Source organism: Aricia agestis, chromosome 16 (assembly GCF_905147365.1).
Source record: "Aricia agestis chromosome 16, ilAriAges1.1, whole genome shotgun sequence".
Classification (NCBI taxonomy): Eukaryota; Metazoa; Arthropoda; class Insecta; order Lepidoptera; family Lycaenidae; genus Aricia; species Aricia agestis.
In genome coordinates, this window is record NC_056421.1 from 867,725 (window position 1) to 939,813 (window position 72,089).

A 72,089-nucleotide genomic window follows, 5' to 3' on the forward strand; every position below is an offset into this window, starting at 1 on the left:
AGTTCTGGTGACCAAGGAAATGGCTTCGAGCCTTTACTTTTGGTAGCAACCAGGGCGTTAATGAGAGGCGCCTGAAACTTAGCAGCTTGGGGAATAAAACGCCTATAAAAGTTAAGCATGCCTAGGAAACGGCGCATCCCCTGGACATTCTCAGGGGGCTTAAAATCCAAAAGTGCTTGGACACGTTCCTGTGGAGGACAAGTGCCATCGGCACTGATATGATATCCTAGGAACTTTACCTCGCTAACACCCAGGATGCACTTGGAGGGGTTTAACACGACACCATACTCCTGGAGACGCAAAAATAGAGTGCGCAAGTGCTCTTTGTGAGTACCCTCGTCTGGTGAAAATATCAGAATGTCATCCACATAAGGGAAGCAGAAATCAAGACCCAGAGTGACCTCATCGATAAAACGCTGGAAAGTTTGACCAGCGTTGCGCAAACCGAAGGTCATAAAAGGAAATTCGAAGAGGCCAAACGGAGTCGTGATGGCTGTCTTCGAAATATGGTCCTTGAAGACCGGGATCTGATGGTATGCTTTCACCAGGTCGAGGGTACTGAACACCTTGGCTCCAGCGAGGTTGTGAGTAAAGTCATTAATGTGCCTCACGGGGTACTTATCGGGAATGGTCCTAGCGTTCAGGGCGCGGTAGTCGCCACAAGGACGCCAGGAATTGTCCTTTTTTACGGCCATATGCAAGGGAGACGACCAGGCGCTCTTAGAAGGTCTGGCAATGCCACTACGTACCATGTCCTCGAATTCTTTTTTAGCAGAAATCAATTTCTGAGGCGCTAACCGACGAGGGCGGCAAGAAACTGGGGGACCATCAGTAGTCTGTATGTGATGCACAGTATTGTGCTTAATGACTCTGGGCAAACCAGGCGGTCGGGTGATATCCGGAAATTCGGCGAGTACAGACACAAAGCTGGAAGTACCGGCGACGATGGCTTTGACGCTGGGCTGCTCGACGGATGCGCAGGATGCAGGGCAAGATAAGCCGGTGATACCATCTATCAATGTCTTACTGCGACAATCAGGTAACAGGCGGTAATGTGCTAGAAAATCCGCACCTATTATCGCCCGCTGTACGTCAGCAACGACAAATAGCCACTCAAAGTCCCGACGTAAACCTAAATTAAGCCGGAGGTTGACTGTACCAAAAGTTTTGACATTACTTCCGTTTGCAGCTGTTAACACGTCGTCAGGCGATTCTGCCCGTCTAGGAAGCCAGCTATGGGGGAAGCAGCATAAATCCGATCCGGTGTCAATTAAAAATTGGCGTTTAGTTACCTGGTCAGTAACGAAGAGACGGCGGCTAACTGATGAACAATCAGTCTCCGCCACTACTGATTGCCTCTGGAGTTTTCCGGGGGCTCGGTCCAGGTGCACGGCTTTATGCATTTGGCACCTTTAACCCCGAAATGCCGGTGGTACCAGCAAAGTGTACTTGGAGCTGGTGAGTTCGCACGAGAGTTCCTAGACCTTGACCTGTTCCGGTTGCGGACACGGGATTGAGGTCGGTCACGTAAGGAGAGAGCGTTGACCTGTTTGCTAAGTTCCTCAACTTTACCCATCAAAGTGACCAAAAGATCCTGGGAAGGAGGAAGAGAGGGTGAAACACTGGCTGATGGCACAGCTGTGGAGAAAACTGCCGGTGGTCCTGTCAGCTCAGTAATTTTATCAGCCAGATTCGCTAGCTGTTCAAGTGACAAGTCCGGCTGAGATGCTAAAATAACCTGTACATTTTGAGGCAGCCGTCTCAGCCATAACTGCTTTAAAATGTTCTGGTCCGAGAGAGAAACCCCTGCCAGAGATCTCAAGTGACGAAGGAATTGGGACGGTTTTCTGTCCCCCGTTTCTTCACCACTGAGGAGTTGACGAACCTTTTGCTCCTCCGACAGTGATAATCTTTTTATAAGCTCAGCCTTAAGAGTCTCATATTGCTTTCCTTTCTCCGGAGGCCGCACCAAAATGTCCTCAATTTCCCCTGCATATTTGTGGTCGATCTGGCCAACAATATAACTATATTTAGTGGAATCAGCAACGATTCCCGCAATGTCAAATTGAGCCTCCACCTGCGCGAACCATACTGCCGGCTTATTAGGCCAAAATGGAGGTAATTTCACTGAAACTTTACATGTCTCAGACCTTGGCTGAGATCCTTCACCTTCACCTTCACCGTCTGCCATATTGATACAAAGAACAAAAAAACCGCGAGAAAAGAAAAAAAAAATGTACACCAAATATGTCCCAAGTTAATGTACAAATGGTAACTTAAAAACTAATATCTTATTAATAAGAATGAAAATTAAGTTTTTCACAAACTAATATTTACAACATCTAGCTTGTCGCTAGCCATAATAATCAGAAGGTTGCGTGTTCATATCACGTCGGGGTCACCACTTTGGAGATCATTGAAATGATAGGCAGATATTTCTATAAATGAAACTACCAGATCTTCAAATCTCACTGAAATATAATATTTAAAAAATGCGTGTTCACAAAATCAACATCTAGCCATAATAATTTTTTACCAATTTGTCAACCAACTGTCTTCCGTACATTCTTTTTCTCTCCAGCCTTAAAATATAATATAAACAATAATGTCATAGACTACAAACTAAAATTATCAGATTAAAATAACGATCATTAATATTAATTAAAATTAAGCTCGCAGGTGCGACAGAGACGCCACAGTTCTATTACCATTATGCATTATACTGAATTATCCATACTTCTATACAATATTATAATCCATACATATTATAAATGCGAAAGTGTGTCTGTCTGTCTGTCTTACCTCTTCACGCCCAAACCACTGAACCGATTTTGCTGAAATTTGGCATAGAGTCCCGGGAAAGGACAAATGATACTTTTTATCCCGGAAAAATGTAGGGTTGCCGCGCGATAAACGCATTTTGGCGCAGCGGAGTTGCGGGCGTCATCTAGTATACTTAATATAATATTATGATAATTATTATGTTTTATACATTATGTAAACTTTTTGCTTGAATCACTTTAACTTTTGAAATAAACCGCATTTTATTCGTAACTTAGTTAAGATGTTTAGGGCCTGTTTTACCATTTTCCGATAAAGTGCCGAATAGGCTATATTCACAACTTTTTTGACGGATTCTCCATACTTCATCTGTCTAGATAATTGGTGGATAGCCTATGCGTCAATTATCAGGAAGTGGTGAAATAGGCCCCAAGCTTTGAACCTGTCTTTACAGTTTTTATCACTTAATTATTCTGCATCTTTGCTTTATCAAACGCCTTTTTGCTGATAATTTTATTATTTTGGAAGGACGGACTAACATCGTTTGTAAAATTTAATTTGTATTTACACAATAAATACCACGGAAATAGATAATTAAATTTGTGATTAAAATAAACAATCAACAATTAAAATTATACAAACATTATATTCCAAAATCTTTAAGGGTTTTATATTAGGTACTTATACAAATTGTAATTTTGTACAGCGAAAATAAAACGATAAGCTTATGCCCAAAATATAATAGATTTTCATTATCAACAGTAGATTATGTTCAAAGATCTATGCAGGTTGTAACAAAACTAACTGATAATACTTTAGGGTGTGTATGACGTGTCTTTTATATTATAGAGTTCACTGTAAAAGTAGCAGCGATGAAATATTTTCAATGACTTAAGTTACATCCTGTAGATCTATAGATCTATAGAACATGGACTCATCCATCTGTGAAGCATGTCTAATGTATCGGAGCCACAACAGGGGCGTCAATTTGCGCCACTTTAGCTAACCACAAATTGATAAGTATTACTTATTCGATAGAAATCGATTTTCACTTTACCTTCGATGTTAGTGTCAGAATATATTATAATACCACTAAAGTGTATTACTTATAGTCAATTCAAAGTGCTAGCACAGAATAGATAATAGTACAAGGTGCTAGGCTACACTATCGAAATGTTTTTTTTTTTTTTTTGTAAAAGTTTTAAGTCCCGTATACACGGGGAGGCTATTCTTTTTTTTTATGAAAGAAGGGGGCAAACGAGCATACGGGTCACCTGATGGAAAGCAACTTCCGTCGCCCATGGACACTCGCAGCATCAGAAGAGCTGCAGGTGCGTTGCCTGCCTTTTAAGAGGGTATAGGGGAGGGTAGGGATGGGAAGGGAAGGGAATAGGGGAGGATAGGGAAGGATTTTGGGCCTCCTCACTACTCGGCGTAAACTCACTCACTCGGCGAAACACAGCGCAAGCGCTGTTTCACGCCGGTTTTCTGTGAGAACGTGGTATTTCCCCGGTCCGGCCCATTCGTGCCGAAGCATGGCTCTCCCACGTATAAACGTCTCTCGTGTGCTTACGATTAGGTCGGCCTGCGCCCTGTGAATACTATCAATCGAATTTTCAGATCCAGTGCTAGCTCCGAGATGGCATTAAAATTTATTATCCATTGAATATCTTAAATGTGAAAGTACTACCAGAGAAGCTGATTCGTAATTTGGTCGCGTTACGTCAAACCCATCCAACCGATCACAGCTAACATTGATTTGACATAAGTAAATTTAATGACGTAGGTCCGTCAACTGCCTAGGAATCGATTTCCTCGATGGTACATGCTGCCGCTGAAACATTTTTGATCAAATTATGGTCAAATACTTTGTGAGCATAGGCTCATTATAAGCTTATATTAATAATTAAATATCATATTAATTGATAGTTTATAATATGGTAATCAATATAATAATATCACCACTTTTTCCACTAGAAAAAAGACAATAACATAAATATTATAAAACAATTCGTTTCGTGATCTGTCATCACACATTTTTGGTTCACTTAAAATTAATTTCGCATGAACGGGCCCGCGGCAAAGTGGATTTTCTATGTCGGCGTGTTTACGACGCACGACCGTAAAGGTTTTTCATACACGGCAATAGAGTCATAAAATATTTGTAATCTATATATATAAAAATCAATTGCTGTTCGTTAGTCTCGCTAAAACTCGAGAACGGCTGAACGGATTTATCTTATCTTGGTCTTGAATTATTCGTGGAGGTCTAGGGAAGGTTTAAAAGGTGAGAAAAATTCGAATAATTGCCGGGAAAATCCTCAAAACAGCATTTTTCTATTTCCCATACAAACGTTTTCTAAATAAAATGGAGAGTCAATTTGTAATTTATTACCGCTGCATAAAGTTCAAATTCGCGTGCGCGTTGGAGGACCTAATATCGCGTTCTGAAACTCAACAAAAGTGAAAGTGAATCGCGAACGCGACAAAATTGCATAGTCTCAAAATACATAGAACATAAATAAACACAATTTTAGCTAACTTCAGTTGTTACTCTGTCCGATTATTTTTTTATTTTAGCTAACTTAAGTTGTTACTCTGTCCGATTATTTTTTTAATAAGACTATATAGAAATCGAAAGATAAATCTATATATATAAAAATCAATTGCTGTTCGTTAGTCTCGCTAAAACTCGAGAACGGCTGAACGGATTTATCTTATCTTGGCCAATTTTGATGAAATTTTTTGTGTGTGTTCGTGGAGATTCGAGAATGGTTTAGATTTACAGTTTGGTCTACTGGAAAATGTTTTTTCAATTAATTTCTTATTTATAAGGAGTTGTTGATTTTGGAATGTTTTACATTAGATCCGGCGGACGGCGCTATCATCGCATTCAATATCATTCTATTTCAATTTTAGTTTGTCCTGACAGATGGTGCTACGATTAATTTGAAAAAAATTTTGTTATTCAATTCATGTGCTGATTAAAATATTAAATAAATAACACATAGGCTACAATTTTAACCGACTTTCAAAATGGGGGAGGTGTTATGTTCGTTTTCTTATATTCAACGATTACTCCGCCGTTGGTTAACCGATTTTCAAAATTTTTCTTTTGGTATATAGGGTATCATCCCAATTTGGTATTATATTCAGAAAAGTGATGATCTGATGAAGGATCCATAAGTAATCGAGGGAACTCCTCAAAACTTATAGGGAAACATATGGTGACTTCGGTTTCGTGAGAAGTATTCTAAGCATATGCTACCAACAAGTAAGATTTTGCACCGAGATATACCTGGTATACTGTGGTTCGGAAGGTGCTGAGAGAATTCCTGATTCTTTATAGATACAAGTTTGGGAGTTTCGGCGTTGTTTTAAGAACAGAAAGCATATGCTACTATGCAAATTACATTCTTCATCATCATCATCATCATCATCACTACCATATCATAGTCTTTTAGATCGAGACTCGAGTTTGTCAAGCGATAATTAAAAAAAATCTATATCTACCTAATATTATAAACCTGAAGAGTATGTTTGCTTGAACGCGTCAATCTCAGAAACTACAGGTCCGATTTAAAAACTTATCTCAGTGTTAGATAGATCATTTATCGAGTAAGACTCATCATTTATCGAGAAGGTTATATTATATTATTACTCTAAGACTAATACGACAGAAGAAACTCAGGAAAATGTGGGAAAAACGGGGGCAATATTTTTTATGGGAAAATGTACCTACGGATTCTGTAAAATTTCTAATTTACGCGGGCGAAGCCGCGCGGGACATCTAGTAAAATTATATTTCCCGAAAAGATACTGTTGCTACGTCATGTCGCATTTTTTAGTTATGTCACTTTTATTGCTAGTTAGACCTACGAATTCCAGACATTCTGCTGTGAATTTTTCAGCACATAATATAAAGTTAGATAATAAATCGTGATAAATAAATAATTTTTGCAGGAATATCCCGATTTTGTACGTCCTATGTTTAAGGCCTGCATATATAGAGGCGGATCGATATGGTTAGACCATGGTTAGACTGATAGCAGGCCGACCTGATCGATCTCAATATAATGTGCTTATGTGCAATCCTGTGGGCCTGCGAACAGTCAGGTTGACCTGCGATCGTTTCGATCGGATCAATCGGCCTGTCCATGTAATAAGCTCCACATTATGGAAACCAAAATTATGAAATATTTTTATTTGTAAAGTTATTAAATACTTACTACGAAATTTAAAAAAAAAAGTATTTGTAATATTAAAATTTATTTTAATAGAAGGCTAGTAAATAAAGTTAGACTCGTCGAAAATTAAAAGTAGAATAACTAGTTAAAATAACACTTTGAAATCAACGGCGAGATAGATGCTTGGAAAATTCACTAAGAATAAAAATTCAATTCGTAAAATAAATAAAAGTTTTCGTGAGCGAAATTTTCCGGATAACTTGCGAGGATTTTTTTTAATTGATACATCAAAATTCGATTTAATTAAACATCCTCGAATATTCAACGTTTTTCCAAGCGAAAGGTGAAATGCAGTTAAGGCTAGGTTATTCCAAATTCACGTTTCTAGAATGAGTAATTTTTAAAGAAAGCGTCATTAAAAAAACTGAAAAATATATACATGTACAGATACATCTTTTAACTAGTGACTTTTATGGTTAGAAACACAATACAGATAATTTTACTCGATAAAAAAAATCCGAAACAACCTCGATTTTAAAAACGTTTTGAGTTTTATAGGACTTACAGGGACTCAATCAAAAAATAATTTGGATAGTTCGATTACTATTAAAATTTTAAAGGGAAGTGTACGGATACATGTTTAGTTATACTATTTTTTATCTAAGTAAAAAGGTTTTTTCTCCTATTTCGCCCTATCATGGACGCGGCGAGCGTCGTAACCGCCACTGTACAAGGCACGCTGATATGAATGTTATTTTAATGTCATTTACGTCGATATTCGCATTGACAGACATCGGCCTGCTAATTTAGGAATAACCTCCCCTTAAGTCAGGAGTTTGTTTATGCTGAATGAAAGCTAGCGGTGATGTGCAGTACGAATTGGATAGATTGTGGTTACTGCAACAAATGGACGTTCTGACTGTACGATCTAAGGGCCTTATCACACTGGCAATTAGCGAACGATTTGAAAGCGACGCGACTGCGCAGCGCACACGCCGCGATTGCACGGCGTGCACGCAGCTTGCCTTCGGCGATTTGGACACTCAGCAGCAAAATGGATTCCGATGTCACTCCCTAGACGAGTCTACTATATAATATAATAATAATCTGTGTAGACGAATGTACAAAATGGCGTCCACGCCACGCCGCGACGACGTTCATGCCGCACAATCGCGGCGTGTGCGCTGCGCAGTCGCGTCGCTTTCAAATCGCTCGCTAATCGCCAGTGTGATAAGGTCAATCCAGATGCCAGACCAACACGCGACGCGTCATTTCTAAAGTATGGATTTGACAGATTTGCAAGACGTCTCCCGCTCACGAAATCGGTCAATATATAATTTAAAAATGCATTATATAGCTACGCGTCGCGCTGCGATCTGAATTGGCCCTAAGTGCACAGTTCGATCTTATTTGGTAAATGATGATTTGATTCATTAAATGATCATCATAATAATGATGATCAATAGATTTTTTTTATTGTTTTGCAACAGCAATTTGTTAATAAATAGGTTTTAAATAGTAATGTAGAGTTATTTTTCTCTAAACAGATTTCTTTCAATATTTATCCTCATCCATAGTATTATTATTTCTATTCATTCTTCTTGTTTTGAGGCATAAGTTGGTACTACTAATATATATTCTGTGGCATAAGTATAGTGAGAACCTTTAGAGTTTAGATAGTGCCACCTACCAGTGAACACGGGCCATAAGTCAAAACAAACATGAAGCCATTTAATTAGGTGTTCATACGGCATGCAGACACCTCAACGCAATTTGATGCGACCGCAGCATTATGTGGTGCACCACAACTGCACAAAACAATCGAAATCCACCTAAAATCTAAAGCCTTAGAACTCCAATTCGAGTACACCACAGCATCCGCGGTGAAGCGAAACATCTACAATGAAAATTGTACTCTGAAGCTGAAGGTTAAAGTCGGTATTTGTGTGTGGGATGTTCGCGGTGAAGCCAATTATAGATACCTGGTCAATCATTGATAGCGTAATTAAATATTCGGTTTGGAGATAATTTGCGTGTTAGCTGTGAATTGTGATGGAGCCTCCGATTATCATTTGTCACGGTCATTTGATCATTGGAATTGCTTAGTTCTATTCTAGCATAGTTTAAGGGAATATTTCGAAGTTCGAACAAAAAACTCATAGATGACTTTTATATTTACATAATAGTCCAATTAGTATAGTAAGTTCACCTCGGAATTCGAGATACCCAGCAGTCTGTAAATATTTGTATATTGGCACCCTCAATGTTGTCTCAAAACCTATATATTAAAATATTATTTCACCATGTTATAGCTTAGCCTGATAATATTTATTAGCAATCACATTATATCCACTCTTGTCACCATTAGCTACTAATCTATTATTGTCTGTTCAGTGTTCACTGAAATTATTATGATCAGTGCGCTGAAGGTTAATTTAACCTTACTAAATAGTCTGTAGTATAACCGTAAGTAAACAAAAACTATTAACGTTTTCCCTCTAAACACAGTTACTAAAGCTCCACAGTTGTAGTCACTGTACTTTAGAGTACAAAGTACTCCACAGTACTTTTGTACTTTTGATTTAGTGCTCACATGATACAAATATAAACTTAGCTCCATAAATCGCAGGTTACCTAGGAATCCAATTAACAAAGTTAGTCTGAGCTTATGAATAATACCCGGCCTATGCGGATACGCCATAAACTAGCATACAAACATGTTATTTACAATTAGTACGTGGTAAAGCAATTTTATACGTGGGAGAGCCATGCTTCCGCAGGAATGGGCCGGCTCGACCGGAGAAATACGCGATAAACGAATTCATGCGATACGGAGTTGCACTCACCAACTAGTGTGTTATAAGTTTGACGTGTCCGTCTGTACGTAGCATCATAGAATACAAACTGGTGGACCGATAACTATCTAGTTTCTTTTGTTTTAAAGTTAGCATGATCGGGATTCGGGAGTGTTCTTAGCAATATCATCATCATATTCTGATTGCAGAAAAAAATTGTGGTTTATTAGAGTACAAGATAACGTCCGCAAATCAGTTGCGCTAAAATTCGTTTGTCAGGCGGGAACCGTACATTTTTTCGGGATAAAAGTATCCAATGTCCTTTCTCGGGACTCAAAGTATTTATATACCAAATTTCAGCAGAATCGGTTCAGCAGCTTCAGCGTAAAGAGGTAACAGGCAGACAGACAGACAAACGGACAGACAGACAGACACACTTTCGCATTTATAATATTACGGTAATACATATTAAGGTATAATATACGGTAATATAATAAAAAGAACCCTTAATTTATTAGAACCAAAACCGAAAGATAAAACGTCGATAATATATATCTGCAATCAAACCCGGCCTAGAAGATGTAGGTTAAGTAATGTTTCGCTAATTTCCGCCAGGTGATTGCCGGCTTCACACAAACATACAAACAAAACAACATAGACACAAATATCCCGAAATATCTGAAACGTCGAACGTTACAGATGGTTCACGTTGAGCTAAAAATCTATTTAAATATTTCTCACCAATGTATGTGTCTAATCAATCTAGCTTTGAGGAATTGTTATAAGATTTAAACTTATGTAACCGTAACATTTTTAGTATAGTTAGTCCTTTTCCGGCAAGAGAATTGTACCGTAGGTTTAAGTGTGAAGACAGATAGACACAATATACCTCCACATAATAATTGTCATTTAGTATACTATGAATAGATATTATTGATATTAAATATTATAATTATTATAGAGAGAAGATTGAGAGCAGACAGTAGACTGTATTGAAAACGTACTACCCTACAGTTAGCGTCGGTTAAGATCCATCTTAAAACACTCGAAATAAACAAAAGGAAACACAATCAATTTACAGAAAATTAAACTTAGAGAACAAGTCTTTTAATAAAGAAATGGTATTTTTAATTATAGAAAGGAAAGTTTGGGAGCGTCTGAATAATTTCGATAAATAATTTTCACGAAAAACGAAAAAGGGCTTAGCATTCTAAAAGTGTTTCGTATTTGGGTCGGATTGGAAAGGAATGTTTTTGAGAAAATCTTCATTGTTGCTTGATTTTTAGTTCGATTCGCTTACATAAAGTTGAACAACAGAATACTCGTCTTAATCGATTCTTACTCTATCTCGCTCGCACATATATATAGATCGAAAACTACAATTTCACATAATTATTATAATACCTAAGATACTACCAACAAAATAGTAGCTCTACCACAGAACTACCGCATAAGTTATTGTATACCTTACCAATAATATCTTGTCTATAATTATTATAATAATTATAGAAAAAATATATAAGATTGAAGCAGGGGGCGCTACTAGACCATACAGTGAATAATCTGACCAAAATCCGACATGCTGCACACAAACGTCGAACAAAACTGTTTGTTTACTGTAATAAATGTTATTTACTATAATATTATCATTATAGTAAGCGTAAAAATATTGCAGTAATATGTTATTATATCCTATTTATATGCTACGTCACCGCATTTGTGACACAAATATAACACACTAGAAGTTCCGCGCGGCTTCGCCCGCGTAATTTAGGAATGACACGGAAACCGTACATTTTTCCGCAAAAAAGAAACCTATGTCCTTTCACGTGGTCTATTCTTCATTTGTGCCAAATAACCTGCTAACTAAACTAAATAAAATTATCTAACACTGAAAGAACTTTTCAAATCGGACTAGTAGTTCCTGAGATTAGCGCGTTCAAATAAGCCCTTTCAAATAATTTCCCCCGGTTTTTTTTTACACTTTTCTCTATTTCTTCGCTCCTATTAGTATTAGCGTGATAAAATATAGCCTATAGCCTCCCTCGATAAATGGGCTATCTAACACTGAAAGAATTTTTCAAATCGGACTAGTAGTTCCTGAGATTAGCGCGTTCAAATAAGCCCTTTCAAATTATTTCCCCCGGTTTTTTTTACACTTTTCTCTTTTTCTTCGCTCCTATTAGTATTAGCGTGATAAAATATAGCCTATAGCCTCCCTCGATAATTGGACTATCTAACACTGAAAGAATTTTTCAAATCGGACTAGTAGTTCCTGAGATTAGCGCGTTCAAATAAACAAACAAACAAACTCTTCCCAATTATAAAATTAATGATAATGATAATATTAATGATAATATTAATTAAGTATAGATTATAAATTATTATAGTATATAATAGAATTAACGTCAAGTCTTCACCTCAAGGTCAAGTTATCCAGGTCAAAAGTCAACAAAAGTGTGAGTCTAATTGGTTAAGTTGGGAGGTAATTAATCTAAGTAGGACTCTCAATGCCCTAAAGAGCCCCTGATTTATTACCTAAAACGCTTCGGTCATTAAACACTTTTTAAACTCTGACTTGGCGACTTTAAAAAGCTAGTAATTAAATAGGAGGGTGAATCTCTATGTAGAGTCAGTAGACATTCTAAAAATCTATTTTTAGAATGTCTACTGACTTCTAAAAATCTATTTTTAGAATGTCTAGAAGATGTCTGGGGTTTAGATCAATTAAAACGAATTTCACGTTAGCTTTACATATTATTGTCACATATTGTGTCACTTTGTAAATTTATGTGACTATGTACTAGGTTCTAGGTTCTAGGTTCAAATGAAGTATTATGACTTTGGCAGTAGTGGCTCGTAGTGGATAAACTACCGATTTTAACCAATGATGAGGTGACAATAAAATAATAATAAATAAATAAATAAAATATATTTTTATTCAAAATGGGTATCATGATACACTTTTTGAAAGTCGAACGAAGAAACTACGTTGCCTACCACCGGTTCGGGAACTACCCCGCCGAGAAGAACCAGCGTAAGAAACTCGCACGGGGCCATCTTTTACTAAAAAAAATTGAAAATTACAATGTTATGTCTTACAGCTATGTAACAAAAATAAAAGAAAAGTAACCTGCATGGAGCCACCCTATTCCCAAAGTGTGCAGTCCTCGATGAAATCATTGACTTTATAATACGCTTTAGCACACAAACGTTCTTTAACTGCTTTTTTTAAATTGTTTAAATGTAGATTTTGAACATTTTCTGGGATTTTATTGTATAGGCGTATACATTGGCCTTAATAGGATATGCTTACTTTGGCTAGTCTGAACATTGGTATTGCTAACTTGTTCTTATTTCTAGTATTTACATTATGATTATCACTTTTCTTTTTGAAAATATTTATGTTCTTTCTAACATATAAGAGATTTTCCAAAATGTATTGAGATGCGACGGTCAGAATTCTTATTTCTTTAAATTTTTCTCTTAGAGTTTCAAAAGATGATATCTTATAAATAGAACGAACAGGTCGCTTCTGCAGCACAAATATTGTATTAATGTCCGCCGCGTTTCCCCACAAGAGGATGCCGTAAGACATTATGCTATGAAAGTAGCTAAAGTAAACGAATCGCGCGGTCTCTACATCAGTGATTTCACGATTTTTTTTAACAGCATATGCTGCAGAACTAAGCTTATCTGCCAGTTTTGCAATATGTGGACCCCATTGTAACTTACAATCCAGCGTTATGCCTAGGAACACGGTGGTGTCTACTAAATTCATTTTCTTGCCTAACATTTGGCAAGATAAATTTTAAACATTTTGTTTTCTTAGAGTTCAAAAGTAAATTATTAGCATTAAACCAATGTACTATTTTTGAGAGAGCACTATTTACCTCGTCATAATTAAATTGTCGTCTCTTCACATTAAAAATTAGTGAAGTGTCATCAGAAAAATGTACTATCTCATGTTTATCTTTAAGAAGATAAGGTAAATCATTTATATGGATGATAAAAAGAAAAGGGCCTAAAATGGACCCTTGTGGCACACCTAGTTTTATTTTGGTTCCATTAGACCTTATGGAGTTAACTTCCACCCTCTGCGTTCTATTTGTAAGGTAAGATTTTAGAAGTTCAAGTGCCGTGCCCCTTATACCATAATGGTGTAGTTTTCTTATTAGAGTATCGTACTCCACACAGTCAAATGCTTTAGAAAGATCACAGAAAATACCAAGTGCATCCTGCGACCCCTCCCAAGCTTCAAAAATACTACACAGAAGACTAATGCCTGCATCTGTTGTAGACCGACCTTTAGTAAAACCAAAATGATTATTATGTAATAAATTATTTGAGTTAAAGTGAGCAAGTAATTTATTTAAAATTATTTTTTCAAAGATTTTACTTAAAGTCGGCAATATAGATATTGGTCTATAATTGGCTGGGTCTGATTTCTTCCCAGCTTTAAATAGAGGCATCACCTTGCTGTGCTTCATTAGGTCTGGGAACACACCACTTTTAATACAATTATTAAAAACTAAGACTAGGTAAGGGGCAATGATGTCAATGGGCATTGTCCAAAAAAAATCACATGTACTTTTTATATTTTTTTTCGTTAAAATAGGGTATTTTAAGAATATAAATTAAATAATTTTGAAATTCATTGGCTAGTTTTTTCTCAATCAATTTTTAAAGTTTCGCTCTGACGTCATCATCGGCGGCCAATAATTAGTCTCTGCAGTATGTTTTTTCCTTTCAATCTTATTTATAAATGCTGGTTCGTCAAATGCAAGTTCTCAATAAGTGAAAGCTGATACGAGAAGCTTACCAAAAGTTCGAAACGTAATGTTGGTCGAATTTATTGCTAATTTAACGCCATTGAAGGTCAAACAAAGGTTAAACATATTTGTTCAAAAATATAAGTAACTAATGGGCATTTTTTTCGTTTATATACAGAAAAACGATCACTGACCTTATTCCTCGAAATGTTTTTGTAATGAGCAAAATTTAAAAAAAATGGACAATCCCCATTACTGATTTTATAATTTTTGTGGACATACCCCAGAGATCAGTGGTACTTTTAATATTGATTGATTTGAAAGTCTTGATAATATCTCTGGAGTCAATATCTTTAAAAATAAAATTGACATCACATTCCTTGACATGTTCTCTAAGTGTTTTTTCTGCAACTGTAGGTGATGAATTTAAGTTCATTGTAGTTGAGAATAGATTGTAAGATCTGGCTTAGTGTCATAATTTACATTAATTATTCCCGTGGTGCTTTCCCTTTAGTTCTTTGACTTTCGGTCGTTGCAACTTTGTGCTGTCTCCATCTTTTTATGGGGAGGGAAAACTGTATACTTCCTACTCCTCCTATCTTCTTCTGATTGAATTCGTTGCAGGTCCTAAGACAGCTTTAGCATGTCCTACGGGGTCCCTGAGATCATAATATCAAAGGGATTTCATGGTTTGATACCACTGTCGATCCTGACGACACAGGAGATACGGTGGTGGGAATGTGTGGTAGGCCAAAGCCCGATCAAAAAAAATGTAAGAGTAATGATGCCATGGATTGTGCCGCGGTTGACATAGGCTATTTTTTTCAACATTTTGTATTTTTACGTAGTCAGGTTATATTTTATAACTTATTATTTGTATGATACTGCGATAAAACATACCAACTAAGCAGACAACCTATTTACTTCCTTTCATTAAGGTAGTAACATTATACAAATATAGAACGTCGTTAAAAACCGTGTGATAACCTCAGCAGGTTTTATATATTTTCCAGTGAATTCATCTCAAACATAATAACGCAACATAAATTCTTAATTCAATTTTAATTAAAACTACGGGGAAAGTGAAGAAAACGGCAGTGTTAGGCAAGGTGTTAAATTATATAGAAACGTAACAGCATTTTGGATGCCTCATCAGCTTATTCTCTAAGTCACCCACTATTTTAATGCAACATGAATGCATAATTATTTCTTCCCCGCCTTGGGAAAGTACTATCAGTGAAGTTAATATACCTAGGTAAGTATATTAGCTTTATGATCAGATCACTACTACTATTGAACTGACATAACCCGACCAACTGCAAATGCAAATTGCATAATATGAATCAATTTCTTCGATGGTGCTGAGAATGCTTTTAGCGTCAAAATGTACGATTTCATCTAGCACGGCAAAGATAATATTTAAATGCCGCATTGCTGTTTCTCGTACGAAGTCTCTAAAAGCATTCAAACCTTTTTTTCCAGAGCCGTAATTAAAAACAATCTCCAATCTTTAAACTCCAGTTATTTCGCTGATAGCGAAAAATGTAATTAAGTAAATTAACAAATAAATAAGCTGGCGCTAAGCTGGTGAGTGGTGGTGGGACACAGTAAATCTCGCCAGATCTAGCGATACGAGAACTATAAATACAGATGATTTCCATTTGTAGCGTAAACTCGTTTATCGTTTCTGTGTGTGGTGCAAGGGATAGGATGTAGCGAGGAAGAAATACCTTAAAGCAGATTGTAGCGGTGCGGGAAATAAGATAATAATATAACTTTGGTTCCATGATTATAGCAAATTATATTTGAGTATTACCATCCTAGGTATTTAGTTAGGCTGAGCCTTGTATGATGTACCTACTTGCCGATATTGTTAAATAAAATAAAAATAAAAACAACACCCGATTTAAAACTCTAACAAGTGACAGGAATCAAAATGTTTCACCAACCAAATCACTGAGAGCTTTAATCGAATATATACCTATGAACGCAAAATTTTCAGCACTGAGTGCGCTGATAATGATGAAGTTTTGCTAGAAACACTTTCAATCATGTCGGGTTGCAAAAAAACAGTAGCGGTAAAGTATTTAAATATTTTTTTGAGTACTCTTGATCAGTGTATGATCAGCTACGGCACTGCTTCTTCTACGTTTTCTGCTACTTTTTATCGCTGGATAATGTACGATTACGAAAAGGCTGCGTCCCTATCAGACACCGCCGTGATGCCGCCACCGTGATACGGTACGGCGCCGCACCGTGACACGGTGCCGTGTACGGTGCACCGGGCGCCCCTATTCTGGTGAAACTTCCGAACAAAATTTGTATCCAAATTTAAACGAGGCATAATATGAAAATACATATCAAAATCGCGTAATGCAAATATTATCATGTATACCGAGGAAATTTTATCTATAATAAATAATAGATAAAATTTCCTCGGTTTCTTTTTAACCGACTTCAAAAAATATTTAATGATTCTTTTTCAATCTTCGTCTTAGTAACAACAAGATAATAATTTTTTCGCGATCTATATCCATTATCCAGACAAGCACTCTCGTTCGAGCAAAAATATCGACTGAATAGGGACGCACCGTGAGCGGTACCGTGACACGGTGCGGCGCCGTACCGTATCACGGTGGCGGCGTCGTGCCGTGTCTGATGGGGACAGAGCATAAGATGTTGTATTTACGAAGCTTTAATATTAGAATTAGGGTATGTTATTCGAATATTCGAATACTCGTTTTATTTGATTATTCGGCGATTTTATTATTCGAATATTCGCCAAATTATTTTTCGAATAATTCGAATAGTAAAAATATTGTTACGGTACATGGTATACAGACACGTGGTGCGCAAGTACATGCTCGAGCCTTCTAGGAAGGTCCAATGTTTGTTTACGTGTTTACCCTTTATTTGTTAGCATGTTTGAATTTAGACCTTATGACTGAGTCCATAAGGTCTAAATTAAATTCAACTTACTGCACTTATCGCAAGGACGGCAGTTTTATTGTAGTACATGCCCGAGCCTCCTAGAAATTTCCCACGGTTGTTTACTTGTTTACGTGAATCGGGAAATTTCTGGAATTCGTCTCGCCATATAAAAAGAGCCGCAGGCAGGCCCGGAAAGTTAGTTCAATCTGAGCGATCGACGCGACATCAAGTGATCAATAGTGAGTGAACCAGTGAAACCTGCGACTTGGCTACGACCTAGGACAGTGATAGTGCTTAGTGATTGGACCTAGTGATTAGTGTTTGGACTTAGTGCTAAGTGTTGTGGCTTAGTGTTTAGTGCAGTGTTAATAAAGTCTTCAAGAGAGTCACCAGGTCTTTCTCTCCAAATCCTCGAACCCTAGCACGTAACAATATTTTTTATTTTTGTTTAAAATGCTATCAAACATAAAACTAACATGTAATAAGAAGATAATTAAGTTAATTTTAGGAAAATAATATTATTTATGAATATTCTACATCTTTAACCCTCCTTGCACCACGTGGGGTCTGACAAACCCCAGACGTACAAAAATTTTCATAACTTTTTAGAAATTCGTATGATTTTTTTGACGCTTTATGTAGCTGGAGTTAAGACCTTGCCTTACCGTTTTGCGGCAGTAGTTAAGGATTTTCTTCACCGATGCAACGAACAGACGTGCACAAAGTGTGCTGGGGTCCCACAAACCCCACGTAGTTCAGGACGTCGTTAAAAAGTTGTATAGACAGAGATCACAGAGCATTGTGAAATGTGAAAAAATCTCTTTTTCTCGCATATTGAATTCATTTCGATTTAATTAGCCTTCGTGAACAGGTTTATGAAAAAATTAAGTATGACTTTCATAGAAGAATATTTAAAAAATCGCAAAGATATAAACCATGGATACTGAGAGGTTCTTGTAAGCGGTTTTACAAATTTCTTGGCAAAGCAGCCCCTGGACCACCAGAAAGATTATCAAGATCAATAAAGAAGTATCCAGATTATATCATGAAGATAAATTGAAAACACAAATACGGTTGTGAGCACAATAATATACCTCTTTGCTTACACATACCGCGCCCACTTTCATTGTAAGAAATGTACTGATTTCAACTTGCCTGAATATCTTGTAGACTGATTATATTAAGTTAATATTATTCAATTTGTATTCCTTGTATAGTTAGTTTTATAATTTTAAAGCAGTACGGGAAATAAAAGTAACTTTTCAACTGTGGGATCTCACCAAAAAAGAGTCTATGTTTTACTTGGTAAAAGATTACTAAATTTTCATTTTTGGGTGTAAAGAATTAAAAATGGGAGTTATATCATTAAGTATCGTTTTATATTACAATTGAACATATAAAAAATAGTAATAAAATGGACAAATAAATACAAATTACGCATTTCTTGACCAGATAAGTCTTGGGGTTTGACAAACCCCACATGGTGCACGGTGTAACTTTTATTCACGTGGTGCACGGAGGGTTAAAGTCAATATTTTTTTACAAAATATAGGTAGTAGTCCTTATGACGTTGAAACTAAGGTCGAATTTCGACCATTGGGCGATCTCTAGCTTACAAAGATTTATGTTGATAAAAGTAAAAATTAGAATTGCTTACTTCGTAGTATTAACAAAATAGGTTGTACATGGTTGTACGAAGTTTTTTGTTACTTTTGTTCAGAGTTTTCAGCATTTATCAAAAATTTTGAATTATTCGAATAATATTCGAATTATTCGAAAACTTTTGTAAAATATTCGAATTATTCGAATAGTAAATTTGTCGAATAATAACATTCTCTAATTAGAATAGAATAAGCGTGTGACTTGTATCACGCTCTACACTCGGCAAATGGACAGGATCTGACGAACATTAGACCGGCGCGGCGCGGCTGATGAGACCGCACGTCGCCACTGGGATATTAACGCATGTTGTCGCCATATCTCTCTAAACTATCCATAGTAATACTGTGTTAGATTTTTTTTTATAAAATAAGGGGGCAAACGAGCAAACGGGTCACCTGATGGAAAGCAAGCAACTTCCTTAACCCATGGACACTCGCAGCATCAGAAGAGCTGCAGGTGCGTTGCCGGCCTTTTAAGAGGGAATAGGGTAATAGGGGAGGGTAGGAATGGGAAGGGAAGGGAATAGAGGAGGGTAGGAAAGGGAATAGGGTAGGGGATTGGGCCTCCGGTATTTGGATTATATTTTAAAACAAATATAATGAGGATGATTGTCAACGACAAGATACTTTTCTCGATATTCGGTTGGTAGTTATGTGACTGACTTTTTTAGTTTATACCAATTTTTTAATCAAAATATGCAGTTAGATCCCAATTTTACGACGCGTGTCATTGAAATCACGACTTTTTCGCATTAGATATAGCAAACACTCATTGACTTCGTGTTACTTAATAACGCCATCTGCTGGTCGTTAAAACAATTAGTTGCTCCCAAAATAATATTATTATCCGCCAATAGATGTCAGGAAGAGGCATATTTTTCAATTTATCGATTATCGATAAAACACGAATAAAAAGACATTTTCTGAAAATTATTCCTAGCTAGATCGATTTATCGCCCCCGAAACCCCCTATATACTAAATTTCATGACAATCGTTGGAGACAATTCCGAGATTCCAATTATATATATAGTACCTGGATGACCTTGGATATATATATATATATATATATATATATATATATATATATATATATATATATATATATATATATATATATATATATATATATATATATATATATATTTATATATTTATATATATATATATATATATATATATATATATATATATATATATATATATATATATATATATATATTATATATAAGAATTGCTCGTTTAAAGATATAAGATACCATTGCAATTGGTAGTAATAGTAATTCATCTGAAGACACAAAAATGTCTCTCAGCGAAGTCCCGTTGATACTACAGTCCTAAAGGGCCATCTCCACGTTCCACGTCTGTTCATAATGGATAAGTGTCTAAAGCATGTAAAATCGTAGTCAATCATAAACGAAAATATCCTCCAACACGTTCGCAATAGCTTATATTTTGTCCATCATGGGCTAAAATAGGCTTCAGTAGTATGAAATATCACGTCCCTATTATATAACAGTAAATAAAGATAACAAACATTGTACAAAATGCTCGTACAATTCCGATTTCAGTATCATTAGTTCCCGTCTCGCCGAGTGTACATCAGGGGCATTCATCTTACTCCGACTTGTGGACATCGGTGCAACTGTAATCCCTCTGTAATGCGGCACTTCCACGTTGGCCATGATAGACAAACAGACAAACGTGTTGATTATTTGTGTATCCAGCTTGGCAGCTGGATAATCGCAAAAGTAGTTACGTATGAACGAAGGAAAGAATGCTTATAATATTTTAGTTTTAACTAGCTGTTGCCCGCGACTTCGTCCGCGTCAGCAAAATGTGATAAAAAAGAGAAAAAAAATCCCCTTTTTAAGGTTCCTTTATAAAAAAAGTGGAATATATCGTCCTCCTTTTCGGAAGTCGGTCAAAAGGAGCCTAAGTTATTCCTTACTACATCAGCTATGTGCCTAAAAAGGTCCCGTCAAAATCGCTCCAGCCATTTCAGAGATTAGCCGGAACAAACAGACAGACAGACATACAGACACAAATTTTAAAAAATGTTGTTTTGGTGTCTGTACCCTATAATATGTATGTAGTAAAAAACGGTTCTTTCAATATTACAAATAGACACTCCAATTTTATTTATCCTACTAGTCCTACTATCCTACTATCCTACTAATATTATAAAGGCGAAAGTTTGTTTGGATGTATGGATGTATGGATGTATGGATGTATGGATGTGTGGATGTGTGGATGTGTGGATGTGTGGATGTATGAATGTATGAATGTTTGTTACTCTTTCACGCAAAAACTACTGAACGGATTTTAATGAAACTTTACAATAATATAGCTTATACATCAGAATAACACATAGGCTACATTTTTAACTGACTTTCAAAATGGGGGAGGTGTTATGTTCGTTTTCTTATGTTCAACGATTACTCCGCCGTTTGTTAACCGATTTTCAATATTTTTCTTTTCTTATGTAGGGTATCATCCCAATTTGGTATAATATTCACAAAAGTGGTGATCTGATGAAGGATCCATAAGTAATATGGAGAAATACCACGTTCTCACAGAAAACCGCCGTGAAACAGCGCTTGCGCTGTGTTTCGCCGAGTGAGTGAGTTTACTGGAGGCCCAATCCCCTACCCTATTTCCTTCCCTACCCTCCCCTATTCCCTTCTCTTTCCATCCCTACCCTCCTCTATTACCCTATTACCTCTTAAAAGGCCGGCAACGCACGCGCAGCTCTTTTGATGCTGCGAGTGTCCATGGGCGACGGAAGTTGCTTTCCATCAGGTGACCCGTTTGCTCATTTGCCCCCTTATTTTATAAAAAAAATCGAGGGAACTCCTCAAAATTTATGGGGAAACATGTGGTGACTTCGGTTTCGTGAGAAGTATTCTAAGTATATGCTACAAACAAGTAAGATTTTGCACCGAGATATACCTGGTATACCGTGGTTCGGAAGGTGCTGAGAGAACTCCTGATTCTTTATAGATACAAGTTTGGGAGTTTCGGCGTTGTTTTAAGAACGGAAAGCATATGCTACTATGCAAATTATATTCATCATCATCATCATCATCACTACCATAATATTATACCATGCATCGTCCCATGATTATGAGCCTTTTCATAGTCTTTTAGGTCGAGGCTCGAGTTTGTCAAGCGATAATTTAAAAAAATCTATACTTAATATTATAAACCTGAAGAGTATGTTTGCTTGAATGCGCTAATCTCAGGAACTACAGGTCCGATTTAAAAACTTATTTCAGTGTTAGATATCTTATTTATCGAGTAAGGCTATAGGCTATATTATATTATATTATCACGCTAAGACTAATACGACCGAAGAAACTCAGGAAAATGTGGTAAAAACGGGGAAAATATTAGAAAGGGTTTATCTCACGAACTACTGGAGCAATATTTGGCACATATATAGAGTAGACCACGTGAAAGGAGTATTTATAGCTATTTTTATTCGAAAATGTACGGTTTCTGTGAAATTATTTCTGAAAGGATATCTAGTATGTCTATATGTCTATATTATGTCCATATATACAGACGTTATTGTATGTATATCAAAATAATTACTATACAATTTCATAACATCATTTTTAGGGTTCCGGACCCAAAGGGTAAAAACGGGACCCTATTACTGAGACTTCGATATCTGTACATCTGTCTGTCCGTCAATCTGTCTCCAGGCTGTACTTATCTCAAGAACCGCTATAGCTAGACTTCTGAAATTTTCACAGATTGTGTAGTTCTGGTGCCGCTATAACAAAAAATACTAAAAACAAAAAAAAATATATTTAAGGGGGGCTTCAATACAACAAACATGATTTTAGGCCCTTTTGGCTCGTAATCCATAATGGCAACATGTAGAAATGTAAACACTTGAAATTTTCACAAAATCCTCAATTAATATTTAATAATGTTATTAAAAAATATATAAAGGGGCTCCCATACAAAAAACACAATTTTTCCCTACTTTCGCTCTTTAACGGTACGGAGTCCGACTCGCACTTGGCCGATTTTTGTAACTAAAAAAATTACTTGCACTTTAATTTTTTGTATATTATAGCTGAAACTATAGACGATTTTTAGGAAATCCCCTTGCTTACAACTAATATTACTTCAATTTGGGCACTATCTTATTAAAGTATTTGTTTATACTTCTGACTATAATAATTTCATACGTAAACGAAAAATATTCGCAATGCAGTGGTAATATTGAAAATAAGCGTCACGTTCATGTATTATTCACGAAGCAAAATTAAAAATTAGCGATGTTAACTGTTTAAATATTACGCAATCGGCCGACAATGAGTTAATTGACTGGTTAAACTTGCATTTTATTTATTAAATTTTAACGAATATTTACCGAAATTAATAATTTCCTACGTAATGTAGTGATTTTCGTAGTGTGAAACGCAAACTCCTTTCGCTACTCTTTGGCTCTCCATTAGTGTACTTATTATATTGAGACTTTACATTTTGTTTGCCCTCACTGTGTTTCATAATATCCGTACTAATATTATTAATGCGAAAGTGTGTCTGTCTGTCTGTTACCTCATCACGTCCAAACCGCTTCCGATTTTGTTGAAATGGAGATACTATGAGTCCCGGGAAAGGACCTAGGATACTTTAATACCGCAAAAATGTACGGTTCCTGCGCAATAAGTCATCATCTATTCCTATCATCATTGATCTATTCATCATCATTTAGTGCCCTCTTCATAACGAAGTTCGGCGGTCAGCTAGTTGATTTTTTTTTATGAAATAAGGGGGCAAACGAGCAAACGAGTCACCTGATGGAAAGCAACTTCCGTCGCCCATGGACACTCGCAGCATCAGAAGAGCTGCAGGTGCGTTGCCGGCCTTTTAAGAGGGAATAAGATAATAGCGGAGGATAAGGATGGGAAGGGAAGGGAAAAGGGGAGGATAGGGAAGGGAATTGGGCCTCCGGTAAACTCACTCACTCGGCGAAACACAGTGCAAGCGCTGTTTCACGCTGGTTTTCTGTGAGAACGTGGTATTTCTCCGGTCGAGCCGGCCCATTCGTGCCGAAGCATGGCTCTCCCACGTATATAAAATTTCTTCCGGTCTTGGGCTAATTTCTTTAATTGTGGGTAGCTACATCTGGTCCATTCCTTTATGTCATCTATCCATTTTCTTCTTGGTCTACCAAGTGGTCTCTTCCCCGGTAATCTACCCTCTACGAGTATGTTGATCTATTCATCTAGTATATAATATAACACTACACTTAATTATTGGCACTTTGAAAGATCATAATATTATTGTAGAAAATCTTATTCTTGGCATTTCTAGTATTTTTAAAAACCTAAGATTTCAATAATGGGATGACCCCCAACGATAGAATAGTTTGGTCTACGACGTAGGTGTTTGAACTAATTTATAATGCCTAGACCGGAGTTCCTGAGGTTCTTACTAAAGTTTTTATTAGCGTTTTAGAATGGTTAACGTCAAAAATTTAATAACCAAATAAAAAATTTACCAAAACTTTGGTCAAATTTTCATTCGTGTTTTTAATTGTGATAAAAAATAAACACAATAACCCTCACAATATCCCCAGTTTATTTTTGATGCAAAAAAGAACGTAGAATATTTAGAGCGAAAATCATATCATGCGAATTTAGATATTCTCAAATATCCATTTTAATTTAAACTTTAATCACTGCACGAAGATGGTGAATTACTTTTAGCAATAATATAGATGTCTAAACTCGAATATTACCACAGAATATATATTAGTAGTACCAAATATTACTAAAATCTTCAATCATGAGACCAAATTTTAGAGTCTGTATTTTAATGAATAAAGCTGTAAAATCTGATGAAAATTTGAGCGAAACGCAAGACAGCATAGCGAGCTCGTTTCAGTACTTAACCGACACATAAAAGGTCTGTTTTACAACGTAGACGAGAGATGTAGAGGAATAAAGCATTCTTAGGCATTCCCTATCCAACTATAAAATGAACACGGGTAGAGAAAGAGGAGATACGAACAAGCCAATAGTAGTTCTTGTCTTGCATTACTACAAACCTATAAGATAAACATAAGGTCGGCACGATCACTGTAATTTTATAGTGGACGAGTGTGTGCGTAATACACAAGTCTTACGCTAAAAAAATCAACTTTTTTAAATGCCCATTACCCAATGTCACATGGATCGTCTTTCTTGTCTTGCATTGACCTAACCAAACGACTGGGAAACAGCGGAGGAATCGAACCCACGACCTCCGAGTAAAGAGCCACGTTTTAAATCACTAAGCAACATGGACCCCTCTACTATATGTATCACACAGACATAAAGCATCCCATCTTATATCAACGAGCTCTCAACGTTAACCCTAATTGGGCTAAAATCAAATTAAAAGCGGACCCGGGGTAAAAATTATCCCAGAAATTGTCCCTCGATATATCTTTCATGATCTACTAACAGAATTATCTCGGGCAGACATTTTCACGGTGTACTATACGTACGGTGAAATTTGATTTAAGACTTAATGGTTCATTCATGGGACCAAGAATATCTGTGAATTTCAGGGGAAGAACAATTAATTAGAGCCAGTCCACACGGCCCGAAACACCATTGAGCCAAAAAAAATCGCGCGGGCACAGATTTTGGCATAAAATTATCCTATGTCCTTTTTCCCCGGACTCAAAGATGTAACGGACAGACAGACAGACACACTTTCACAAATATTATTATGGATCGCCTAAGTGTTTTAGGAAGCAGATAGGGGATAGAGCAGATCATATTTCCGAAATATCTGCAGACGGTTTAACCTCACCATTATCAACCACCAGGCGAAATTTCCAGCATATTTTGGGTAATTCCAGGAGCTAAGAACCCTCAGGACAATCTGGAGCTATCAGGCAACGAATCCGGGACACGTGGTCGTTAATTACTTTTCTAAACTTGCCTTTAATCTCTTTGTCGAGTTTGAAGTAGGCATGGCGCTGCTTATAACTTTTGCGAGTTTTGTGAGACGTTTCGGCGATGAATTTGGCTTTAATTTGTTTTACAAAGCGCCTGTACCGATGTTCTTTTAACTTTGCGTTGGTAGCTTGCTAATAAATAGATGTAAACAAAAGTACTTACAATAATTATAAGTGATGAACACAAAAGTTCTATAGGTACTGTAATCCAAATAACACTAGTACACAACCACTGAACCAATTCAGCTGAAATTTGGTATGGAGATACTTTGAGTTCCTGGAAAGGACATAAGATACGTTTTATTCCGAAAAAATGTAAGTAGTAAGTTCTAGGTAAAAAAAAGTGTTTGGGCTCGTCCGGGATTTGAACCCGGGACCTCTCGCACCCTAAGCGAAAATCATACCCCTAGACCAACGAGCCAGCTGATGCGAGAACTGAAATATACTATCACAAATTGATAATGTTTTAAAACCAGTTCCATCACGCAACACCTTTCACTTCTCTCGCATGCTACAGACGTGACGTATCGTGATTCGTGGCATAATTTCATCAAATGGTTGAAAAGAATGTCGGTTGCTATGTTCAAATCAAAAACAAAAAACAAGCTCCACAAGTTTTTTTTTTATAACAAACGTGCAAGCGGGACACTTGATAGAAAGCAACTACCGTCACCCAACCCAATCGCAAAATGAGAAGAGTTGCAGGCGCGTTGCCGGCCTTTTAAGAGGGAATCCGCTCTCTTCTTGAAGGTTTGCAGGTCGTATTGGTACGGAAATAATTCTGGCGACAGTTCGTTCCAGGTTTTACTGTGCGCGGCAGAAAGGAACGCGCAAAACGCTCTGCCGAAGACTGCCGTCTGCCACTCATCAAGATGATGACGAATGTATAATTTTTATTGAATCACCAAAAACTTGGCTATAAAAATTTCAAGTAAATGTTTTAGTATTGCCGAAGTTTAAAAAAAAAAACTAATATTATGTAAGGGATATAATATTATGATATATCTGATAACAAACTGACCACTGAAACAATAGATACAAATTGATATCCACTACCGGGTACTTAAACGATAATCGGGGAAAAAGAAAAGAGACATTTCCTCAGCAACTGAAATCCGGAGCAGACGGTTTATCACAAATATTTCAACAAATATCGCCCGCCATATTAAATTTACGACCCCATAAATTCCGCGGATAACGAAATGATAAATGTTATTTTATTTTCTAACAATACATCGCATGTTATCAGGTCGATAACTGAATTCTTCGGAATTTTATCGATATTATTAAATGCCGAAACAATTTCCGACGGGCATATTTTGGGACCCTAAATTGGTTCTAAAAATGAACCGTCTCGTGTTTTAAAAATACTATCACGTCTAGTTATTGTCTGCAGGCTGCAATTAAGTTGCGCCATTTGTTTCCACACCTTATATTTTCAGAAATAAAACTATCCTTTGCCCTTCCGAAGGTTTAACAGGGCAACTAACTAACGACAATGCTGATGACCAGAGGAGGCTTCAGGAGGATCTTAATAGATTTGCAAACTATTGTGATGCCAATAAATTACAGCTAAGTTTAAATAAATGTAAAACGATCTCTTTTACTAGAAAACGTCGACCCATAATACATAACTACTCCATAGATGGCCATAATTTAGAAAAAGTCTTCACTATTCGTGACCTTGGGGTTATATTGGATGCCAAGTTGACGCTGGACACTCATGTAGATACTATTTGCAGTAAAGCTTTTAAGATGTACGGTTTTGTATTAAGAGCTAGTAACGATTTCAAACGACCTAGTACATATCTATATTTATACAAAACCTTAATTCGCTCACAACTAGAATATGCTTCATGTATATGGGATCCGATGTACGCAGAATACTCACACTACCTAGAAAAAGTGCAGAAAAGTTTCTTACGTTGTGTGCAATATAAGTGTCGGTTATACTACCTATCGTACCCTAAGTTACTAGAAAAGTATAAATTACTAAGCTTAAAATGTAGAAGAATGCAACTTCAGATGATGTTATTGTATGACATCTGCCACAATAAATATGACTGTATCGATATTGTAAATGACCTTAGTTACAGAGTGCCTCTCAGAACACACAAAAGAGCTTGTCGTGCTGTTTCTGAAGTATTTGCGACAAGATTATCACGTACTAATGCAGGTCTCCGTGCACCAACTAATCATATGCTTGCCTTATACAACAGACACTTTAACCATATAGATATTAATGCCAATAAAGCCACTGCTTTTAAAAAACTGCTCTCAGAGGAACTCTCTAAAATAAATATCACTAGTGTCACTTAATGATAAAACTGTATTGTTAAGATATTTCGCGAAATGTTCGTGCGTAGTGTGTTAAACATATACAGAAACAGGATACGGCACCCTAGTGGTCATCGTCACCGATCCCAAGATCTCAATAATATGTCGTAGGGCTAGGGTGCCACACACTCAAAATACGATGATAAACACAATTAGCACACATATAAACTCAAACAAACTCTCATATGTCTTACCGCAGGTATTGTGCACTTACACGTGTTATTAATTGGTGCCTACATATTGTATATTTTTTAAAATTTATATAAAAATAACACAATATGTTAACTTATAGCCTTAGTTACTGATCCCATGACCTCGTGTCGCAGGGCTAGGGTGCCACACACTCATAAATGGCAAACCAAGGTACACATAACACAGACAAACGCATAGCTTTGATTGTTAACTCCTAGTAATTAGGTATTACTTTAAACTGTTAGATCCTGTAAATCTTTTCGTTTTATTTGATACTAGAATTTGTTTAGTTGTTTGGCTTTGATCTTGTAATAAGCTTGTAAAAATCAAAAGCAGCCTTATACGTTATTACTTAAAGTAATTTTAATTAACTACATGATACTAAATAGGTACTGTTTGTAAACTAGATTGATCTCGCATACGGCACCCTAGTGGTACTTGTCACTGATCCCAAGACCTAATGTCGTAGGGCTAGGGTGCCGCCTGCTAATCAATCAAGGTTAAAATCTCAACTACTTATAATTAAACTTAAATACATTTTACATTTTATATATGTGGTAAATGATGTGGATATCACAATTACTTATATGTATAGAGTAAGACTGTGTGTAAACGTATCTTATATTGTGATATTGTTTTTTTACCCTAATAAACAATAAAAAAAAAAAAAAAAAAACTAACCCAAAAAATTAAACATCGTCCTTCTCTCTTCACACTCGCGCCCCTCTTTCATATGCCAGGTGAAAAAGGACGACGCGGATTCATCGCCAAATTAGTTTTTTTCTCAATAACTCGATAAATATACAATATTTTAAAAATCCGCTAGGTCGGTTTCTCAATGATAGAGTTTTATACAATGTGTTAAAATATTAACTTAGTTCAATGCACGGTTATGGCAATAAATGAAAAGTTCGTGAAAATTAGATGCATCTTTGTCATTTTTTTCTATCGAGAAAATTTTAGGATATCGTGTTTTTGCTCAGATCGAATTCTTGGAAATATAACGTAGTATCTAATTTTAGAAAAAGAAACAATACGGGGCTTATTTACAAGTATAAAAATGAATTATAAAATCGTAAATTTTGGGTGAGTCGTCTTCTTCAGTCTTAACGTATATCTGTACCAAATTTTATTAATTTCGGTTCAGTGACTTAGGCGTGAAAAGGTAAAAGGTTCGTCTGTTACCTTTTCACACGATCAGAATATTACAATTATATATCTTACGACTTCCAACTTTTATTAAATTTTTATAGCACATAATTTCCATATGGCTATGATAACATCATCTTAAATCTAATACAGACAGAACAAAGCGAAACAAACGGAAATTAACACAGCCCGAAGCTCTAGCCAGAGCTGGCGTAGAGAGAACTTTAGAATCGTACATCATGAACGATATTTACTTCAATTTTATGAAAACGGATGAGCGAAATCGTGGCGAGTGGATGGATTGTTTAATGTTTTGTAAAGCAGATTTGGAAAGTTGTGTTCAAAATCCAATAAGAATTAATAAATTTTGTTCTAATTCCACCGATACATGTAGACCAATCAAATAGAAGAAAAATAGATGTTTGCAGACATCTGAGACTGATCTGAATCTTGTAATATACAAAATTCTCGTGTCACAATGTTAGGCCGCGTACCCCTCCGAAACGGCTTTACTGATTTCAACCAAATTTTATATGCATACGAGCTTTTGCCCGCGGCTTCGCTTGCGTTAAGAAGTATTATTATATACAAACTTTCATATTATTTGAACCCCTTGGGGTTGGAATTTATCAAAATCCTTTCTTAGCTGGATCCTTAGGATGCCTACGTCATAACATCTACCTGCATGCCAAATTTCAGCCCGATCGGTCCAGTGGTTTGGGCTGTGCGTTGATAGATCAATATGTCAATCAGTCAGTCAGTCACCTTTGAGTTTTATATATATAGATTATATGCATATTCAGTGGGTCTGAGAATCGGCTACTGGGTACTTATTATATTGATAAGTGCATTTGTTGAATTAATAATAGTAAATTATTACAACTCGAGACTTACGGCGACTATTGTTTGTGCGACGGGATAGCGGTGGACGTTGCCATGGTGACATACTTATTTAGTCACTTCAATAAAATAATACGGGCGAAATACTTTATATGGCAAAGAAAAGTTTGCCGGGACAGCTAGTATATTATAAAAATAAGCCGGGTTTTCGTTCCTGACGCTATAACTCCTGAACGCACCAACCGATTTCCACAGTTTTGCATTCGTTGAAAAGGGCTCGGGCTCCGTGAGGTCCATAGAAAAAAAATTAGAAAAAACTTAAAGAGAAAAGCAGAAAAAAAGGAAAAATCATTTTATGGCAAAACAACATTTGCCGGGCAGCTAGTGCTTTATAGAATGGACCCATTCTCTAAAGTCATATCCAATAAACATACAAAATTACTTTAAAATCATTGGAATAAACAAGAATTTTAAATCTTAGAAAATTATTAAAGTATGTTTTAATAGTAATGTTATCCGTGACTCGCAAAGGAAAAATCTCAAAACCTGTAGAATATCTTAGGGCAAAATTATCCTTGTGATGTTATTATAGCTCTCTAAAGTGTATAATTATTAAAAATTATTCAGTAGTTTTTCAAATTTTCTACGCAACAAACAAATATGTCCTTTTAACAGTAACTATATAATTTTAACCCCACAATAGGCTTAATTCCACTACACAGGTACACAGCATGTAGTTACATAATATGGAACACTCACATTCTTATGGGCCACATATTTGGGTTCGTGGTTAAATAATGAGGCCGTAAACTCGTCTGGCCTTCACCGTTCTGTTATAAAAATTGTATGTCGACGTAAAAGGGACCTAAAATGTTCCTATATAATTTAATTTGTAAATCAATTTTTGTTGTAGTAAATTGCCTTTAGCTATAAGTAATTTTATAAGTTATAACCAATAATTTATTTCTTTACAAAGTGCTTAGTTAATTCCTGGCAAGGCCATCGATGAGTCTCTGACAATATCTAAGGATTCGTTTTCGACAAAATGGGCCACGGCTCCTCGTAATTATATTGAAAAAGCTTTAGTTTCCCAAAAGCCGCAGTGTGGCATATTAATTGCTAAGCAATTACTGAAATATACTTAGCATGGAGCTAAATCATACGGAAACAAGACGTTACAAATTGTTTTAATGTGTATTGCGCTTAAGAACAATAAATAATATGAAATTGAAAAGTTAGTGTAACTCCGTTTGACATACAAATAATTACTAGCTAAAAGCCGAGCTTTGTGAGGGCTCGCGTCGTCACACCTTGATTGACTGATGATAACACATCTACATATCATATAAATAACAAAGACTTCTATTTAAACTGACGATAAATAAAAATTACTACCGTAAATTTTTAAAGCACAAATCAATAGGCGTGATGGTTTTTGCATAAAGTGTACCACAAAATGTACAGGTTGTGGGATATACTAGGGCTATATTTTATTTTATATTGTACCATTATAATTATTAATTATTAAACATCGTCGTGTTACGTTTCGTTACGCCTCATGTGGGTATGATCCTAAGGCAACACTGCTGAATAAATACCACTAATTGTACTAGAATAAGCGTAAAATGGATTTTCCGTTGTATTAGTTGCCGGAGGCCAATAAGTTTGGAGGTTTCAAGGATGGAGAATGAATCTGAAACTTATCTAGTGGTAAGATCTCCAAGCCTGCAAGGGCAGTGGTCAGTCGGTCATAAGCTGTTTCTTGATATTTTCTTTAAAAAAAAAACTTTTGTCACTAGAAAAGTAAAGATCGTCTGAAAAAGCTTCAAAGCCTACCTTTACATAACGTTTACTAAAATCGTTACATTAAAAGCAGGGCTCGTCCGGGATTTGAACCCGGGACCTCTCGCACCCAAAGCGAGAATCATACCCCTAGACCAACGAGCCAACTGACAGATGCATATGAAACTAATTTACACATACAGGAGTTTTATGTGGTAATAATATTATGTAGTTTTTATTAATTCGTACGTTTCAGTATGTTATCACTTATCAGTTATAACTTATAACGTTTCAAATGTCACCATAAACATCTGAATATTCAGAAAGAAGATGACGCCCGCAACTCCGTTGTGGCTAAATTCGTTTATCGCGCGGAAACCGTACATTTTTCCGGGATGGAAAATATCCTGTGTCCTATTATAACACAAAGTATTTTCATACCAAATTTCAGAAAAATCGGTTCAGCGGTTGGGGCGTGAAGAGGTAACCTACAGACAGACAGACGGACAAACAGACACACTTCGCATTTTTAATATTAGTAAAGTATGAATTCAGAAATCCCATCACTGAACGCTAAAAAGTAAAAACTCATAAAAAGCTAGTTTAGTTACACGCTATCAATAAAACGTAAGTGACGTAACCCATTTACAGCAATCGGGTAAACACTCGCCACGACGGCAATCAACTGGATTGGGTCTGGCGGACAATTTTTAATTTACTGTCGATCACTTGACATCGAAATGATGAGGGCGTCCGTTGACAGCTGCGGGGGTCCTGACGGAGATTGTGGCAATGGTCGTTGGTATGTTGGCGAATTATTGGCTGAATCTTTTGGTTTCAAACCATTTTTTGGATTTAAACCAAACCAATGGTTTGGTTTATGCTTACAGCTTACTAGTAATACAAGGAATAAGATTTTACAATCCTTAGGGTCTGTTTCACCACTTCCTGATAAGTGCCGAATAGGCAATTCACCACTTAACTTGACACATCAAGTATGGAGAATCTGTCCAAAAAGTTGTGAATAGCCTATTCGGTACTTTATCAGAAAGTGGTGAAACAGGCCCTTAATATTCTTACTTAATATTCTAAATGCGAAAGTGTATCGTGTCTATCGGACTGATGAAGTAACAAATGGACAGGCAGAGAGATACTGCCTGTCCTGTTACGTTTTGACGCTTAAACAGCTGAACCTATTTAGACGAAACTTGGTGTGCAGATACTTTTTAGACGAGACAGGACATCCAAGGATTGCTTTTTCTAGTCATCTAGTATGCAATACCTGGTAAACTATGCTTTGGTTCTGAGGGTGTGCATTTACGATAAGTCCATACCTTTTTGACAGCCAATGGTCGTTGCAATTGTGTTGAAATACTACGAAATACACTCCCAGGTTTCTAAGGGTCAATTAAGACCGCAACGCGAAGTGGAGATGCCTTTCTAAATTATTGAGAAGTAATTAATTGCGTATGCCATTTAAAAATTTGGTTTGTAAGAAAAAACAGTTAATAAATCATTTGGTCAGCTAACAAAGATTTTGTTAGCAATAATTAAAATCAGGCTCCAATTGGTGTTCTGTAAATAATTATGACAATGGTCAGCAATTTAAAAACATAACTGGCAGCGAGTTTTATTATATGTATATCTGCAAAATAAACAGTCACTCGACAGAATAATTACTTGGTCGGCAAGATTATACATTCGGTCAGGAGAGAAAACATTTCAGTATTTTATTTCATTTCATTATTTATTTATTTATTTTATTAATAAATAAAGACTTAACAGAAGGCCTACTTACCACGGATAGGTACTGAAGCAGGCCCGCCCCCCGCCAAAACAAAAACAAATCACAGAAAGTCCAAAAGTAGGTTAGGTTAGAACTTAGACCACAACACAGAGGGAGCCGAGCGAGCGTGCTGCGGCAGCAGCCGGCGACCGTCATAAAACAAAAGGGGGGCTCGCTCGCGCCCAAACAAAAAAATAAATCCAAAATTTTTTGCTTATTCTGTGAGTGCTTACCAAAATTTAATTAAGTATAGGCCACTCATTGCAGCTTTGATAAATACTCAGCTGTCAAAAAAAATACTGCTGTTCAGAATGATATAATAATTAATAATATATTGCAGACTGATTTACAAATATTTGCTGAACACAAGTTGCTGTCCAACTATCAATTTTAGCTTACCAATTACATATTTCTGCTCACAAATATTTCAATACTTTTCTAACCGTTTAAATAGCACCCTAAATTATTTATATCGAAGTGACAGATTTGCATGACGTCACACGAAGTCTGTCAAATCCATACAAATTTAGAAATGCAGTCTGCATTGACCCTAAATTTCAGTAACCGTATCGTACTTTCAGTTGGTTGTCGGGTTGATAATACAATTTTCGTTGCATGTTTATGTCAGTAACTGGAATCATAATTAGAGCTACCAAATGAGAGTTTCTATTTCAATGCTACATATATTCAGTGGTCGGTCGCTGTGATTACAGTCATATCAGTCAACAGCGTTTTGTTTAATTGTTTAATTTGTGTAATGAATGTGCGTTGTTCCGCCATTATCGCCGTAATTATGGCAGTTATTGCCGTGATCCAGTAGTGCGGTCGAATTATCTACCTGTTTGTTGAGCTAAACCAGTGTTTTTCAATTTGTGGGTCGCGATTCCATGGGGAGTCGCGAAGCTTCTGTAGGTCGTCAGAGGTTGAGAGAACTATTTCAGTAAAAAATAAACCAAAAGGATTGAATTTTGACAAAATAATTTAATGTATCATTCATAAACATGATAAAAAAGCCTCTGATTTTCAATCCCCCACTACTAGTTTTTATTGTTCGTGGGTTTTATCCCATTACTAGATGACGCCCGCAACTCCGTTGCATCAAAATTCGTTTATCGTGCGGAAACCGTACATTTTTCCGGGATGCAAAGTGTCCTATGTCTCAAAATATCTCCATGCCAAATTTCAGCAAAATGGGTTTAGTGGTTTGGACGTGTAGAGGTAACAGAGAGACGGACACACCTTCGCATTTATAATATTATTATGAAAGTATGGTTGGGGTGAATTTTGATATGTAATCTTTTAGCAAATACTCGTTTTAAGTCCACGTTTCTTTGAATATTACTGCAATTTCTGTAATTTCAAGAAGCGGCTGAAGCGAAAATGTAGAGTTTGAAAAAGGCAAACCTTTTTACTCTGAATGCTGATGAAATTAAATTTCAAATATTGGTCGTATCCGCTAAGTAATATTCCTATTAGTAACTATAATTTCAATAATATTTTAATGGGCTGTTTCACCACTAACCGATAAGTGCCGGATAGCCATACTCTATATTTTGTCACATAAGTTATGGATAGCCTATCCGGCACTGATCAGTAAGCGGTGAAACAGACTCTAAATTTAATACTACATTCTAATGCCACCTTAATAGGGTTTCAACCAAAATAATGCCCCGTACGGAATCGGTAACTTTTCTGCTAAAGTAAAAGTGGTAAAAGCAGGGCTCGTCCGGGATTTGAACCCGGGACCTCTCGCACCCAAAGCGAGAATCATACCCCTAGACCAACGAGCCGGCTGATGAGTACATTCAATACTGGTCAGAATAGCTTCGTCTAAGTGAAAGTATGACGTCAAAGACACACCCACACCTACACACACACACGCACACCCACACACATACACAAACACACACACACACACACACATACAATGTCACGTGACGTCACGTCATTAAATAACATGCAAGATTAGAACTAGTTTCAAATCTTGAAGAGAAGGTAACCGTAGCTAAATGCTAATAATTGTAAAATATCCATCTGAGGAGTAAAGTCACTTGCTAATTTTAACTGCTTATTAATTTTATAATATTATGTATCTTTATTTATAATATTTATTACATATAGATTTTTTATGAAATAAGGGGGCAAACGAGCAAACGGGTCACCTGATGGAAAGCAACTTCCGTCGCCCATGGACACTCGCAGGATCAGAAGAGCTGCAGGTGCGTTGCCGGCCTTTTAAGAAGGAATAGGGTAATAGGGGAGGGTAGGGAAAGGAATAGGGAAGGGGATTGGGTCTCCGGTAAACTCACTCACTCGGCGAAACACAGCGCAAGCGCTGTTTCACGCCGGTTTTCTGTGAGAACGTGGTATTTCTCCAGCCAAGCCGGCCCATTCATGCCGAAGCATGACTCTCCCACGTATGATTGATTGATGAGATTGTAGGTATGACATACCCCAGCGCTCAGAAAATTGATACCATTTTTAAACGAATAAAGCGTGCGAGTTGGTTTTCTCAGTAGCTGCAAATGAGACGTTGATGCTGCTTTAATTCCTGCCAAATAATGAGTCCTATGTTTGTCACCAATTCTGTGGCATGTGCTTAAAGTGCGCTGGGGTATCACATACCCCACCTAGTACAGCACGTAGCAAAAAAGATAAGTATACTTAATCACTTTTGTTTTTATTTATTGACTTGTTTATTTTGATGAAATATTATTTTCTGGTATAGGTTTAGATTAAAAATGTCTTGGTTATTGAAAAAAATATTTTTTTTGAGCACTGACCGAAGAAGATGATGATTGTAACGCTGAGCTAATGAATTCCTAACAAGAATCGGCTAGTAATGAAGATCAAATCAGGGATACCGGATATGCCCTATAATAATAGTAGGAATACTGGGCACATTTGCAAAATATATTATATGTCCATATTATGTATGTGACATACAAATTTTTGTGTCTAAATAACTGTCAATATTACGGAAACTTAAGTGATCAATATCTATTTTATATTATTTATTTTAATTTTATATTTTCAATAGGTTAAAACTAGATATACTATAGTCTTAGAAATTCTGAAGAATTTGATTGTAATAGGTACCATTTGATTTTTGTACAGTAGAAAAGATTTTATAGTTTACAGTTTGAAGAAAAAGTCAAGTTTTTGTAATTTTGCTTATAAAATGTATATGTAAAATTGAATTTATTTTATATAAAACAATTCATTATTAGTTATTTAAATATATTACTTATTATTTTACAATCATGAAGAACTATTTTTCAGATTTAACTACCTTTTATTGTTGGGGTATATCATACCCCACCTAGTACAGCATGGCGAGATTAGTCACCTAGTACACGGAGGGTTAAATATCCAATTGCGAACTATAAGTTACAGCTATCCAATGTTTACCTATTATTATTATTTTAGTAAGTAATGTATTATTTAACCCACATACTATTTTTAGATTTAAATCCTCTCAAGGAGTACACTCTTTGGCCCCTTCTGCCCCCTCAAATTTGAGGCTACAACCGCGCATTATTACGGCAGTATATGTATTTTAAACGCAATTATCAACTGCGTCAGAAAAAAATTGAATTTAGGATCAACTGAGCAAGATCCGATGCATTGCAGATAAGTTCCTGTCGCGTCCGATTTCCCACGGGACAGATCGTCCGATATGCAGGAGTTGAATTGATAGAATTTCTAGATCGGCCTAGAAAATTCTAGATTATCATCTCTACTTATGGCATCAATATGCTTCCGTCTGCTTGACACGTCCGTCAAGCAGACGGAAGCAGTCGTTGTTCGTAGAGTCAACATACTGAGGATGCTCCGGTGTTGGGGCGAAACATGGGGCGAAACATGCATCCAACATGCATGTTTCGCCCCATGTTTCGCCCCAAGTTTGTCATTTGAGATGCCTTGCACGAATTTTGCTAACATTATCTCTTGTGTGGTGGTGGTGTTTGCAGGTTCTTGCATGCGAGTGTACACATGGGCAGTGTGGGAGAGGAGCCTATGCGTACACTCACTCATTTACTTACAGGTTGAGATTTATTTCGCGGAATATTGCTAAAAATAATAACATACTAAATTTTAAGCTATGGATTTCCGCAAAGTAACGCCAGATTTTATTAACTATAAGTATATTATATGTCTATCTCTTCACACTCAAAGCGATTTTAATAAAACTAGAGATCGCCCAATGGTCGAAATTCGACCTTATTCAGCGACATTAGGACTACTTAACTACCTATATTTTGTAAAAAATATTGACTTTATCATATTTTTTTCAACTCTTGTCTCTGGGACTTAACTGATCTCAGACTGGCCGTGTAAGCATTGTCTAATAGTATCTCAGATTCAATAAAAAAAAACTAAAATCCATTTTCAATTTGTCAACTTGTTGTCAACAGACTTCAACCATAAATAAAAGAGTATAATTCGTATGTATAGGCTTGTCACTCAAAAATCTGTCATTTTTCATGTGTGTGTGTGTTGTAGTGTGTGTAATATTTTTATTTGTTAAAAAAAATTATGATAAAAGTATAATTTTAAAATAATATTAGTTCGATGCACTCCTTCACCTTAAAAAATATAACTGTGCAAAATTTCATGCACCTACGTTTCCCCATTTTTCGTAAAAAGGGTTACAAAGTTTTTCGTTCGCGTATTAATATTATGATAATTTGACATAGAGTGCTAGCATACGCCAACGAGATATCTTACTCTACACGATTTCTCGATGTTAACTGGTTTATCTCTTTATCTCTATTGACCCTAACATGACATAAATTTTTTCTCGTATGCCTGTCGTCAAAATTAGAGATAATTTTGGTTTTTTTTATATGTGCTATTGTTGTCTATATACTAACGAACTTTATTATACGAACTAGAAATTTATCTCCCGAGTCTCGACGTATGCATGTTAGCAAAAAAGAGATATTTAACGATATCGACAATATCACTACGCTCGAGAGTAAGATATCCACGAGATATCTCGTTGGCGTATGCTAGAGGGGCTGGAAAAGCACATAATATTAGGATAGTTTATTTCCCGAAAAATTTACGGTCGGAGTTGCGGATAACATTTGTTTATTCTTTTGAGATATTAATTAATTAATTACAAAAATGTATTTGGGCTCGTCCGGGATTTGAACCCGGGACCTCTCGCACCCTAAGCGAAAATCATACCCCTAGACCAACGAGCCGGTTGTTAATGTGATAAAAAAATTGGATCTGATAAATACGTAGGCTGTTTGTATAATGAAACGTGTGTAGTGAAAGTAAAATCTGTATCTGTAGCTGTCTGTAGTAGCTAACTACTTAAAATCCGCGTCGAGTTGGTTAAATAATCGTAAGACGGTAGAGGAGTAGAACGCCGGTGCATAGCGTACGAGAGGAGATCTCTCTTTCAAATGTTGCTCTACTGTATCGTTTTCACTTAGAGTGGGTTGCATCAACTCAATTTAGCTTTAACTTTAACCATTACAAAAAGTCAAATGAACTGTCCCTAGTAAAAGTCCATTATAGACGCCATATTTGACGATAACCTTAACTTTAACTTCAACTACGCCTCTGGTGCAACCCACACGGCATTCCCGGTTGTAGTTACAACTCGTTGATTTCTGATATTTAAGTATTCTGATATTTATATATTTGATTACCAGCATCTATTCTATTTATCATTTTTATTATATTATGAAGCCTAAACTGTCCCAACTCCCACTGCTGAACAAAGACTTTTATCACCAGCATCTAAGATATTAAAAAAAATCTGTGATGTAACAAGTTTTTGTACTCGACTATGGTGTATATCGGATACGCGGTTATCAAGTTTTACGATCGTAACCACGTCGGCGCGTAGCTAATTTTTTATGGTCGAGATATTAAATTAATATCAGCACGATTATCAATATTGTAACATTATTTTAACCATCACTAAAGGTGTTTTCCGAACTACGCACGGCGCGCACCGCGCGGCCGCGTCCGACAAAAATTCAAATAAAATGCCACTTTATGAACACACTTTACAGTAGTATAGCGACCCGTGCCGACGTTATGGTGGCCATACACCATCTTTCCTATCGTCCAATTGGCATGACGGTACCGATTGGATTGGACTTAAAAATTTGTGGTCTCCGCCAAAACGAACGAAAAGGTCGACAGCAAGACCAAAACGTGTTTGTGGTCCGTATAAAGAAAAGGTTGGGCATGATGACCACTGCTTTAGCTTTTAAGCGTGTAAAAGGCAACTATTCAAAAGGGAGTCTACTACGCAGTTATCTGCCTACCTAGCATACGCCAACGAGATATCTCACTCTACATGTTTTCTCGATGTTTGATGGTTTGTCTCTTCATCTCTATTCACCCTATCATGACAAACATTTTTTCTCGCGTATATCTATCATCGAAATAACGCATTTTTATACAGTTTGGTCGAGATAATGTCGAGATTTTGACATTATGAGACGAGTAACTACTCGTCTCATAATGTCAAAATTTAATTATCTCGAGAGTGAGATATCTCATTGGCGTATGCTAGGTAGGCTGGGATCAGTTTATATTATATCAATTCTAAACACTATAATTTTATCACTGGTATAATTTCGATATTGTTGTCAGTTGGCTCGTTGGTCTAGGGGTATGATTTTCGCTTAGGGTGCGAGAGGTCCCGGGTTCAAATCCCGGACGAGCCCAAATACCTTTTTTAGTTTTACATCTACATTTACAGAACACACAAAATATTAGACAGCAACAATTAACATACATCAAGACAAGCTTATAAGCTATGTCTTAATTATTATTAATGATTCTTTTGCATTCATATTAAAAAAGTACGGTTTGTGTGTAAATGTGTGCGTATTTGCGTAAGTAAATACCTATTTTATGCTTCTAAGGTTGGGTTGCACCAGCTAAGTTTAACTGTAACTTTAACTACAATGCAAAATGTCAAATCTTTGGTTAAAGTTAAAAATGGACGCCATCAAGACGCCATATTTCACCATAACCATAGAGCTCGACAAGGTTTTAAATGCACGTGACGAAAAAGGAACTAACGCTGCCATCATACAAAAACGCCATTTTTGACAGTTCTCCCTTACCAGCGGCGCCCCCGCCCACGTTTATTTATAACCTTGTTGGACCAGCTGTCATCTGTCAATTTCTCTGGTCATAGTTAAGGTTAAAGTTAAAGTTAAATTTAGCCATAACTATAATCATAACTTTAACTTTAACCACGCCTCTGGTGCAATCCAACCTTAGAAATTGAATTCACATGAAATATTCTAGTAACTGAGAGTAGCTCATTTGGCAAGCTGGTATTTGCGTAGGAGCAAATGTAGAGTTCTGCGGTACTTCCGTGGCCAAAGCGAGCAAAGACCATCTGTATGTAAAAGTGTGTCTTTCTGTCTGTTATACCTCTTTGTGGACAAGCCGCTGAACCGATTTTGATGATGAAATTTGGTATGACTAAACTTTAAGTTCCGGGAAAGGAAATCGAATAATATGTAACCCAGTAAAAGGCACAGTTTTCCCAATATAAACGAATTTTGCAACAGAGTAACAGCCAACATCCATACTAATATTATAAATGCGAAATTGTGTCTGTCTGTCTGTAACCTCTTCACGCCCAAACCGCTGAACCGATTTTGCTGAAATTTGGCATGGAGATACTTTAATTCCCGGAAAAGAACATGGGATACTTTTCATCTCGTGCAAATGTACGGTTGCCACGCGATAAACGATTTTTGGCGCAACGGAACTGCGGCGTCAGTCGTCACCTAGTAATAAACTCGTCGCTTACGTTTCTCGCAAACTCTTGTGAAGGGCTTTTTTTAATGAGGCTGACATAACTGTTACCTGAAGGGCTGAACTGACATACATTTTTAACATGCCTTGCGAACTTCTCGACAAAAGTCCGCTAATTTGTGGAAGAACATTTTAATGAGAAAACAGTTTTAACGCGCTTTCTGGGAGCAGTTGCTCGCAAGTTCGCTGTCGTGACATTTTTCCTGGAGGAAAACTTTGTCCCTTCTCGGGATGTATCAATATCAAATTACACCAAAATTGCTTCAGCGGTTGCTTTACATTTAAAATCTAATATTTGACATTACTTAATATTATGTATTTGTACGTATAGTAAACTAATTAATATTCCTCCATTTGCAGCACTTCGCAGTATAAAGTATTTTTTCTACTGCAGCAACTTTTCTGTTTAAAAAAAACCGTATTTTCGTACTAAAACATAATATCAGCGTCTAAGATTTTTGTATGAAACAGATCTTTTGAGATTAAGCTTTTAAATGTCATATGGAATCCTTTTATGGGAATCGCTGCTGACATTAATTCAATAATATTCGTACTGCAGAAGCGAGACATACGTTTTATTTATAAAATGTCTTCTTTTGAGTATCTGAGAGATAAATTTAAAGAAATTGGTATTCTAACTTTTGCTTCTGAATACATTTTGGATAATGTAATATAATATGCTAGAAAAAATTTATGTTTTAAAGCTAAAAGTTTTAAAGCTAAAATTTATGTTTTAAAGCTAAAAATTCATTGTAGGAATACCAGAAATAGGCTTAACCTAGATTTGCCAGTGATCAGACTTAGTAAAGTTAGTACTTCTTTTAAAGGTCAGGTTAGTATAGGAATACTCGCACATGAAATAAAGTACTTAATCAAGATAGGTAGTATGTAGTAGGTAGGTGTAGGTAGGGTAGGTAGGGTATACCTCCAGAACTCGTTAACAATGTAACGCTCGCATTATCGCACGGACCGTCAATCTTATAGCCGCGGTAGTGATGTGACGTTGCACGTCGACGCATCTCGATAAAAATCTTGCAAAATTACCTTAAAATACATCTCTAGAAATGCATTTGTGGTAGTAAATGCTTTGCAAATCGTTTAGTACTTCGTAACCGCTTCGAAAACGGTTAAGGTAGTATATTGTACTAGTATACATAGTAAAATAATATTTTCAAATAAATACCACTTATGTTTTTGAATAATTATAATTTTAACAATGTATTCGCTGGGACTGAAACTGCATAAAAGTTGACCAAGAACCGAATATTTTTCACATAAGTACAAAAACCTTCTCCTACGTTTTGAATATCAAAGGGAAACTAATAACAATATCAAAGGTGCAAAGGCGAGAAGGGCCATATTTCATAATTTTTCATTTTGATACGCAATGTGAGTTGATATAAAATATGCAGGTACCGAAGTGTATCCTCTGACCCCAATTCCGCCTTATTGCAGAATTATGCGAAAAACTTCTAACCCGAAAAATTGTCCGTAACTTTCCCTTAAGTAGGGCGAAAGTTATTCGCGTATCAAAACCTTATCATATTATAACGGTTTTTATGTCTCCATCTCGGAAAGATTATTTTCAAATCTTTTACGATCCAACGGGAAAAGGTTCTACAGTCTACTTAATTCACTCATTAATTGCACTAAAAAGTTAACTTTTAATTGCATTTTAGTAAGATAATTATCTCATTTGACAACATGAAACTAAGGAAAACGGAGAAATATACATAAATAAGCTTTCCACTTCTAATATAATATATTTTTTAAATTTTATCAACTAGATGACCCGGTAAACTTTGCATCAAATCCTTCCATTAGAAGGGAAGTTATGCATAGTTTAAGCTATATAAAGCTTCTCTGGACTGCCACGAATATTTCAAGTCTAAAATTAGCCAAATCGGTTCAGCAACCTCCCGAGTAACACACACAATTAAAATTCACTTTTATTTATCATAAATTATTAATTAATTATTTTATCGACATCATAATCCCGGTTGAGTCACATCACTAATAAAGTAATCTAGTGCAACAATTACCCATTAAGACGTAACTGTACCTCACTAAACCCCAGTTATTTTCTTATTAACTGCGAGTGAGATTTTAGGGTTCTGTAGTGGATCGAGCAAAATTAACACGATTATACGATATTACGGCTCTATAGTTTCTAATGGTTTTCGTGATACTCATAGTTTTGTCACTGTTAAGGCTAGTTCGCATTAGGCCAGTACTTTAGTCTAGTACCGAGTTTTTTAGTAGCTAAACGTGTCTGAACACTATTTGTTTTAGCAATTTAGTCAAGTAGATTATTAAGTAATTTAGTCGAGCCAATCATGGGCGTACCGAGGGGAGGGCAGGGGGGGGCAGCTGCCCCCCCCCCCCCCCCTGGATCATGTTGACATCCCTACTAAGTATATTATCTAGTACTTTCATCTATAAATTAAAAATAATGAAACGAATTTTGGCCATTTGTTTGCAATACAATATTTTTACAACTAAAAATGATTATTTTTTATTCTTGATTAACACCTAGCTTATAAAAAATCTGATTTACCCCCCCTGACCCAGAATCTGCGTAATTTGCCCCCGCCCCCTGGCCCAGAACCTGGGTAATTTGCCCCCCCCCCTGGCCCAGAACCTGGGTACGCCCATGGAGCCAATCCATTTTATTATATTTTTCGCAGGCGAGTAGGTAGCACCTCCCACCACGCGTCCGCGCTACTGGCGCACCGGCTAAACAAGTCCGACCCTGTCGAATTAGTCGAGTTCATTAGTTACCGCAAAAATTATCCAACTTTCATACATTCTAAAACTTTAGAAGTATTTTTTGGAATCTTCCACGGAGCTAATGAGCTCCGTGGAATCTTCCAATGCTGATTCCTTCAGAAGACAATTAGTAGCTCCCATTTTTATCGTTCCATTTTCGTATCCATAGCTTCTTTTTATTGATCACACTTTCCTCATCTACCTCTTGACCTTGACCTGGGACCTTATTACTGAGACTTAAATGTCTGTCTGTCCGTCTGTCTGTCTCCAGGCTGTATCTCAAAAACCGCTATAGCTAGTGTTCTGAAATTTTTATAGATTGTGATTATCTGTTGCCGCTATAACAACAAAATATACTAAAAACAAAATAAAATAGGGCTCCCACCCTCCCAACAACAAACGTGATTTTTTTACTCGTAAGGAGGTACAGTTCCCATGTTTGGACAATTGAACATTTAATTGAACAATTGAAGCAGCAGCTGGTAACCTCTGGCTTCACGTCCAAACCGACAATTTTGCTGAAAGTCATGGAGACACTTTCAAACCCGAATAGGACATTTATCAAGATAAAGGGTTTTCCAATGGGGACTTGACAATTTTGAATTTAGTTTGGGGACGCACCCTTTCATTTAACATCAAACTGATACTGTCAGTTTATTCTGTAGACATAACATTTTTATCATGGTGAAGTACACGAACGAACAACGTCTGAAAATTTAAAAAAATTACCACAGAAATTCGGAGTCGGTGGCCACTACTTTAAGAGCATTAACTCCGATTTTCGATCGCAATTCTCGCCCTTGTAGACAGGCAGATTGGCCATGATTATGGATTACTTTTGGCCTGAATTAGAAGATAATATTATTATAGACTTGGACAGCATGAGGTTTCAAAAGGACGATGCCACAAGCCACCCAGCACACGTTACAATCGATTTATTGAAGAGTAAGTTTGATGAGCGTGTTATCTTAAAAAATGGGCCAGTCGATTGACCGCCTCGTTCGTGCGACGCCTCTAGATTTTTTTCTATGGAGCTGCGTCAAGTCGTTGGATAAGTCAACGACGTTTAGACAGCTCAGAGCCAAAATTAAACGCGAAATAGCCGAAATGTGTGGCCGAGTCATAGAAAATTGGGTTCAACGAATTACCGCTGCAAACGTGCCTGCAGTGGCCATATCAGCGAAATCGAGTTCCAATAACAAATGTTTTCATTGTGCTTCAATCCGTTACTAATTTTTTTTTAAATATCTGAAATGGTTTTAATGCTATTTTGAAAAAAGTTGTAAAGTCCTTATTGGGAAACCCTTTTCTTTTCTGGAAAATAGTACGGTTCCCACGCAATAAACGATTTTTGGCGCAACGGAGTTGCGGTCGTCTAGTCTCGCATAAATAAGATATGAAGATTGGCAATTCCTGTCAGGTCAAGCTTATAAAAAATTAACACCACATCACAAACCCCATCTCAAGAATATCCAATTCGGACAAGATATGAGTAATATCCAGTTTGACCCAGTTCGGAGCAAGTTGGTCCCGCTTGGCCCCGGATTGCAGTCAATTAATAACAGTAAACAAAACTTGGGGACATTAGCAGCTCGCTACACTGAACTTTTTGTGACAAATCATTTTATTGTCTGCGAATTGTTTACGGCCAAAGGGTTGCTATCGGCTTGGGGAGTGGGTCAGTGATTCTTGTGGAGTTTCCTTGAATGTTAATTGTAGTTATTCGGCTGAAAAGTAATAGTAATAATACCTTTACTATTAAGTAGTAAAGGTATTATTACTACATAATAAATTATGATTAAGTAGTAGTAATATCTTTTCTACTTTTGTAAGCCACTTAGGTTTGATAATGTAAATAGAATGTGTCATAAATAAATAAATATATCCATTATTATGATTTTAATATCTACCCCTGTAAGATGTGATATAAATTCTTGACATCATTATAATTATTTAAATATTGCTTTTATATTATTATTATCTCTTAGACTAGATGGAGCATCATTAATTTATGTAAGTACATTTATTTCAAACGAGCTTTTGCCCGCGGCTTCGCTCGCGTTAAGAAGTATTATTATATACAAACTTTCATCCCCTATTTGAACCCCTTGGGGTTGGAATTTATCAAAATCCTTTCTTAGTGGATGCCTACGTCATAACATCTACCTGCATGCCAAATTTCAGCCCGATCCGTCCAGTGGTTTGGGCTGTGCGTTGATAGATCACTATGTCAATCAGTCAGTCACCTTTGAGTTTTATATATATAGATTATTTATCGAAAAATTATTTTCATAATAAACAGGTCGTCTAGAGCTAAAAATTACCTTGTAGGCATATTCGTAGAGAAGATAAGACTACTATATGTCAAAAAACATGGGCTACTTCTAAAATCCTGCTATAAATATATAAAAAAGAGCCCACAGTTGGTAAGTGAATACAACAAAATGTAGACTATCTGTGGTCTAACCTTATAACACGCATAATGTCGTTAGAACAAAGTCATAATATAAAATTATTTTCCTTAATCTTTTCGATCGGAGAGAGAATATTTTGATTTTTCTTTTATTTTCCTATCGGAGACAACATTTTCGAAACGAATGGGAGTAATGATGAAGTCTTAGGGAAAACCTTAATGCGACTTAAGGGGATAAGGCCTCGTTGATTATTATCGGTTTTCCGAACAATCACAATGATAACTCGACTTCTTATTTTCCTGAAATATTATTTTTATACACGGTGTAACTCAAATTCCAAATTGCTGAGCCAATTTTGTTAAAATTTAGTACACCAGTGCTAGTTAGTAGTCCATGGGGAGAATATAGGATGACATAGAAAACTTTTTACTGAGGAATACTGTTTTTACCGTTCTAACATACTATTGAATAGTATACAAGGTGTAATAAAACTAAGTGATAATACTTTAGGGTGTGTATGGGGACCCGTTTATAGAGTTTATTCGTATGGGCTGGCATCCAAACGTCAAGAATTCGCCCATACAAAGGTTAAAAAAGTTGCTCTTTTATAGCGCTGCGACTTTGAACTCAACATAGGCACAGTATAGCAATATTAGTATGTCATATTGCTATACTGTGACATAGAGGACTCATACATACCCTAAAGTTTTATTACACCTTGTATACTATTCAATAGTATGTTAGAACGGTAAAAACAGTATTCCTCAGTAAAAGTTTTCTATGTCATCCTATATTCTCCCCATCCAGGACTACTAACTAGCACTGGTGTACTAAATTTTAACAAAATTGGCCCAGCAATTTGGAAACTATGCAAACAAACAAACTTTACCTCTTTGTAAAACGATACTACCAAATATACCAACCCTTTGTACAGTGGCCGACAATCTTAGCCTTATCAAGTAGTAAGGTTCAAAATATACATATTTTATAGGTAGGTACCTAATATTATAAAGCTGAAGAGTTTGTTTGAACGCGCTTATCTCAGAAACTACTGGTCTGATTTGAAAAATTCTTGCAGTGTTGGAAATGTTATTTATCAAAAAAGGCTGCTATATACCTTTATAATTACCACGCTAAGACGAATATGACGCTACTTAGATGAAATTGTGAAAAAAACGATAATTTTTTTTGAAAGAGCTTATCTCACGAAATACTAGAGCAATTTGTATGTTATTTGGCACAGATAAAAAGTATACTACGAGTAGGATCAAAGATTCATATGCCATTTTTGTGGGCTAATTTAAGTTTGTGAAAATTCTAATAATTTACGTGAGCCGCGTGGAACGTCTATTATTGATAAAGTATTAAATTATGGAAGCAACAAATACAAAACAACGACAGATACAATATTAGCGGTTAATTAATTCTACAGCCGCGTCTGCGCGAAATAGGCTCATAAACAAAGTTACATTATTATGATAACATATTGCTGATACGTTACTTAAAATATTGCTGTGGTTGGGTTCTATAATATAAATTATAATAATATATTCTATATATTGTAAATAACTAGTATTAAATCCTTTCTATCTCTGTTTGCTACCATTTTCAAGATTTTTCGCAAATAAAATTGTTGTTTGTCTCATCAAAATGAAGCTACTCACAAAAATTTGCTTGATAGTAATAAAAAAAAATTGTTCTACGGAATCCGGACTAGTATATTTTAGCAAGCTCAAAATATAGCATAAATCATGCAATGCCTGGTAAAGATGCTCAAGCATGGAGCGGGCTTATAGCTTGAGTACGTGAGAGATGAACGTAAACACAAGCTGTAAAGCTGTTTAAAGCAAAATTTTTACATGAATTCTTTTTGAAAAAAATTTAGGTGGGGACCTAAATAAGGAGCACGCTTAGTGTTCGATTATCGATCTTAGATTTTTTTTTTATGCTCGATAGTAAAATATTGTTACATCTTACTAAACATTCTCTATCAAGTTATATTTGCCGATCCTTCCGGATCCTTCCGATACATGCTTATACTTTTTTGAGTATGAGAGTTATCTTAATCAGTGTCCATAAAATATGAGCAGGTCATAATATTAAGCCCAAATATCCTTAATTCATCCTACCACTATTCATAGATCATTTCTCCTAATAACGCCTTCATAAAGCCAGATACAGGAATTGGTCATACGCTTATCGTCACCACAATTGTGATAAAAGAAGACAATAACGTTGGCAGCTCAACACTACTGGCTCCAGGCCAGGCCGGGGTTAGCTGATAACATCTGACACATTTTGATTGAAATTTTATGGGTAATTCATAAAAATGGAGGAGAAACTGCCCAGTTTACTGGGGGAATGCTTTTACTGTAGAGTGGTGTGATCATAAAACGTATTTTGCTATTGTAAGAGATGGTAAATAGCAAAATAGCTGTTAGATATTTAAATAGAGCAGATATACATTAGTCTATTAGTATCTAGATAACTTTTAGTATTTAGTACTTATTTGTACTTATATTATTAGGGCCTGTTTCAGCACTTCCTGATAAGGCTATCCACCAATTAACTTGACAGATCAAATATAGAGAATCTATCAAGAAAGTTGTGAATAGCCTATTAGGCACTTTATCAGAAAGTGGTGAAACGTACTTTTAGGGCCTGTTTCACCACTTCCTGATAAGGCTATCCACTAATTAACTTGACAGATCAAGTATGGAAAATCTGTCAAAAAAGTTGTGAATAGCCTATTAGGCACAATATCAGAAAGTGGTGAAACAGGCCCTTAGTATTTTAAGCCCTACCTGGAGTATGGATAACACTGACTGCAAAGCTTGTTTATTATAGCAATTATCAAGCACAATCGACGATGATTGAAGACAATCATAAAAAGTGGCGGGTCAAGACCTAAATTTGATGTGGGCAAGATATTATATTTTGCGAGGCCCCCTGATGGACAAGGAAGAGGACAATTTTTATTGAAAGAAAGAATTTTTTTGATACTCAAATATTTATTTTAAAAAATGTAATGTTTCATCACCTCCTGATGAAGTGCCGAATAGGCTTATTACTCGTAGCTTTGTCCACACTGTGCCTTTTTCTGTTCGTCAAAGGCATACGTTATAGCGCTGTCAACAGCGAACGTGAGGCATGCCCGCGACGCATGCCCTCTGATCGTATCCAAAACTTCAAAAATGACAATATTGGCGTTGTGTTCCTTGATGCATTAAATTATTGAATGCGCCAATATGAAAGTTGATGACGAAAATTGAAGATGAAAGTGCACAGTGTGGACATAGCTATTCACAACTTATTTGACAGATTCTCCATACTCTATCTGTCAAGTTAAGTGGTGGATAGCTTATCAGGAAGTGGTGAAACAGGCCCTAAGTATCAAAACTTGTAAATCCTAAAAAAATCTTCGTGGTCTGAGGGCGCGAGGCTCCTTGGACCGCAAGGCCGTGGGCGGTGTCAGGCGTGGGTCTTGCACCGCCTTTGATCATAAACAAATATTATGGCCTACCTACACATTCATAATCGTATTGCTATATGGGTTGTCATAGAGAGGATGAACTTAGTTTGGTGTCTAGACGTGTCTACCCATTTTTTAGTTTATTATAAAAAAGTTATTTGGGCTCGTCCGGGATTTGAACCCGGGACCTCTCGCACCCTAAGCGAAAATCATACCCCTAGACCAACGAGCCAGCTGACAATTTACCCAAAAAATATTTTCAATATAATCATAGCAGTAAAATGCTCAATTTATAGCACTTAATAAAAGTCTTTAAATTAATCGAGATAAGAATGAAATTCGTGTATAAAATAAACTGCAAGTGAGCACGTAATACTACACATGATGAATTGACATTCACATCGGACAGGCCTCATACACGCACATTGTTAATAACTATCACACATAATTATTATTCTGTCACAACTCACACCTTTAATTCAATTTAATAATATTATACATCATAATGTAGTTTTAAAGTGTTTAGGTTTTTCATAAGACCAGCTGGCCTGCGCCACCAAAATAACACAATCCTTTTTTCTTTTAATGAAATAAGGGGGCAAACGAGCAAACGGGTCACCTGATGGAAAACCACTTCCGTCGCCCATGGACACTCGCAGCATCAGAAGAGCTGCAAGTGCGTTGCCGGCCTTTTAAGACGGAACAGGGTAATAGGGGAGGGTAAGGATGGAAAGGGAAGGGAATAGGGGAGGGTAGGGAAGGGAATAGGGTAGGGGATTGGGCCTCCGGTAAACTCATTCACTCGGCGAAACACAGCGCAAGCGTTGTTTCACGCCGGTTTTCTGTGAGAACGTGGTATTTCTCCGGTTGAGCCGGCCCATTCGTGCCGAAGCATGGCTCTCCCACGTATAAACCCTGTACTTCATCTAGTAATATAAAGCTTGCATGCAGCTAATAATTATTCTTGACGCATTTTTTCAAAATTTGTTCATCGTCAACCTTCCCTGAACCAAAAAGTAGCCAAATCGACTAAATTATGTTTGATAGTTATTCATAACAGTTAATAATTAATTATAAATATTAACAGTACGCCTCCGTGGTCCAATAGTTTAGAGCGTGGCTTGACTCGGAGGTCGTGGGTTCGATTCCCCCGTTGGAAACATGTTATTTCCAAGTATGGTTAGGACAATGCAGGCTGATCACCTGATTGTCTGACAAGTAAGATGATCCATGCGTCGGATGGGCATGTAAAAAGTCGGTTCTGCGCCTGATCTCTCGCCACTCGCCAGTCGTGTCGGTCGTCCGTCCCACTGGGTTATGAGTGTAAAAGGAATAAAGAGTGCTCTTGTGTACTACGCACACACTTGGGCACTATAAAATGACTCCTGCTGCGTAACAGGCCTGGTTTCAATGAAGCTGGCCACCGTCGCCGAAAACGGTGATGAAACTATCAGACTCATAATATAAATCGGCAGTAAAAAGCATATTAAATTACTAATCGACGAGGCTCAAACAAAAACCAAACTGATCCATGTCCCCTTCATAATCGTTACAAATCGCATAAAATTTGTTTAGTGTTTGCCTAATCCAGACAAATGTAGCCTATCTGTCCGGCAAATGGTGGCCTATCCGTCCGAGGGCTTAATAACTTACCCACTGGCGTGTTTCCAATTTTTCGGCCCTTCAAGGGATAAAATTTTATGGGCGGTCATTTCGGTTTTTTGGGCAAAATGTATGAGGTAATGCCTCGGTTGTTAAACATGAGCCAGTGTCATGATTAAAGCCCTTTTAATCCAGCATTTTGGTGAAACCAAGTCAGAAGAATATATAAGATAAAACTCGGCAAATATTGTTTTGTCATTTACTTAGTGTGTATACTCGTATAATGCTGAGATTCAAAGAAATAACTTAGACCATGCGAGGACTCGTCATAACAGACGTAGTCATTAGGTACAACTTGTACCTAATGACAACTCGGAACATGATAACTGATAAACTTCTATAGTTCAATTCAACTTGTGCGCCGTTGGGTCTGCTATAACGTTATTTAGATATGAAAACGATTTTGATCAATTCTTAAATCTACCAAGAGCATAAAATTGGAAAAAAAATGGTCTAGACTCTAGCTAATAGCCATTTTCGTCTAAAGTCTAGCAACAAACACCGTTAAACGAGTTTTCTTAAGTACTCTATAATTATATCCAAATATCCGAGTCACTTAGCAGAACTGCGGGGCTAAAAATGTGGTCGCTTTGGAGAATCATAATAACTAGAGATCGCCCAATGGTCGAAATTCGACCTTAGTTTCAACGACATTAGGACTATTACCTATATTTTGTAAAGAAATATTGACTTTATCATATTTTTTTCAACTCTTGTCTCTGGGACTCAGCTGATCTCAGACTGGCTGTGTAAGCATTGTCTAATAGCATCTAAGATTCAATAAAAAAAACTATAATCCATTTTCAATTTGTCACTTTGTTGTCAACATACTTCAACCATAAATAAAAGAGTAAAATAATATGTATAAGCTTGTCACTCAAAAATCTGTCATTTTTCCTAGTGTGTGTGCTGTAGTGTGTGTAATGTTTTATTTGTTAAAAAATGTGTGATAAAAGCATAATTTCAAAATAATATTAGCTCGATGCACTCCTTCACCATATAAACTATAACTGTGTAAAATTTCATTCACCTACGTTTCCCCATTTTTCGTCAAAAGGGATACAAAGTGTTTGGCTCACGTATTAATACATATATAGATATGAATTATAATATGATTTTTTCAAAATCGCAAAATTTTCAGTCTGCTTGTAATTCATATCTATTCATTTGCTGAATCAATTGAGAGGAATTGCTAAATGTGATCATTTTAGCCTCGCTGTTCAATTCCGCGCACTTCAATTCAGTAAAACTGTCAATCAGCATGAACATTAAGCACAATAATTATACAACTCGTATCACGTACGTCCAAGTTTAACTATCAGCGCTAATCCTGTCCCCTGTCCCGTTATCCACTAATGTCCGTGGTGAAATCAATTTAGTCCCACAACTTGTAATGGCCTGAAGTTTTACATTATTTGACTAAGCTGAGCGTACACTATTTGATTCTGCACTAATACGGTCAATATAAAATTATGTATGTAACTTTTTCTCGCTTAAACGCTGCGGGCTGCGATGGACTTATTTTGAAGAATTTCGATTCCATCTGAGTATTGAAAATATGCACACAAACAGGTAGACATAATTTTTGTTGAAAACAAGTCATCAATTATAGTGAGTGAATTAGTGAATCTACGACTCGGCTACGACCTAGGACAGTGATAGTGCTTAGTGTTTGGACTTAGTGCTTTGTGTGACCTAGCTAGTGTTTGTGAATAAAGTTTCAAGAAAATCAGCAGGTATTTCTCTCCAAATCCTTCGAACCCAAGCACGTAACAACTGGTGTTTTGGTGTGCATTGACAAAACAGCCATTTGAAGACTTTCCAATGCTATGCAACACAAACATGACTGGCTTCCATCAAACGGATGATTGACAGTTGACAGACAAGGACACCACTAACATCAGAGTAGACTGAAGTAAAAACCATAAAATTAATATCCCTAGCGGAATAGAGAAACGAAGACCTGGGCAAGCGAGATGTCACTATCAGTAACACTGCGTAGTAAAAAGAGACATGTGATACATGACAGCAGAACCAATATTTTACATCTGTTTGACGTCTAGTCGGCACTTTTCGGCACGTTGACAATTTAATCTCTTAGAAAGATGCTTGTGTAAGTGTATACGTAAACAAATTTTTACACACAGACGTAAATCAATTTCGGTTTCGTTTGACAGCTCGAGATTGTTGCTCTATTTCGCTAGGTATATTAACTTTATGGTAAATACACGGTATACCTTACATCTGTAAATGTTTTTTTCTGCGTCACGCATAATATTACCTTCTTAGGACGAATTTTATGTAAGTTTGATGGAAACCAGACATGTTTGTGTTGCAATACATTGGAAAGTAAGTTCCTCATGAAAAATGTCTTGTCATCTATATAGTTTCTATTCACGTTAGTATTTATGTTAAACTAGTCACCCTCAGCTTGTATTTTCCATCTTTCCATCTTAGAACTCATTAAAATCCTTTTCTAAGTATTCGCCGACTTGAAAAGGGTAGATAAACTATTCTAAAGACGATAATAGGATTTTAAGTTTGAATTAAATTGCTTGTACTTCTTCAATAAACTTTTCAATTTGAATTATCTATGCCCTTTTCGGAAAAGAAACGAATTTTAGTAATTGGATCCTGAAAATAAGTTTTTAAATTAGGTTACTATCAACCTTATACTTTGAAGAATCTGCCCATGTTCAAGACTAGAATTGCCTGCGGCTCTATCCGCTGCTAAATCTTGCTTATATTCAAGACTATAATTGCGCGCGGCTCTACCCGCTGCTAAATGTTGCTCATATTCAAGACTAGAAATGCGCGCGGCTCTACCCGCTGCTAAATCTTGCTCATATTCAAGACTAGAAATGCGCGCGGCTCTACCCGCTGCTAAATCTTGCTCATATTCAAGACTAGAAATGCGCGCGGCTCCACCCGCTGCTAAATCTTGCTCATATTCAAGACTAGAAATGCGCGCGGCTCTATCCGCTGCTAAATCTTGCTCATATTCAAGACTAGAATTGCGCGCGGCTCTACCCGCTGCTAAATCTTGCTCATATTCAAGACTAGAATTGCGCGCGGCTCTACCCGCTGCTAAATCTTGCTCATATTCAAGACTATAATTGCGCGCGGCTCTACCCGCTGCTAAATCTTGCTCATATTCAAGACTAGAATTGCGCGCGGCTCTACCCGCTGCTAAATCTTGCTCATATTCAAGACTAGAATTGCGCGCGGCTCTACCCGCTGCTAAATGTTGCTCATATTCAAGACTAGAAATGCGCGCGGCTCTACCCGCTGCTAAATCTTGCTCATATTCAAGACTAGAAATGCGCGCGGCTCTACCCGCTGCTAAATCTTGCTCACATTCAAGACTAGAAATGCGCGCGGCTCCACCCGCTGCTAAATCTTGCTCATATTCAAGACTAGAAATGCGCGCGGCTCTATCCGCTGCTAAATCTTGCTCATATTCAAGACTAGAATTGCGCGCGGCTCTACCCGCTGCTAAATCTTGCTCATATTCAAGACTAGAATTGCGCGCGGCTCTACCCGCTGCTAAATCTTGCTCATATTCAAGACTAGAATTACGCGCGGCTCTACCCGCTGCTAAATCTTGCTCATATTCAAGACTATAATTGCGCGCGGCTTTACCCGCTGCTAAATCTTGCTCATATTCAAGACTAGAATTGCGCGCGGCTCTATCCCCTGTTAAATCTTGCTTATATTCAAGACTAGGATTGCGCGCAACACCAACCGTGTAATAACAATGTTTTGCGGGAACCGTAAGTATACATTACACTTTTCCCATGTCCTTTCCCGTGGTCTAGGATTCGCTCCTTAGCCGCCGACGGTCTACTGACTTAGGGTCAATTCAGACCGCAACGTGACGAGGCGAGGCGCGACGCGACGCGACCTAAATTTGTATGGATTTGACAGATGTCGTCAGCGTGAGACGTCTTGCGAATCTGTCAAATCCATGATACTAATTTAGAAATGCAGCTACGCGTCGCGTTGCGATCTGAATTGACCCTAAGTCAGTAGACCGCCGACGGCTAAGGAGCGAATCCTAGAGTGTAAAGAGTATATTGTGTAACGAGTAACGACTAATAATAGTAACTCTGTAGACATTTTTGAACATATCACGTGTCCTTACCCGAGTATCACGTTATATCCCATTCCAACTAACTCTATTGTAGTTTCATATTGTATGTTAGTTAACAATAGTGTGTACCATGCCTTATTCAAGTCAACACGTGTCGGCAATCTGGCCACCAGCTATTTGGCAAATGGGACCGCTTAGATGGGACCTTATACGTTACAAGACAAATATGTCCCTAATTTTGAGGGATAGTTTCAGAACATGTCCCTGTTTATTATTATTACACTTAGACCAGGCATCAGGGTTAAGGATTAAGATACCTCTCTCTACATATCTACATAAATAAACTGAATATTCAATTTTGTTAGTCTCGCTACAACTCCAGAACGATATGGAACCAAATGTGTTCAAAAGAGAGTTTGTAACGTGGGAGAGCCATGCTTCGGCACGAATGGGCCGGCTCGACCGGAGAAATACCACGTTCTCACAGAAAACCGGCGTGAAACAGCGCTTGCGCTGTGTTTCGCCGAGTGAGTAAGTTTACCGGAGGCCCAATCCCCTACCCTATTCCCTTCCCTACCCTCCCAACTCGGACAAAGGTACTTTCAGAACTTTTAATTCATAGACTAATGCGAATCTTCGTAGTTTGGTCCAACTCTGTCAAGCAATGTTTCGTTAATCGAAACTGAACTCGCTAATATAATATTATATTATATTATAATTTTAAAATATAGCTTCCGTCTGCTTGTCCTCAGCCCGAAAATAAGGGGTCCACGGAAGATCAGGGACGACTGTTCGGTTGTCTTAACCTGAGTGGTCTCCGTTTCTGCACACTTGGGTGTTACACTTAACACTGGCGTGCTATAATTGTGATATCAATACATTAATTGTTTTTTTCTTTTCTTTTTTTTTTGTTTACCTGTGATAGTTTTTTTATGTATGAATTAGCTGTAGCTGTAGATTATAGGTAAAATAGGTTAATTTTTAATTTTGTTCTTGTTTATATCAGTTCTGTATATAATACCTATATTATGTCATATGTCACATGTGTAACATTTAATGGTGGCAGAATAAACGTTTATTTATTTATTTATTTATTTATTTATTTATAATATCCGACCAAATGATATAGTTCTGCCATTTCACCTTCAATTAGTTATTGTGATAGCACGATTCCTACAAGATTATTTTTAAGTTATTCACGAAGTTTCAGCAATAACCTCGGTTTAAAACTGAAACAGACAATAATCATAAAATTTGGTCTAGCATCCAATTGGTCACGAGAACACATTTTAATCCTCGTAAATAAGCTCTTAAACTCAGATTTATATTCTACCTGCACAGAGTAATCGATACCAGAGAGTTTTATTGCGATAGAAATATTCAAAATGGCGGAATATCTGGGGATCAGTAATTACATTCGAAAAATTGGATTTCAGACGCATATTTTGTGATTATTCAATGTGTCTTTTAGGAGTAGGATCACAGATTTCTAAATAGTTACTGTTGAACTTGTAGGAGTGTGTAAATATAAGAGATGTAATTATCTAAGAAACTGTAACTCATTTCAACTTGTGGTTTTCCGTGGGACCTTACATTTAATTTTGATAGCGTTCTGTTAAGATATTATCGCAGTGTTTTTCGACCTTTTTTATGTTTTAACCCCCCTTGTAATACATAAAATATCGCTGGTATCAGAGACCATACCTACATATACTGGTATGAAAAAATAATTCGCGCCCCTTTGCTTTTTGTAAAAATTCTTTTACTTAATATGTCAATCATCTTAGTATTTATTGTTTTTTTACTTTACTAAATAGTTTTCTCGACCTCTGGCGACCCCCTTACAGATGCTTCGCGACCCCCAGGAGGTCGCCACCAACAGGTTGAAAACTACTGCTTTATGAATATACCCAAACAAATGTAAATAAAAATTGAACAATCTCCCAATAAAAATTTTTATTGTGCCACTTTTGTAAACATAGGCTCATATTATATACTGTTTTTTGTGGCGTAATTTTTTTTTTGGCATTGTGCGTATATCGCGCGAAAAGCGATAACAATTTATCAATTTTTGCGGTTATTCAAAATACAAAGAGAAATTTATGTTTCAATTCGTAATTCAAGGCAATTCTGGTCATTCTGGTCAGCCGGACGTGTCAAAATGACGTTTGATTGTGGTACACAAATATTATTCAGGAGCTGGCGAACAAAACTGGACAAGTCCACCAGAGTGCGAAAATATATATTTTTTTCGAATCATCTTAGCTCTTGATCCATCTGCGTCAATTCTTGTTAATATTTTCAATCAAAACCGGTTAAAATGCTTTATAAATTACTAATCCGGTTCTGTTCGCCAGCTCCTCAATAATTCATTTTCGCTCCACATAAAGACTATTTGTTTGTAATGGCACAAAAACCTTTCACCTGATAAAAAAATAATTGAAAATAATTTTCGTGTGTTTAGTCAGCTGGCTCGTTGGTCTAGGGGTATGATTTTCGCTTAGGGTGCGAGAGGTCCCGGGTTCAAATCCCGGACGAGCCCAATATATTTTTGAGAAATTTCTCTCTTATTTTTCGAAGCAGGTTAATACGTTTTCGATTTTCCGTGCATTTTCAACAGACACTGGACTCTTTACAGCACTTCCACGATATTGGCTTGTCGGTTGGACGTGATACCTAGTGCGATATACTTTATATCACGTAATCACTTGATATAAAATACGATATTGTATTCTTAAATTCTGTATACTGTTACAACAATGTTTTAGAATGACGTCTTTATATTAAAGAAGGATTTAGATTTTTTTTGTTCGGTGCTCGTTTCATTTGAGTTACAAAATATATATATTTTTTTATATTTCGCATATTATTATACTCAATTAGATGTCGCCCGCAACTCCGTTGCGCCAAAATTCGTTTATCTCATGGAACCATACTTTTTCCAGAACAAAAAGTATCCTATGTCCTTTCCCGGGACTCAAAGTATCTCCATAACAAATTTCAGCAAAATCGGTTTAGACTTTTGAGTATGAAGAGGTAACAGACAGATAGGCAGACGGACGGACAGACACATTTTCACATTTACAATTTATAGCGTTTATATTAATTAAAACATTATGTGTGTAGTTAGTCTGTGCAGTTAGAAAATTAAACCGTTCTGAAGTTGTCCGTATTAGCATACTACACTATTGGGCCGAAACGGTGTACCGTGTATGTTGATTAATATGTGGCCAACCATGCCCTAAACCTTCAGACTTAAAGCATATTTTTAACGAAGACAGGACTTTTCATCGTTTGTTCGTTTGTAATGTGTGGTGTCCCAAACAGCACAAACCACCAAACGATACAATGATAATATGAGTACAATATCCATGAAGTTCCTTCTCTACCACTTTCATAATGTTGCCGCTCCTCCTCCTTATATTTTCAGATTTCAGTATTCACAAGGATCATAATACTCATGAAAGGATAAAACAACATGCTCAAGTCGTTATTCTAAGGCACATGGGCATTGGGCACATTGCCAGAACCATCTACCATGCTAATCACCAATACATTATTTATGCCATATTAATGTGGTTTGTTCTGCATCATTAAACATCTGATGAAAATGCTTCCTTCGAAGAGGACACGACATAATATTATTATGGACAGTCGTCCTCGAAATGCCTATTTTATGGTCGAATAAACAAGAATGTTGATGAAATACATCTCCTATTTTTCCAGCATAATGGGTATTGTTATTACATGATATTTCATATCAAATTAAAAACCAAGATAGCGTACGGCCTTTTTTGTGACTAAAGGTGACTTTCCAATCTTTGCCGCAGCGACCGCGACCGACATAAATGCAAATAAAATGCTTTATGACTATATTTTTGTTTGCCGTTTGCTTTTAAATGAAATTGAGTCAATGGCTTTATTATGTTATAACTAAAACCGAGGGCAAATACCAATTCACTACTATCCATTGACTACCATCCACTGAAAATAATTTTCTAGATGCAAAAATATTGGAAGAAATATCACCAGCCTACGTGTCCATCAGATAAAACTACAGTTAAACTAAGGTCTCAACTGACTGGTGACTTTCTGATCATACAGCTCAACTATTGAAATATAAAATTAATAAGCCAGGTAAAACAGATAAATACTACTTCATAAATAAAAGAGATTATAGCAATGATAACATAAGTAAATTTAAAAATTATTTATCGAGTATTTCTTTTGATGAAGTTTACAAACAAAATTGCCCAAACAAGGCATATGATTCATTTATTGACATATTTCTTTTGCTATATAACCTGTGTTTTCCGATTCACAAAATAAGAAAAAAGTCAAATAATAAAATATGTAAGTGGCTTACAAAAGGAATTAGGCAGTGTTGTAGAAAGAAAAGGTTATTATTATGGAATTACAGACATACAAAAGATCAAAAAATTAAAATATATCTAAAGGAATACTCAAAAAGGCTAAAAAAAATAATACAACTAACACAAAAATCACAAAACAGTTATTTAATTAATAATTCAAAAAATAAAACCAAAACAACATGGAACATTATTAATAAAGTAAAAAACAATAAAAAAAATAATAAAAAAACAATAACTAAAATAAAATATGGTGACAAATTAGTAGAAAATCCGTGTGAAATTGCAGAACACTTTAATAACTATTTTATTGAATTATCGGAAAATAATAATACTAAATGTAACTCTAATGAAAATAATAATTTAAATGATAATAACACAAGCACTACATGTTCGAATTCAATCTTTTTGAATCCTACTGACCCGAGTGAAATACTTACAATAATAAAATCAATTAATAACACACATAGCACAGGATACGATGGAATATCAACGAGCATCATTAAAGAAGTTGCAGGTAATATAAGCCCGGTCTTAAGTCACATTGTAAATCAGTGCCTTATAACAGGGGTGTATCCTAACCATTTAAAATCGTCTATAGTAAAGCCACTTTTTAAAAAGGGAAACCAAGAAAGTATGAACTCGTACAGACCTATCACTTTAAATCCTGTTTTATCAAAAGTTTTTGAAAAGACAATTTACAACAGATTGAATGCATTTTTTGAGAAAAATGATATTCTATGCAAGGAGCAAATGGGATTCAGAAAGAATAAATCTACAAATTTAGCCATTTTCAATTTTCTTCAACACGTAATACCTAACATTGACAAAAAAAAATCAGTTGTGGCTATATTCATGGACATGTCAAAGGCCTTTGATCGTGTGAATCACAAAATATTGTTAAATAAATTAGAACGTAGTGGTATCCGAGGTGTAGCCTTAAAACTTATAAAATCTTATCTAACGGGTCGAAAACAACAGACAGAAATAGTAAATATCTGTCCAAAAACACATACAGAGACCAATTTTAAGTCTAAATACAGAACTGTTACATGCGGAGTCCCGCAGGGCAGTGTGTTAGGACCACTTTTGTTCTTAATATATATTAATGACCTACCTAGAGCTATAAGGGATCCTATGATTTTATTTGCCGATGACAGTACAGCTATTTTTGAACAAATCAATAAAAATTTTGAAGAACAAATAAATGAAAGCATAAAAAAAATTATAAAATGGATTCAAAGGAACGATCTAATAATAAATTTGGAAAAAACTAAAATGATTCAATTTCATCAACGTACAAATAAAATCAAATTAAATATAGAATATCAAGAAATCCCGATAGAAGATACTCAAACTACAAAATTTTTAGGTATTATACTAGATGACAAACTTAATTGGAAAGCTCATTGTGACTCATTGTGTAAGAAGCTGCATCAATATGCATACGTTCTTTATATGCTGAATAATGTCTCACATACATCGTCTGTTTTAATGGCTTTTAATGCCTACGTTATGTCTTCTTTGAGATATGGTGTTGTCTTTTGGGGTAATTCATCCAATAGGGAACTTGTTTTCAAGGCACAAAAAAGATGTCTCAGGGCCGTTTTTCGTTTAAAACAGAATGAAAGTTGTGTACCATACTTTAAAAAATATAATATACTCCCTCTTGCAAGCATGTATATACTTGAATGCGCCTTATTAGTTAAAACCAATATAAATATATTTCCAAAACTTAAAAGCAACAGACTTAAATTAAGAGTTGGGACTATAACCCGTAATACAACATTTATGCAAAAGGGAGTAATAGGCATGGTAACATTAATTTATAATAGATTGCCTACGGACATAAAAAAAATTGAAAACTTAAATATGTTTAAAAGAAATCTAAAAAAATTCTTAATTGACAAATGCTATTATACTGTAAATGACTTTTTAAATGAAAATATTTTTTAATGAATTGTATGACATACTATTATTCTTATATTTTGATAATTAATAATTATTGTAATTGTAAATTGACTATAATTGACATAATAAAATCCATACCTAAATTGACTTTTAAAATATAATAATTCTCCATAAAATACAATTAAGTAAATAATGAAATAAAACATGATTAATAATAATAGATTTTGTTATGTCTAATTATTTATTATTATTGACAATTGGTAATATTTAAATAAGATATCCATACAGCACAAATTAGCTTCTTTTAAGTAACACATTTGGAATATATAATATTTTATACTTTGTTAATTTGTAAGAATAGTGTTGTAATATTTCATATTATTATATTGTAGTTTATAAGCTAAACATTTGCATGCCCAGTTGGGCAAATGTGATGATACCATTGTGAAATCTACTAACATCTTTAAGTACTAACTCACATTTTGCAAATAAAGAAATTGAAATTGAAATTGAAATCAAATTAGAACAAAACACTATAAAACTAAAAAAAATTAAAGGCTTGCCATAAATATAACAGACATGAAAGCAAAAACAAGAAGTCTTTTGGACGCGGATCAATAAAACATAAATAAGATCTCACATTGTTTACCAGAAATCGCTGACTTAATGCCGCTCTTGAGATCTACGCTTTCAAATATTAATAGCTTATATTGTATTAATGATAACGCTTTTACAAAAACATGATTTAGAAAAAGCGAAGAGAATAAACATGTCCCCTTTGATCAGGAGTTCTTTTGTTAACGCTTTTGTGTCAAGTGACTTTTCCAATGTTGGTTACTTTGCTACCGTATTATAGAAGGAACCGCATAATTCATCCATAACCTAAACTTAATAGTAATTTATTAAGACTTCAATTAAATCTTAACTAATTTACAAGCCATGTAGACAAAATTAAGTCAAAAATATTCAGGATTTGATAATAAAAATTGACATCGGAGTTCCTTATATCAAGATAGCTCTTTTTGGGGACGTTCATGATGATTATAAAAATATATTTCTCACCTCCGGGCGGAAAACGTCAACTTTCTTCCCGCTGCGCTTACCGATGTTGCCGTTTTCCGCCTCCGTCGATGAGAAAAATAGTATATGCACCAACAACATGTGATCTGAGACATTTCTTATTTTCCAGCCTTATGTGCGGAATGTACTATTTTTAAAATTTGATGCCTATCCACAATTTTCATATTGAAAATTTCACAATAACGTCACTGCTATTCTCATAAAGGCAGCGAGTGGAAAATTAAATTGCTAAAAAAAAAAGGAGATATCATAAAAGGCATAGAACTCATTGCCAGGCTTATAATACCTAGGCAAGGCTGCGTCTGACTTGAGAGCGTCGCCTCAGCTAATAAGGACTGACCGCCGTACTCAGAGACATTTAATTACGATTAACCTTCAATTTAATGAAGAGTTTAACAGATAATGTATGGGGCTTATGTCAAATTCGCTATTCCAGCAGATGGCGTTGTTAAGTAACACGAAGTCGATGAGTGTGTGTTATACCGAGCAAAGCTCGGTCATCTAGGTATTGAGCATTATGGGTGAGGCATACATATATCACAAGCAATACTAGTCATTATTAATAATAATTTATACTCCGCCATTCTTCTGACTCGGCATTAAAATACACCAAAATACCTGGCATATAAATACGACTTGCTGAAAAAGCATCATATTTCATCTAAACTGCCTCCGAATACATTCGTTTTAATTTATTACCAGTATCATGACTATCATTGACACGTTATTTCATAGCTTGGTTTTAATTGACATAATATACCTGATGTATAGGCAGGTAGCCAAATATATAAGTATTATTTTTATCTTAAGAAATAAAAATGTTCATATTCTGATTCTTACCCAAATGTCTTCTTCTTCTTCTGAGCTTTATCCCACTTTATGAAGGGTCGGCTTTCCAACATTTGCGCCAAGAATTATTATTAGCTAGCACTAAACGTGGGAGAGCCATGCTTCGGCACGAATGGGCCGGCTCGACCGGATAAATACCACGTTCTCACAGAAAACCAGCGTGAAACAGCGCTAGCGCTGTGTTTCGCCGAGTGAGTGAGTTTACCGGAGGCCCAATCCCTTACCCTATTCCCTTCCCTACCCTCCCCTATTCCCTTCCCATCCCTACCCTCCCCTATTACCCTATTCCCTCTTAAAAGGCCGGCAACGCACCTGCAGCTATTCTGATGCTGCGAGTGTCCATGGGTGACGGAAGTTGCTTAACATCAGGTGACCCGTCTACTCGTTTGCCCCCTTATTTCATAAAAAAAAAATTGCCAATTGTATTAAATGTAAATTGATAGTCGCGTTATTTACTGTTACATACTCGTATCACCTAATTATGTTTCTACTCATAAAAATTGCTAAATCCTACCAACTCAATACTAATAAGCAGTTTGCTCCAGGTATTTGTCGTATAGTTTGTCAGATCAAACTACTTGAGCGTCGTCACTCCACGCGAGTCAAACCCTCTTCAAGCTTTAAGCTGTCAACACTCGACATCAGTTTACTTTGGGATTGACAGTACTTTTGCTGGAATCACTTCGACAACTGTCAACTATCGAAAATGATTTCAAGACGGTTTAGTTGTTTTAGTCGTCGTCTCATGATAGTAGAGACGGGAATGTTATGTGACCACCTATAAGTTTGATATGTTTATTTTAAATCAGGAGAAAATTAAACTTATCTTCTAAGATATATTGTAAGATGTTCATTGAAAGCAGTAGGAGTCTTTCAGATATTGATTATACCAGCCTTTTCTACTTATCTATTACTGGCGGTATATCTTTTGTATGTAATTGATTGTACTGTCGGTTCTTGGTGGAAATTCATGTTGTACACTAATAAAACACACTTTTCTTGCACTTTTTCCACTATATTAAGATATTATTATAACTTTTAACAAATAACACGACCGGTTTTGAAATTATTCATCATCAGGTGTAAGTTTAACGTCGGTACTTTTAAAAAATTAAATATTATCAAAACAAACATTAGGGTTGTCAGCATCGTGGTACTTTTTACAATTTGGTAGAATTTTTATTCCAAATAAGACTATTTTCTACTAATGTTAAATTAATATTTAGTTGGATTTACCCATTTTTTATATTGATAAATTAATAATGTTGTGCTGGTAATGTCACATATACAGATTTCAGAGCCTAAAATTAAGTAATAATTGTTACATTTCTAAAATTATTATAATTAAAATAATTATGTCACAAAATTTCTCTAAAAATTATTAAATGTCAAATAAATTAATATAAACAATGTCAAACTAACAATAATAAAACTTAATAAGACAATACAATTGTCTAATTACATCACCAATAATTTAATTGAATTGTCCATAATATTAAAATTATAAAAATTAATATCTATATGAATGTCAAATAAATTAAACTAAATTAAATCATGTCAATAAATAAAATATAATGTCCATAAAATTATATAAAAATAAAATATATCATGTCAATAAATTAAATTAGCGGTGAAATGTAAATTGAAATTAATGTATAAGTAATATACATTAATTTCAATTTACAATAGAACTTGGGTTAAAATACCTTATATTGGCCCTCTATCGTATAGGTTTCAAAGGATCTTACAAAACGGAGAGACCAGGGTAGCATTCTACACTACGGGTTCCCTAAAAAGTCTGTTGTGTAATAACAAGGACAAGTTTAACGTCACGGACAATAGCGGAATATACAGCCTTTCTTGTGAAACATGTGGAGGTATATATATAGGTCAGACAGGGCGGAAATTTAAAACCAGGATAAAAGAACATATCACAGCTTGGAAAAGGAAAACAGAAAGATCTACATTTGCTGAGCATTTAAATAATAATGACCATAATTTTGAACCTGACAAGAACATTAAATACCTACATGTTTTACCCAAAAGCAAGAAAATGGACGCACTGGAAGCACTCGAAGTCAACAGACACAAAAAATATGGGAACTTGTTAAACGACCAAACATGCCTTTCAAATTCAATTTTATTACAGGATATTTAAACTATTATTACTTATACATTAATTTCAATTTACATTTCACCGCTAATTTAATTTATTGACATGATATTTATTTTTATATAATTTTATGGACATTATATTTTATTTATTGACATGATTTAATTTAGTTTAATTTATTTGACATTCATATAGATATTAATTTTTATAATTTTAATATTATGGACAATTCAATTAAATTATTGGTGATGTAATTAGACAATTGTATCGTCTTATTAAGTTTTATTATTGTTAGTTTGACATTGTTTATATTAATTTATTTGACATTTAATAATTTTTACAGAAATTTTGTGACATAATTATTTTAATTATAATAATTTTAGAAATGTAACAATTATTACTTAATTTTAGGCTCTGAAATCTGTATATGTGACATTACCAGCACAACATTATTAATTTATCAATATAAAAAATGGGTAAATCCAACTAAATATTAATTTAACATTAGTAGAAAATAGTCTTATTTGGAATAAAAATTCTACCAAATTGTAAAAAGTACCACGATGCTGACAACCCTAATGTTTGTTTTGATAATATTTAATTTTTTAAAAGTACCGACGTTAAACTTACACCTGATGATGAATAATTTCGAAACCGGTCGTGTTATTTGTTAAAAGTTATAATAATATCTTAATATAGTGGAAAAAGTGCAAGAAAAGTGTGTTTTATTAGTGTATATCTTTTGGATCTCGTTTTATTTCATTGAAATTGTGAAGTTTTTACAACTTTCACCAAATCGATCTTCACAGATGATCCCACAATGAAAACTATTCAAACCCTTATCTTGTTGTTTTCTATCTAGATAGCATTCATAAAAGAGTGAAATAAATATCTGAGGAGGAATGTTCGAATATCCAAAACTTTAGCAATCCAGACATCCATTTTATGGTCGACTTCTTCACAAAAATGTCCCCAGAACTTTACGATATTATCTTCGGATCAAAGTTTGGCGATGGTAATAAGTTTTGAACTATTCGCACTTATCATGCCGTGGGCCATCAGTGCTGTGTACAACTTTGTCGAGTTTTTATAGAAACTTTGAATCAATGTTCTTTGAATAGATAAATCGTTTAAAAACTTTCAATTTTTTATTTCGTGTTCATAATAGGGACTATTTAGTAAAATTATACATTTTTAGTAGGCGCAATTTAGCGGCGTTGCGTATTTTTCTAGATGGTTAAAAATGTTAAGTTTGCTTGCTTCAGGAGTCTGTTCACCCGGGGCACCCATGATGGGTTTCCCCTGCGCATCAAAAAAAAAGGAGTCTGTTCACGTGATCTGATTTAAAATTTGTAGGACGAGCTGGCGTTATCTAGCGGTGTTGTGTATTTCCTTGAGATGGTTAAAAACGTCTTACTTCAAGAGACAGAACACGTGATCTCTTTTTTTGCAGTCGACTCCGGGAGAGTAGATCCCCGATGCGGCAAAGCAGAAGAAGTAATAATATCCTCTGTCTTTCCACCATAAAACGATTTGTTTTCACTTTTTCCGGCACTTCTGGATGTGCTTAACCAGAATTTTTTATTGTGAAGAAAAAATGGGACATAATATTTTGATCACAAGTCACAACATCTATACTAATATTATAAAGCGAAAGAGTTTGTTTGTTTGTTTGAACGCGCTAATCTCAGAAACTACTAGTCCGATTTGAAAAATTCTTTCAATGTATCTTATAGCACATTTATCGAGGAAGGCTATATGTTATCACGCTAAAACTAATAGGAACGAAGAAATAGAGGAAAATGTGGAAAAAACGGGGGAAATTATTTAAAACACGGATAATTTTTTTGAAAGGGCTTATCTCACGAACTACTGTAGCAATTTTTCTGTTATTTGGCACAGACAAGAAGTAGACCACGTGAAAAATCATACGCTATTTTTTGTGGACTAAATTGTCTGTCAAATATCTAATTTACGCAGGTGAAGCCGCGCGGAACGTCTATCATTGATATAATATTTTGGTAATTAATAATGTAGAAACCTTTTATAGATTTTATTGAGAAACACATTCAAATAAAAGCGGACAATACATCAGGGCTATATCGTGATGAATCTATCGATGGCTCCAGACAAAGACTAGTGAGTGCGATCTACGCAAATGTGCCCCATTTGTTCCTAGATCGAACACTCGCAGAACAAACTGGAGTAATTGAAATGAAAGATTCGCAATGGATCGAAAGTATATTGAGATGGCATTGCGTCTGATGATACTCATCATCATTAGTCACACACTGGAAAAACAAAATGAAGTAATGGAATTCAAAGCTAACGAGATCCATAACGTACTTAAGGGGGCGACTAACCCTAAAGTGTGGATTTTATAATTCATTTTTATACTTGAAAGTAAGCCCCGAATTGTTTCATTTTCTAAAATTAGATACTACATTATATTTCCAAGAATTCGATTTGAGCAAAAACACGATATCTTAAAAATTTCTCAATACAAAAAAATCACAAAGATGCATCTAATTTTCACGAATTTTTCATTTATTGCCATAACCGTGCATTGAATTAAGTTAATATTTTAACACATTGTATAAAATTCTATCATTGAGAGATCGACCTAGCGGTTTTTTAAAATGTTGTATATTTATCGAGTTATTGAGAAAAAACTGGTTAGGCGATGAATCCGCGTCCTTCAGTTTCCATTGCTATCAATGGAAACTGAAGGACAAGCTCGCTATTTTTGATCAGAAACAAACAAAAATAACATTCATAACAATTCAGCTATTATCTCAGGAAAGCATTTCATCTGTCACCTCAGTCCACAAGCAGGTGAAACATCGTGAATAAAATAATGCTCCGCTACAAAATATTAAAGTGCTTAAAACGTTGATAAATATTTGCGTAAATCTAAGAAGTCTTTAAGAATGACCATTCTAACATTATCTACTACATATTCGACTATTCTGTTGACATTTCAGGACCTACGTCCAATAATCGGTTACGTGTTGACACGGAGATATCAAAAGGAGACATACCTACGACCCAACTAGTAACAACCCTAACATCCATCCACTCGTAAAATGTTACGGCTACTTTGATGATATACTAAACTATACTGACAACTATCATCAACATGTCCTCAAGCGGCAATACGAACTCACCCCTATTATTGGAGCATCAGAGTTCTAAGTAGCTTGACCCACTTTTGCCAGTAAATGTCCTATGTGTTTTTTCACCATTGTCATAATACGAGATAAAACATTTTATGGCATTGGTTTCAGATCCTGTATTTTGTTTTGTTTCAAACAAAATGTTATGGAAAATGCTATAAAATATGATGTAGCTCTATTAATTAAAATAATAATTAGTGTATACAATCATAACTATACTAATTAAAGTCTCACTTAAGTCCGATTTTGAAGACAAAAATTAAAATATTTTGTTTGAAACTCCTCTGGATAGTAAGCTTTTTACCCTGATCAATGGAATATGTACGTAAAATAAAATATATAAATCGTAATAAAATATATAAACGGGAATAAAACATACTTATCGCTTACTTACTTTACAAACTTACTTATTACATCGCGAAACACAACAATAAATCCCATTTCATCCCGATTTATTGCCACAGGTTAGCAAAATTTGTTCAAACGGTTTTAGAATTTACTTAAAATTCCAGTGGCATCTTTTACACAGATATATATTTTTATTTCTAATAAAATATCTAAAAAATCTATAATGTTTTTGCTTTTAAATATTCATAGAAATCAATATGCATCTAGATCGTTTTTGTAGATACTGCGCTAAATTTTAAATAAAATATAATCGGCCAAGTGCGAGTCGGACTCGCGCACGAAGGGTTCCGTACCATTATAGAACGAAAATAAGGGAAAAAATGTGTTTTTTATATGGGAGCCCCCCTTAATTATTCATTTTATTTTAATGTTATAAGTAATTAAATTAAATTAACTAAATATTTTGTGAAAATTTTAAGTGTTATTATGGATTACGAGCCAAAAAGACCTAGAAGAATATCGTTTGATGTATGTGTTTAGTATTTGTTGTTATAGCGGCACTAGAAATACATAATCTGTGAAATTTTCAGAAGTCTAGCAATAACGGTTCTTGAGTTACAGCCTGGAGACAGACACACAGACGGACAGACAGACGGACAGACATCGAAGTCTCAGTAATAGGGTCCCGTTTTTACATTTTGGGTACGGAACCCTAAAAATGGCAAAATAAATTTTGGAGATAATATTTTGCGGAAAAAATTACTAGGACCAATTCAGGGCTTTAACATGCACAACTGAATATAGAGTTATAAGTACTAAAATTTTGATTGAGTCGCTACAGTACCGAAGGTTTATGAAGATGAGACATGTCGGCGGATGTTAAAATGAAGGCGCTGTTTATAGAGACATCTTAATTTTAGAGCACATTCGGTGAAATGGTTTCGCAGACATTTGGCCGAAACGGCTAAAGATGGATACGTCTTCAACTATACTCGTACAGCTTTTGATGGAAATCTGACATAGAAGACAAACGTTTCACTATGGGAGTGCTGGCAGAAGTAAATAATCGGCCAAGTGCGAGTTGGACTCGCACACGAAGGTTTCCGTACCACTATAGAGCAAAAATAAGAAAAATATGAGTGTTTTTGTATGGGAGCCCCCCTAAATTATTAATTTTATTTAAAATTTTATTATAAATAATTAAAATACAAATAAAACTGAGTAATTTGTGAAAATTTCAGGTGGCTACCTGTTGTCGTCATTAATAACGAGCAAAAAAATGTTTAAAAAATCACGTTTGTACTATGGGAGCCCCCTTTAAATACTAAATTTATTTTGTTTTTAGTATTTCTTGTTATAGCAGCAATAGAAATACATAATCTGTGAAAATTTCAACTCTCTAGCTATTACCGTTCTTGAGTTACATCCTGGAGACAGACGGACAGACGGACAGACATCGAAGTCCTAGTAATAGGGTCCCGTTCCTTTGGGTACGGAACCCTAAAAAGAAACAGCAGGGAAACAATTTCACCGGTTGTTTCGTCTTTACCTCAACAACCGGAAAATTATTTGAAATTAAGAAAATTTGGCTATAATAATATTATGTATGGCTAGATATTATATAAATAGCGGGCTGCCAAATTTTGCTGTGTTTTTTAATAAATATTAGGTACGATCCCGGAAGACGATTGACTTAAGTGAAATTGAGTTTTATTAAATCATTGTATATTTATCTGATATTAGCCTAACGGAAAACACGTTTCACTTATTTTGACTCCATAGTTTAATTATATTTTCGAAACAAATATCTGCTAAGCACAAGAGAAACAAATATAA

At 35.8% G+C, this 72,089-nt stretch overlaps 1 protein-coding gene and 7 non-coding genes across 8 annotated transcripts; 2 read left to right on the plus strand and 6 right to left on the minus strand.

The window, feature by feature from the left end:
* Positions 1-1,345: 1,345 nt before the first annotated feature.
* LOC121734992 lies at positions 1,346-2,191 on the minus strand. Its single transcript, XM_042125660.1, has one exon. It carries the CDS (start codon positions 2,189-2,191, stop codon positions 1,346-1,348), a length of 846 nt encoding a protein of 281 aa, XP_041981594.1.
* Positions 2,192-26,447: 24,256 nt separating this feature from the next.
* Trnap-agg lies at positions 26,448-26,519 on the minus strand. Its single transcript has one exon. It is a non-coding gene; the product is annotated as a tRNA-Pro (tRNA).
* A 5,972-nt stretch (positions 26,520-32,491) lies between these two features.
* On the minus strand, positions 32,492-32,563 carry Trnap-ugg. The gene has a single exon. It is a non-coding gene; the product is annotated as a tRNA-Pro (tRNA).
* A 3,339-nt stretch (positions 32,564-35,902) lies between these two features.
* Positions 35,903-35,974, minus strand: Trnap-ugg. Its single transcript has one exon. It is a non-coding gene; the product is annotated as a tRNA-Pro (tRNA).
* Positions 35,975-39,325: 3,351 nt separating this feature from the next.
* On the minus strand, positions 39,326-39,397 carry Trnap-agg. The gene has a single exon. It is a non-coding gene; the product is annotated as a tRNA-Pro (tRNA).
* Positions 39,398-40,813: 1,416 nt separating this feature from the next.
* Trnap-agg lies at positions 40,814-40,885 on the plus strand. Its single transcript has one exon. It is a non-coding gene; the product is annotated as a tRNA-Pro (tRNA).
* A 9,926-nt stretch (positions 40,886-50,811) lies between these two features.
* On the minus strand, positions 50,812-50,883 carry Trnap-agg. The gene has a single exon. It is a non-coding gene; the product is annotated as a tRNA-Pro (tRNA).
* Positions 50,884-58,876: 7,993 nt separating this feature from the next.
* Positions 58,877-58,948, plus strand: Trnap-agg. The gene has a single exon. It is a non-coding gene; the product is annotated as a tRNA-Pro (tRNA).
* Positions 58,949-72,089: the final 13,141 nt, after the last annotated feature.

Bases quoted from the DNA above. Each gene is read 5' to 3' on its own strand.
- LOC121734992 (XM_042125660.1), bottom strand. From the start codon at position 2,191: ATGGCAGACGGTGAAGGTGAAGGTGAAGGATCTCAGCCAAGGTCTGAG.